General features: G+C 41.7%; 2 protein-coding genes across 2 annotated transcripts; one reads left to right on the top strand and one right to left on the bottom strand.

The window, feature by feature from the left end:
* Positions 1–21,970: 21,970 nt before the first annotated feature.
* On the top strand, positions 21,971–52,324 carry SLC2A12 (solute carrier family 2 (facilitated glucose transporter), member 12). The gene is made up of 5 exons (XM_008939615.1): positions 21,971–22,221; positions 29,148–30,470; positions 48,654–48,776; positions 50,799–50,931; positions 52,228–52,324. Exons 1-5 carry the CDS (start codon positions 22,095–22,097, stop codon positions 52,322–52,324), a joined length of 1,803 nt encoding a protein of 600 aa, XP_008937863.1. The 5' UTR covers positions 21,971–22,094.
* A 7,304-nt stretch (positions 52,325–59,628) lies between these two features.
* TBPL1 (TBP-like 1) lies at positions 59,629–67,140 on the bottom strand. The gene is made up of 6 exons (XM_008939614.1): positions 66,952–67,140; positions 66,277–66,359; positions 65,308–65,371; positions 62,896–62,999; positions 62,706–62,800; positions 59,629–60,157 (listed from the first exon to the last, which is right to left on the bottom strand). The coding sequence occupies exons 1-6, from the start codon at positions 67,084–67,086 to the stop codon at positions 60,087–60,089; spliced, it is 552 nt and encodes a 183-aa protein (XP_008937862.1). The 5' UTR covers positions 67,087–67,140; the 3' UTR covers positions 59,629–60,086.
* Positions 67,141–72,089: the final 4,949 nt, after the last annotated feature.

The raw sequence follows: 72,089 nt of genomic DNA, 5'->3' as shown, positions 1-72,089 counted from the left end.
GTATAAATATGGGTCAGACCTGAGCCAGCAACCTAGTCTCCCTTTACAGTGACTTCACAGTTTACAGAGAAAACAGGTACCCAGGGAGAGCAATTGATCTCACTTGTCTTAAACAGGGATGGTGGGCCCTCTGGACACCTATAAGGGGAGTTTTCACTGTCTAATAAATGCAGTCAGTTAAAACAGATTCACACGTGCCCCAAGTGATTGTTCAACATGTGCATATTTTGCTCAGTGTGGAAGTGTATTTAGCAGATGACATTATAGGCACATGGGATTGATATCAAAAGGATGTAGAACTAACTGGAAATCATGCAACTCATGAGGGGGTTGAAGTATTTTACCTTGCAGATGCTGATAAGCCCTTCAAGCAATTAAAAACATTTAGCAAAGAAAACCCTCTATTTGCTTAGAATATCGCTGCAAGCCAGTAGAAGGTTTGTCAGATGTGATGATTAATATATTGCCAAACCATGGATTTTTAAATTATGTTTTACAGATGTCTAGGGATATACTGCTCCTTACTTTGTGGTAACTAAAAAGAAATACTTCAGCAACTAAGAACAAGGAGAAAAGAAGAACAAGCATCCTGTAAAATGAAAAGTGCTGGAGAACAAGGAATATGAAAAAAAAAAAAAAGAAGATACTTTGTTTTCTTATTTCTAATGCACCTATCACTTTGGCTATCTGCCCTGAAATATATGTGATATATTAACATTTATTAACATGACACTGCACTTCTTGGCAAGTTGTCATCGTGCAAAATATTGTGACAGGCAATGGCAAAGAGCTGCAAATAGATAAGATACTGGAACACTCCATTAGAAAATCATTTCCAGAAGAGTAGTTCTTGTGTGAAACAGTGCCAAAATCTACAGAAAGTTATATTAAATCATGTAAACCTGTAAATCATTTTTTTCAAACAACGTGAGAGCACCATTAGCAGAGCCATTCAGCTAGCATGAATCCAACCAAATATTTGATGAGGGCCTGTTACCATCTGGGTCAAAAATATTTCACCAACTGTTCATGCTAAACTCCTGTAGTTAGTCACTCTGAGCTGGATTATGGAGCCTTCCAACACGTAATATGCACAGCATAGTCACTCCAGTTCTCCCCTTGGCTTCAGTGGGACTATTTATATGAATAAAGGTTCACACTGGTGGGTACTTGCTCTACCACTGCATGTGCTCTAGCTCTTGCTCTGATGGATTCAGATGATCTTTGTTTTCATGTGATTTGCTGTTTCCCTTCACTGTACTCTAACTATGCAACTTCTATTGCAACAGACAGGTCAGATGTAAGATGCTTGTTGGTTTCCATGTCCTGAATTGGAGCAGCCTGGTAAAAGGACAGGTAACAGAGCTTGTTAGTTGCCTCACCTTAATGAGCCATTGTCCATCAGTTGAGGTGTCTTCTGTCCCAGCCAGAGGCTGCAAAGTAAAACTTACATGTTAAGCTACCTAAGACTTGTTTTATTCCACAGCTGGGTTAGACCAACAGTGCTGATGTGTTTTCACAGACCACTGAGACAAAACAGAAATTCATTTAACAAAACCAGGAATGTCCCATAACTCCCTTCCTTTCTGTTCTGGGGCTGGCACAGAATAAGGGTCCAGTACAAAGGTGGGGACAGGAAGCTGTGAGGAGGAGTAGGACCCCATCATTTTGGCAGAAACAAGACTTTAATTTGGCTCAGCACTCTCATGCACGTCTGTGGCAAATGAAACAACGTCAGAGCCACTCATGGTCATTCATCTGGGCTATGAAAAATTGATCCCTTTGAGTCCTTTGATTGTAACTGGAGGCTATAGATAGTGAATCAGGCTGCAGGAGGGTTGTGAGCTCTGGGCAATAGGACTTTCGTTGTTGTTTTGCCTGTATATAACCCCATGTATCAGGGCACCAGGCTATGGACCGCAACAGCAGTATTCCAGCACATACTTGCAATGTTCATGAACTGTGCAACATTTTTAAAGGTTCCTTTGTTTCAGCTACAGTGTTCACATGAAGATTTTGAGAGAAGCAGTATCATCTTCCAGACAAGCATAAAATGAACCCAGATAGTCTTCTCTTGAATATGTTCATGCATATGGTTTCTCTTCTTCCCTGAAGTCAGGTTTCCAGTCACTTCAGAAGTCCAGGAATGCACGCCTTAAGTGTTTGAATGCAGTTCAAGTATTTTAACTTGATAAATTTGATAAATATAATTTGCAAAACCTATTTTGGAAAGATTACTGATTGTGAAGTAAGAAAAAACACAGTGAGCTTGATTCTCACCTCTCTGTCAGTTTGATTCTGGCATAGCAAGATTGACACTACTGAAATTAGTCTGAGCTTCTGCTGTTGCAAGTAAAAAAAAAAAAATGAGTCTCACAATTGCTTTAAAATTACAAGCCCGTTTTTATAGTGAAAATAATTTTTGACAATATATCTTTACCTTTTTTTGCTGGGGACAGTTTTGTATGACAGTTCTAAATAAGACAAATCACAAATATCTACAAAGTGTGAGGAGTTGCAAACAGGTTATTTGCATCTATCCTCTGGCATTTGATGGATGCACATGAACCAAGCACTGGATATTTTTCCCATGTGTAGCCAAGTACACAGTCTCTCTTCAGTGCTTCTATTTTAGCTAAGTTTTTTCATGTGTTTCAGCAAATACACATTTATATTATCATGTCAATCTGGAATTCCTCTTCAAGCAAAAAATAAAAATGCTGTATGGGTCCCAGAATTGCCTTTTTCAAGAGACCATTTAAAAATAGACACCAATACCCTACCCTGGATGAGAATTCAAGAACTCAATTTTCAGTGCTTGTGTACTCCTGGCATGGTGCTCATCACTGATGGATGACAGGTACACTTTATTAGTCATACAGGCACATGCAGTACCCAAACCCATTACAATGGAGATAAAATACACACTGCTTATAGTTTAAAATCCAGAGCTATCTGTGTAACCACATATTACAAGTAGGATCTGTTAGGCCTACTCTATTTATCCATCACTGAATAGCAAATTGTAATTGTAATTTCGTTTCACAAAGGTGACAGATCAAAACCCATCACCACATCCCCTCTATTTGTCTGCCCTTTGTCACACCCCTGTCACTGTGTCCCCATCAAATTCAGACAAGGGTATTTTCTCTGTGACCAGAAAAACTCACATATTCTTTTCTCCTACCATAGACGGTACCTTAGTTTCCTACGTAAGGCACTGAAGTTCACCTTTGATAACCTTCTTTCCAAGTCTTTTGATGCAGGTTCTACCATGATTGTACCATAGCAAGCCTCAGGAATTTGACCAATTATTAAAAAAATTGTAGAAAACATCTCTAAAAATATGCTATCAGATCTAAAAAATAAGGACTCACACATCTCAGCTTTTCTTGTATCTATATCTTCCAGTTTTTATTTCCAGGAAAAGTTTTATCCTATCTGGGGTTTTTAACTCATAGACTCATAAGATACTTGTTGCAGAATAATTAGGTTTCACATTAGTCCTGGATGCTCTAAATCCAAACAGGAATTTATTCCTATTTGAAAGACTGTAAACTTTGTTTCAGTCTTTTTTAAACCAGCCAGTTTTCAAATAGGGTAAAATTTAAAAAAAATTTTTAAAAAAAAAAAAAAAAAAAAGAAAAATCTGCTGTTATTTATGTCAACATAAATTGCAGTAAAGTCAAAGAGTCGTATGGTTTTTTATAGTTAAAACCAGAAGCAAAATTTGGCCATCATTGTTATTACTGCCAAAAAGGGGAGTCTTGCTAAAGAACTGAATAGCCTGACAGTAATCTGTTGCCACAATGCTATCCATTTTCCTTTTTAGCTCTAGGTACAATGCTTTCCATTACCCTTCCTAAATTTAGACTGTCTGTCTTTACAGGTTTAGATTCTCCTCTTATGCTCACTATAAATCAGGAGTCTTTTGCAACAGACCTAAATAAGGTGAGGCACTAATGCCAAATTACTTGCTGGCTAAGGACAAAAATACACTGATTACACCATCAGGATATAAAAAGGATGTTAAGAAGCTTGTGAGTTCAAATGTAGTATTTCCAGGAAGCTTAGTTCTCTAAAAATGTGCCCTTTAAATGTGTTTATTTATTATTGAAATCCCCACTCTGAAAAGGCAGCTGGAAAAGCATCATTACTAAAATGAGGAGTCGATTCTGGAGCTAGCTGATTACATCAAATGCAAAACCTACTCCCCTTCTCTCCTTTGAGCATAGTGCCACCTTGCCAATATATTCCAGAGCTAGTATTATAGATCTTTCATGATACAAATTCTTCATCAGAAAAGTATTTTAATTTAATTTGTTTTAAATAATCTTTATTGATTTTCTCAGAAGGAGCTAATTAACAATATCTCCTTAATGACTTGAATGACGAGTTTATTTACACTCTGAATATAACGATTGGGAATTTGTAGACACACAAACCCAAACACTGGTAGCAGGTGCATCTTGGAATTAGCAGAGGTTTACCCTGATATTATCTCACTCTGCATATGCTACTTCTATCCTCAGCTTTTTTACCTCAACAGCATAGAGGGATAGGATAGGTTTTCTAGTGATACAGTTAAATCTATTAATCCAAAACCACATGACAAAAGTACCAGCTTGCCATGCTTACCAATTTAGGAGGAGACATGGTATGTCATCTGAGAGGTAAGAAATCCTGCTTCCTAAATCGTAGCCCAAACCTGCCCTTGGGAGTGTGTACAACCTGCAATCAGAGTGTGCCTTCATGAACACACAGACATCCCTGAAGATTTAAGGTACCTGCAGGCTGCCCTCCCGCAGGAGCCGATGTGAACATCCCCAGCCCTGTGTGGGTGGCTGCTAGCAGGGAGCTTGACTGGTCAACTATGTGTTGTGCTTCTTAGCTGGATTGGACAATCTGCACTCAATTCTGCCGCAGGAACTTCGTTAGCTTGATCAATGCTTATCCTATTTAACTGTGACAGCAGCAACAAGCAAGAAGTGACAGCCAGTTTTTCAGCCTAGGCTCAGCAGACCCACAGGGGACGTGCGGTGCTCACTTCAACAGTGAGCCTGTGCAGATATCACACATGCCGTGTTTTTTGCTACTGCTTGTATTTAAACTCACCAGATTAAGTTTCAACCAAGTGCATTTCCCTGTCCTGTCTTCCCACCTTCTGGTGGCAACAGACTTCCCACCTTTCTGACACACAAGAGAAAAGAGCGTCCGGTCATACAACACAGGTTATGTCAGTTCCTGATGTGGGAGGACAGCAGTGGCACTTGGCTAGAGCCACGGACTATCTCTTCTCCTAGATCTCCCTTCTCTCTCTCTTCTCCTTGATGACCTAAAATTATTGTGTTAAGAAGACAGTGAATGACCAATCCCTGTTTACCCTCTCCATTCCACTTGTGATTTGTAAGATAGTGAACTAGGGGAGAATAAAACCAATTACCAGGTTGGGGAGCATTCACGATTTAGTGAAAGGTCAATTTTATTCCATCCTGGAGTCTTACTTAAGCTATCCACATTGTTTTTTGACCCTAAATAAGAAAGGGCAAAAGTGATAATGGCACGGACCTAGAGAAGACCTGGAGGAGCATCATGCTTTTCCTAAACTACACAGATTTTGTTGCAGTGATAAGGCTCCTGAGAGGCACTAGCTGCCATGGATTAAAGGCAACTGATGTTTGTCAAGTGCCATGAGGAGCAAAATTTTTCACATATACAGTGGCTTAGTTGTTCCTTCCAAAATCGTGCTGCATAGTGGAGCACTGGAAAGACTTTGTTTCAGTTTCTGCTCCAGCCAAATGTGAGTGGCCCAGCTAAGTAGGGGGGGGATTTGCTGTCTCTGATACCTCTAAACCACCACTTGCAGCCACTTTCTTTAGCTCTCTGCCACGCCTCCCTCACAGCTGTGTTGCAAGGAGTGACATTTGTTGCATTTTGGCAAAGATTCAGATTGCCCAGTGACAACATAACCAATACGTCTGGTACCCTGTCATGAATCACTCGCTGTCTGACATCTCCTGCTCTCTCACAGGCAGAAGCTGGACTGCTCTGTAGCTGATGGGGACTGTGGTGGCTCTGTGTTTCATGCAGCAGAATGGCCCCTTGTCTCCTGACCTCCTTTGGTAAAGCACAGCCAAGGGGACGCCCATAGAGAGGGTGAGGTTAGGAGCGTGGATGGACCCAAAAGTGGACAGAAGAACAAGGATATAACTGGGGCAAGGCTGTGCGAAGAGTTGCAGGCAGAATGTGGAAGAGGAAAATCTCTTCAAAGTTGCATATGAACTCATCGAATGTGTTACACAAGCCATCGCTCATGGAGCTGCACAATGCTTGGCAGCTGCATTTGCCATTGACATCAGGTGATTCATGAACAATGCACAACTTTCTGGGAAGAGATACTTTTTGTTTCCTGTTGCCTGGCCCGTGACCTGGTCATCAGCAAAGGTGAAGTTCATGGTGGTGTGCTAGGGGCTGTGCACCACAGCCCTGGGCTACTGTGTGCCCTTATCTCTTGGAGCAGCAGGATGTGTGATGGCCCTGCTCCCCTCTGAAAAAGCACACCGAGGCCTGCAATTGCATTATTCATGGAAAAATACAACATTTCAGCAACTGAACCAATATACAGAGCCTGTGGCTCTGCTGTATGACCTGACCCTTTCAAAGGATGAGGTGCCAAGGCGAGGCCATGTTAAGACCTTGGGGTAAGGCTTCAACCTGACACTGCTGCAAGGACATGGAGAGAGATAACTGCACAGCGCAGCCTCGGGGGAAGAAAAGTGGGCTGCAACATTGCCACAGGGAAGCAAAAGGGAAGCTGTGAAAAACCTGAAATTGCTGCAGCAGAAAGGCAGTTTTGGTGCTCCTTTTGGGATATTGCTGTCTCTAGATGCATAATACACATGGGGCTGATTTAACAACAGCTGCTGCCACCCCTGGCTCTGATTATCTATATGTTGCATAGCATATCACAAAAAAAAATTGATATTAGCCAGCTGTGATACCACTTGCAGCCAAGATGTGACAACTACTAGCTGAGCACAGCCTCCAAGCCCTGTGGAAGAGGCAAGGTAGCCATGAGCACGATACTGCAGCAATAGTGGTGCCTGGCCGAGCATGTCCCTAATAAGTTAAGTTACTGAGAGCACAGACTAGATCCCCCCAGGGCTGCAGCAAGGAGTCAGCAGAAGTCCCATGGGCAGGGGTATCTGCCAGCATACTGCCAACTGTTACAGATTCCAGAGTAGCAAGAGGGCTAGTCCCAAGTCTAGGTTAATGTATCATGCCATAAAACAACCTCTCTGGTCCTCATTTACTGAGCTGGCCACAGGAAAGAAGGCACACAGAATATAATTTCAAATCCTTATTTTAATTTGCTCTCTCATTAATGAATACTCTACTTTTTAATTGTGACCTAACCATTTCAAAATAACTACTCAGCTGTACTTATTTTGGGGAAACAATTATTCCAGAATGATTAGCTGGCCAAATTCATCACATAGTTAAGTCCCAAGAGAACTTCTTGAACTGAAATTTTCCTGTTCTTTCCTGCAGTCTTCTTTGTAAAACTATCATGTTGGTGACATCTAGTGGAATAAAAATAGACATCTTTTATTCTTTTAAGGTAGCTCCAAAAAATCCCCATTAAAAGCAGTGGATTTTTTTCCCCTGCAAAAGTCTATTACTCTGAATCGCATAAAACTGTTTATGTTGCTTGTCTGTGCTCAAGAAACTCAAATCAACAATACAAAACCTGCTTCTGTGAGTTCATACTTCTGATGGATTTATGTTACAGTGAAGATTATGGTATCTTTGTTAGCATAAAAGTATGTGCATGACATTGGTGTAGTGCATTTTACCATGGAGTCAGAGCAAAGGGGAAGAGCCTGTGGTGGATAATTCTCTCCAAGCCTCTTCTAAATCGTGCCCTGCGCCTGCTGTTGTTCAAACCTGTCACCAGAGGGTGGCGAATATGCGGGCAGTTGGTCTCTTAAAGGTAGACCTCAAAGGACACCCAGTAAGTGATGCTAAATATTCATAAACTTGCCCATTGATTTGTGCTAGGTGCCTTGCTTCAGGGTCCTTGTCATCTTACTAACTTCAACAGCTTTGTTTGAAATTAAGCGAAAAAAAGAAATAAAAGAGCTGTGTTGAGGTGAATGTCAATATCTGCTGTGAACACCCACTTGGTAGTTGGCCACAGGCAGGAAGGGCTGCTGACAGCTAAATAAATATCAACCCAGTTGATATACTTAACAGAGAAGTTAGAAATTGCCTTTTCCCCTCCATTAATGAATGTATGAGACAATCTCAGTAGTTGCCCATGGCTATAAAAAATATTTGGCTGCAACTGCACAACTGCACCTTGCTTTTTTCAGGCACTTTGAGCACTGGCCAATCCCTGCCATCTTTCTGTCTAGCTGAGCACCCTGTCCTGGGCTCTCTGCTTGCCTGCCCAAGTCCTTTTTCTGTTTCCTGGACAGAATGGCAGCCTTCTACAACTCCCTGACCTTCCTTTGCCCTGGTTTTGAAAACCTCACTCCAGCCACAGCTGTTGTGATCAGCATGTCCACTGCATTTAAGATCTTGCACCAAAGCTCAGTGAAGATAGTGTTCTTTCCACAAACAATGCTAGGAGAAAAACGTGCTTTAGCCAGTGCTCAAAAATATATTTACTATCAAAAACATTACTGTAGTAATTTCTCCCCCATTCTGCCTTGTACCAATTGCTTGAAATTCGTGCCAAGAACGTACACTTTCCTCTTCATGCAAAAACTTGTCTAGGTTGGTTAAATCAGGAGTTAGGGTGTGGACAGTCATGCTAGAGCTTAAAAGCTGAAGTCTCTAACGGTGTTACCCTCAGTGACTATATCCTTCCTTCTGAGCTCCTGGTGCCCAAGAAGCCCTTGACCTTCTGTGTCTTTAGGAGGAGAGAACCTTCCTCAGTCAGCCACTCCAGGCAGCTCTGAACTGAATGAGGGCCCAAGAAGTGCCCCATTCTGGAGGCAGGTGAAAGCTGAGCTTCAACCCAAGCCTGTGACACACAGCTGCTACCTGATGCTGGGGAAGTCACACCAGACTTCCCACAGAAGTTTGTTCATTTGCAGATGCCATGTTTCTTAAATGCTTGGAAAATATTTATAGTGGGAACTCAAAGTAGTTAATTATTTTCAAATCACTGTTAAAATCGAAAGAAATCTACTGTTGTTTCCAAAGCGGTCTGTCCTGCATCTGCTTATTTTTTGTGCTTTCTTCTCCATCACTCATGTTATTAGCAGATGTGTGTAGTAAATTTTTGTGGGAAACCACAAACAACATCCATCTAAGAGGGGAGCTGCAGGCACACACAAGAGCAGAAGAATAACAATTAGTGCAATGAGTTGAACAAATGTGGGAAATAACTCATTAAGGTCTTCAGAAAGGTCTACATTTAAATAAGAGTAATTGATTACAAAATGATGAAGTGGGACCTGGTAGGGTGGATAACAGTTCTGCAGAAAAGGAGCTGGAGTTGTAGCATACCCCAAGTCATTCATGAGCAATAACATTGATCCTGTTGTGAATAAATTGTTGTTGCAGATCATATCTTCGACATATAATCAGAAAAGTAACACATAAAAGGCCCAGATAAATTTTCCTGCCTTACTCAGCAACCCTGAGACCTTCGCTAGTGTTTCGTGTCCCATTCAGGGCAATGTTCCCCAAAGAGAGATGTGAGCCAGTGAGGACTCCAGGGGCCAGCAGCAGATATTCAACATTTTCAAAGAGCAGAGGAATATACAGTTCTTTGTGTTCCCTGTGGATTAAGCAAGGAAAGAGGGACTAGTTGTAGTATAGAGGGTTTAGTCTAAACATCAGTCTAACAATGAGCATAATGAGACACTGGAAGAGAGTTGCCTCAGGAGACAGTGAAATCTCTGATTTTGGGGATTTTTAAGAACAGTTTAGACACCGACAATTTAGCAATAGGGATATCTAGGGAAGAGTGATATATCTAACCTTTTCTTAGGGCAGGAAGATGAACTAGATGAATTATAGAGGATGCTGTCAGACGTACGTTTTGTCTTGGTATGTTCTGAGATAGAGTCATATTATAGAGTCATAGAATTGTTCAGGTTGGAAAAGACCTTTAAGATCATCAAGTCCAATCATCAACCCAGCACTGCCCACCGCTAACCCATGTCCTACAGCACCATGTCTACACAGCTCTGAAGCCCCTCCAGGGATGGGGACTCCACCACTGCCCTGGGCAGCCTGGGACAGCCCTGGACAACCATTGCAGGGCAGAAATTTTTCCCCACATCCAAACTAAACCTGCCCTGGCACATCCTGAGGCCGTATCCTCTTGTCCTATCACTGGTTCCTTGGAAGAAGAGACTGAACCCCACCTGGCTCCAACCTCCAATCAGGGAATTGTAGAGAGCAAGATCCCCTTGAGCGTCCTTTCCTCCAGACTAAACAACCCCAGCTCCCTCAGCTGCTCCTCACAGGACTTGTGCTCTAGACCCTTCCTCAGTTTCATAGCTCTTGTCTGGACATACTCCAGCACCTCGATGTCCTTCTCGGAGTAAGGAGCCCAAAACTGAACCCCATATTCAAGGTGCAGCCTCACCAGTGCCCAAAGTACTGGAGGAGCATCATTTCCCTAGTCCCGCTGGCCACACTATTGCTGATACAAACCAGGATGTTGTTTGCCACCTTGGCCACCTGGCAACATGTTGGCTTATCTCCAGCCAGTTGTCAACCAACACCTTCAGGTCCTTTTCCACCAGGCAGCTTTCCAGCCACTCTGCTCCCAGCCTAGAGCGTTACAGGTTTGCTGCTGCTCTCGCAATCGCTATTGGAAGAGGGTGGTGGTTACAGAAGTGACAGAACTGCAGAATAACAATCTGCAAATGATAACGTCAGATGTTTTGTGTGTGTGGTGGCCAAAACAATGAGGGTGCCGCTGCTCCAGTCTCTCATGCAGGGTGCATCCTTCCAGCTTCAAGAGATCACGTAAGAAATGAACTGCAAGGGAGCTATGTGCTTCTGCATCATGAGCTGAAGGGGCACAGAGCTCCTTTCAGGGCTAACACTGGAACACCTCAGCAGGCTATAGAGAATTTTGATGTGCTCCTGTTCCAGGGACAGGGGAAGGGCTGGCACAGGTGGCTTTTAAGGAGACCCAGCTCTTGATGCCAGGATGACAAGTTGTGAGTGAAGGGACCAGAGCTGTGTCAGCCAAATGCAGATCTTGGTGACTGTGAGATCATGAAGCTTTATTTTCAGCTGTGTTTAAGACTCCCAAATGCAAAGTCAATGGTAACTGCCTTTATATGTTTTAAGACTTAATAGTAAATGGCAAGGATAGATCCTAAGTTTCTCAGACTGAGCATCTGAATTTAAGGGATGTTTTTGAACTTAAAAGGATACATTCCAGTTCCTCAACCCCGATGCAGAGATAATGCTCTCCACTCATCTTACTGACATGTTGAGAAGATGCATTAATTTGGGCTTATGAAATTTTTCTATATTACAGTGCCACTCAGCATTTTACAGGGAAACTGGTGACCACATCTCCATGGTAGATTATCTCAGTTTCCAAGGTTAGGACTATAAGCTAAAACAAATTAAACAAAATCAAAACACTGACTAGCACCGTAGGTTATAAGGGCAGTAGCAATGGCTACGGTTTTACAGTCTGAGCTCTGATGTAACACAGACTTCCAAATGATTATTAACTAAACATTATCTGCTCTCTGTACTGAACAAGGTGAGGGCGTGCGAAAAAAACTGTGCAATCAAGATATTAAACAATGTATTGTGCATACGCACAAAAGAGCTGAGTTACAGAGATATGAACATTCTCTGTTTCTGGGGTTTCCCAAAGTATGCACAACTGCCTTTGGTAATAGTGTTTCTAGGTGCCCTTGTGCATGAAACAAACCTAAGCAGTGCTCAGACATGAAGAACACACATATATATATGAGTTGTCAAAACAAAATTGTCTTGTTATCAGGAGACTCAGGTTAAACAGGAGAAGCTGTTTGCTTCCTCTCCCTGCTCAGTTAAGGAGACTGAAGAAGGAAGCAGAACACAAGCTGCTGCTGAGACAGCTGAGTTGCACTGCACCTTCCTCTTTCCCAGAGGAAGCAGCCCAGGTGCAGCCCAGGCAGGAACCATGTCTGCGGGGACTCAGGGTGTCCCCTGGCCTGGCAGGCTGCCCAGAGGTCTCTCTTCTCTGAACTCATGACAACCTTCAGTGATCAAATGTCATTTTGAACCACCAGTTACTTGGAAATGAAGCCAGAGGGATGAATGACATGGGAGGTCTCTGAAAGAAGTCATGCCAAATCTGAGAGCAGATCGCTGCTGTACTGCTGCGAGTGCAGCCTGGGCAGCTCCTGCAGGCTGCAGAGCCCATGGATCGGGTGTAAGCTCATGTGTTGCACCTGGCCAGCCACAGTTCCATGCAGAGCAATGGAAGTCCTCTACTCTTTCTCCAAGAAGCTCCTTCCAAACCTTACTTGCTCCATGCCACCTGTTATGTGGAAGGAAGCAGGATTTGACAAAAAGGAAACTGAGACTTTGATGAGAAAGCTGATTCTGCTCTTGTACTAGGCTCCTGGTGCCTCCAAACAGACACAGGTAGGAGATTAGCTCAGGGGAACACCACTGCAGCTGTGTCCTCCAGCCCTCACTGCTCTAGCTTGCCACTGGCATGGGTGTCACTTGACAGGGAGGACTTCAGGTGAATGAAGTGATTTCAGGCTGTACTCAGGCCCTTCCTTCTCACTTGCAAACTGAAAACTTGGCTTTCAGGGGTGTGTTGCACAGGCAGTGCACATATGAGCACTGCTCTTGAAGGATGTGCCCACCACTACCCCATCCATGTCAATGGTGCAAGGGCTGGACTGTTCAAACTGTCCTACAGTCATAATCCTGAAGGATTCAATCTCTTCTATACATAAAATTGCTTTACCTCCTCAATTTTAAAATAATATATGAAATGTTAAATGCTTCATATGTCTTTCAGAAAATCAAGACTGTTGTAGAAAACATGGCTTTAAAAACAAAAAATGCTGAGTTATTTACATTCGTATTCTCATTCTTCAGTTTCTATGAATGAAGCTCAACTAACTCAGGCTTCCTAGTTTTTACAGATGTGGGGGTGGTTTGTGTAGATGTGATAATCATAAGACTCCAGGCATTAGGTGCTTTAGCATGTTGCCTGATTTCAGTGGCACATGTCCAAGAATTTGAGAGCTAGCCCAAGTGTATTGATTTTTAGTATTGGCAAGGGAGCCAACCCCTACAACGATAAATACAGATATATATGTCTAAACATGTTGTTAGTCACAAAACCCTCTAAACCACAGGGAAAGCTGTTTCAAATTCAGATGTCTTGCAGTGAGCTGGGACTTTCTTCAGAAGGGAATGGAAGGTGTGTTACTCTCATTGATGTTGTAGCTGCTCTTCACAGCCCCCTTGAGTGGGCTGAGGGTCAAAAGATATGGTCAGAGAGCCAAGAATAAGAAAACATGAGGGTGTATGTGGTGAGGGGATGTGAAGGTACGTTCACTGGGTACAACTGAAATTTCAGAGCTGTCCATCAGGACTGGGCAGACACCCACTGCAAAAAGCCCAGGTGCAATTCAGGGGAGTCACAGACAGGGAAGAACAGACTTTTCTTTGGGTAGTAGAATGTGTATTTCTCACTATTGAGGAAAGGGTAAGATTTGGAGAAGATGGAGCACAAGGGTAACGCTCAAAGTTCCCTGTTTGGAGGGTGAGAAGTTGAAGGCAGTGCCAAAACTCATGACCAGCTTCCCAAAAAGTCAATGAGGTTGGTCTGATTTCTCTGTGATGAGAGAAGGAAAATGGGTTTTTCATTTTCCCAAAGAAGCCAAGAAGAGATTAACAAGCTCCCTTGCTCTCATAAAGTAGCTGCAACTGAGCAGCCACCCCACTGCTGCTCTGGAGTTTCTGATTGCTTTTTGTGGTATAAAAATAACCTTCAGCCAAGTCAGTAACTCCTGCCTATTGACTCCACATGTGTGAAAAGCTTTCTCATGTGCTATGACCATGGTAGAAAAGTCCTTACCAAGGGCTTGGGGTCATTCCTGCACAGAAGCAGTGCAGTGGCTCTTCAGGGCACCGTACATCTCTCACAGCACAGCACACGCTGTACCACTGACAGCCCCTTGGCCTTTGCCAATGCCTATTTCATCAGCGTGAATTTAAACAGCCAGTGCTTCAGTCTGAAAGAGGGAGGTTCAAGCCAAATGGAGCAGCACAGAGTCTGAATCTGAATGAGAAGGGAGGCAGGAGGGTGTCTGCTGAATCGAATTGCTCACAGGCTGGCAGCCCACACCATGGAGAAGCCAAATGAGTGCACCACGACTTCTGAAATCTTCAGAGAGGGACAAGACTTGATGCTAAGGCCTTGTGCTTCACAGAGGTAGCTCAGCCAAGCAGCTGCTCTGGGATGGCAGGGACCTTGGTGATGAGCAGGAGCTGCTTTCTTATGGGGCTGTGTGTGTCTGTGCCAGCGGTGAGGAGGGAGGCGGTGCCAGCCTCCTAGGCAGCAGCCCTCAGCAGCTCCAGGAAGCCCTTCATAAAAATCATGCTGGTAAACTAAACAGAAAATTACAGGAGAAGGTTTGCTTCTTCCCTGGAGATCAGTAAATCAGCTTTGCCAGAGGTGATGTGTGCCTTGGGCTTTTAAAAAGGCAAATAAACCCACAAATGACTGAAAGGCAAATGCCAGCCCCTGAACTGCAGCGGGCTGCAACCAACACCAAGTGCTTTCAGAGGGTGTGTGTTGGGGATCTGCCCTGATGCCATGCCCTCACCAAGGGTTTCCTCCCCTAGGAGGTCCACAGGAGTCCCACGAGTACACATCCAACGGATTTGTGTTGGGTCACAAAGTGACTACTGCCCACGCAGGCACAGCCTGCCCTTGAGAGCTATGTCAGATGGTGCAAGGGGCCAGAGAGCTGGCAGCCAAATGGCTTTCACTCCCCACTCCCTCCTCATACCAACAAGGAGGAAATGGCTTTTTCTTTTTCTTTTTTTCCTTTTCTTCCTTTTCCTTTCCCTTTCCCTTTCCCTTTTCCTTTTCCTTCTTTTTCAAGTGGGAAGCAAACAGTTTCTTCCTTAGCCTCTGTCTGCCAGCAAAATGCACTGTTTGCCCCCACAGGACTGGTGCAGCGGGAAGAGGAAACCTGGCTGGCACCTCCCTGTCGAAGCACTGCCACTGTAGTATTTCCCCTACCTGTATTTCAAAAGTTGGGATTGTAGTGAGTACAGAAGCAAGGAAGGACTCTGGGGCAAAACCCCTCCATTTCTTCCAAACAACCTCCCCTATGCTGTCCTGGGTGATACCAGTCACTCCACCTGCCAAGCTTTCAATGTCTCCTGAAAGTCTCAAACTGAATTTCCCCCAGACACTTGTCCATTGAAGACTGTCTTTGGTACCTGTTAACAAGCAGGTGACAATTGTTCTGTAGAATGGAGTCTTCTAGCTTCCATCGTATCACAGGACTGCACACTGCCTATTTCTTCCCACCCACTGGATGACCATGAAATGACTTGTGCATTGGAGCCTGGCTTAATTTCCTGCTTGCCTGCAACTTTTTGAAAATTTTGATGGAGTTTGGAAAGCTTTACCCGAACATTTGGTATTAATAAATGCATGTAAAACTGCTTTCAGGTTGCCAACTGTGGTCAAAACCTAACAAGAAGTCGAAGCGCAGCATTAATGACATTTAGTTGTTTATTTTTGCAATAAGATTTTCAGGAGAAAACAAAACACTTCTCAGTGGAAATAATTAAAACCATGAAAATGACTGCATTTCCTGTGTGACTGACATATTCCATGCGTGAGAAAATGTTTCCCAGCAACAACAAAAAATACAGCAGCTCACATTTTTCTTAGCAACGTACATCCCTTCCCTTAATTGGAACAGGCAAAGGGAATTTCAGCTTGCACATTTTTAATAATTCATCACACGAGGACAGAGCAAAACCCTTAAACCTTTTTTCCACTGTACAGTGAACTAAAGGGCTTCCATTTTTTGGCAGCTTGTTTGGAAATTCCTAAAAACTGCCTGATTTCAGGCAGTGGGTGACATTATTAACTGGCTTCTCCTGGCCCAGCCCTTGCCCTGGGGCTGCGTGCCAGCAGGCACTGCACTATGTAGGTGACAGCACATGTACAGTGGAAGAAAAGTAAGAAATCAGGGCCATGTGCTCTCTGTTCTCCTCGACTCCATCTTTCTGAGACAATTCCTCTGAGTTCAGGCTCGAGTTCAGCCTCTGCCAGTGAAGTAGCTGGTTGAAATTACTCTGATCACACAAAGCAGTGTAGTGGATACTAATAAAGACATTTGAAATGTCTCTTTGATACACCTCTCAATGGTTCTGATTGGAGTTTCTTCACCTGTTCCAGAAAGTTATATCAAAGGCAGGTGAGAAAGAAATCAGGCCCCAAAAAAAAAAAAAATCTGTTTCAGTAGAGAAACTGGTTTGCCATTTCCCACAAGATAATGAACTGGATAAAATTTATGCAGGCAATTTACTAAACTTTTGGACATTCATTTATTACTGCCTCCTGATTTTATGTCAGATGGACAACTTTAAATGTATGAGGTTACTCTTTCTATGTTTTGTTAAAAAAGGTATGTGTGAAACATATTTTTGTAAAAAAAAAAGGTATGTGTGAAGCAAACAGGAAAGAACAGAGTGCAATGGCAAACCTCAGATATGTTATTCAGTTACTATTACAAGGGGCTCTTCAGATCACAAAAGACAGAAGATCTTTCCTTTGATTTGATTGAAAGGCTACATTGCCATGAAAGAAGAATCCTGAAGTAAAATTGAGTTTTTATTTTGTTTTCGTAGTTCAGTTTTTCTTGTGTTGTACTTTACAACCCCTTATTCTTACCTTCAGTTTGATTGTAAGTTTTTGCAAAAACGTGAACACTTAAAGTTGCTGACCTTGGCCACACTGTACTTTTAAAGAGTACTTTTAGAGAAGATGCTTTGCAGGAATAAACAGTTGTGCAGTGAATTTGCAGGTGTTTTTAAGGCCCTGAAGGGAGTTGTGAAGTTTCATGAGCTCTGGACTATATCTATTTGTTCCACCAAAAAAGGTCGACAACTTTTCTCCAAGACTTTTTTTAAAGTTAGATAAAAACACATTGGTATAAAAATCTGTGCCTCTCAAAGAGTCAGAACAAAATGCAAAGAGAATGGCTAAGAAACCACAGGACTCAGAAGGAAGAAACTTGTGTTCACAGTTCTGTCACAATTTTGTTACATGACATCAGACTATATTATTTATTTACTTAGTCTTATCCATTTATTGATGCATTTAGATTTATTCATTTGCAAAATGGCATAATGGCATAGCCTAAATATTGTGTTTATTAAGTTTATCTTAGCTTTATAAAAAGCATCTTTGCAAAGCTGACTCCTAAATTACAATTCATTCGCTGTGCAACAGTAATAATTTTCTTCTCTATATTCACAGTTCTTCAAGGATGGATCATTTCACTTTCTTGAGATCACTCTCTCTGTCTTTTAATCTAATTGTCATTGCTGTCTGACTGGAATTTGGGCAAATTTTCCCCCTTGTCTGTGGGTGTCATGTGTCACTACTAATGGGAAAGGCTACTCATACTTTTTTACATTGGTACATTTTTTTTTCTGGAATAAATGGTACATGTTACTTGGCTGCTTTGCTCCCCTTCTTTCTTTTATCTTTTTTTTTCTAGCCTAATCATGCACTAATTCTAAACAGTCAGTTTTGAAAGTAAGTAATTGAGAAAGCATCAGAAAATGTGATTTCTTACCACCTGCACGTGCAGAAAACCAACAGGGGAATCTCATGATGATGCCCTCATACCCCTGCTTTGTCTCCTGACCATCTCCTGCTTCTGGTTTTTTGATCTTTCTCACTCTTCTTTCTCCTGAAGTATGTGACCTTTTGCCCAGCCTCAAATGGCACAGCTGTGGAGCTAGGGCTTATCCCCTTTGGAGCATCATTAAGTGCAGGACACCCTTCCCAGGCAGTAGTGAGAGAAGCAGAGTGTCTTTTTAGTGAGAGGAGAGAGTGTGTCCTTTCCCACCCTGCAAACCCTCTGGAAGCCCCCATGCCCCTTCTCTGGCTGACACCTTTCACTCTCAGGTGCATAGCACAAGCCAAGCATTTGTTTTAACAGCATACATGGGCAATGCAGTAACAAGAAAAAAAAAAACCAAAAAAAAAAAAACGGAATTAAAAGCCAGTGAAGCACACTCCCTTTTCCTCCTCCATATCCTGTTCGTGTATGTTATACTGCAGTTTTGCTTGTTTGCTTGCCTGTTTATTTCTGCTGGAAAATGGAGTGGGTACAGGACTGTGGGACCAGGACCCTGTGGCCACCAGCCAGGGTTTCACAGTTGCTGCATTTCACAAGAACCCTTTATAATCACCTTGGCTGCAGAACCAGCACTGCCTATTTGCTTTCCTTCCCTCTCTTTCCTTTCATTAGCTGGAACTGGCTTTTTTTTTTTTTTTTTTCCCAGTTCCTTCCTTTTCTGGGATGCCAGTTAATGCCAGTTAACACCAATAATATCGGTGCCTCAGCTTTTTGGCCACAACTGGGAAAACAGATTTTTGCACCTCCTGACCTGTGGCTTTTTGCTATCAGCTGGCTACCAATGGTGCCTCAAAACATCCTTTATACCAATGCCATGCCAAGCAGCAGATCTCAGGAAAAATATTTTGTATTTCCACTTACTGGGAACACTTTCCCTAAGATCTTATTACCCTGATAGAGTGGTTTAGGCATGAGGTGTAACTCTGAGAGCAGGTCAAAGCCCAGCAAGCTTCCTGGTACCTCTGAAGCACTTGTAGCTCAGCATAGTGAGGGTTCACTGCCCTTTGGACAGCCCAAACACAAGTCCCCAGAATAATGAAGTTTTCCTTCATTTTTTGTCTGGCCATTATGGTTTTGTTGTGTACTGGCTGTTTTACCATCCATGAAAGCCAGGTACCTCCTGAGGTTACCACAGGGGGCAAAGTTAAGCCATTGCTGTGTTGCAGCAGGCATAGACAGTGTAAAATACAGGCAGAACTAGGGAAGAAAAATGGGTTATTTGGCCTTTATTTTCAGAAGGAGATTATTCTGCTGGATTTCTGAGTAAACAAGTAGGTAGACATTAAAAAATCATGGCTTCTGAGGGGAATGGAGGTAGCACTAAACTCCAGGTTTCAACACAGTTAAAAGAAATTGTACTATTTGTCTAAAATATATCTTTTATTTGTATTAAAAAAAAAAAAAAACAAAAGAAGAAAGAAAATCACTGTTCTATTCACTTAATATTAATCCCTTAAAATTTGTTCATCATAAGATTAGGGAACTCAATGAAAAGCAGCCTTTTCTTTTTATTACTTACTCCTGGGGGTAGTATGCTTCTTGTTCAGAGGAAGGTGCAGTTACTGACAAGCTTTTAAGTTCTCCCAAAGCATATAGCTGCCAGTACCTACGTATAATCAGTATATTTATTTGGAGGATGGCATTCAGATGGGAGTTCTTGAACAGAAAACACTGCAGTCACATTAGATCCCTTACTTCCATCAAAATTAGTAGTATCCCTATAGCTGATGATTCAGATTCAGCTCACAGCTGAAAAAGGACACTTTACAAGTATGACAGGAGATGCCTGCCCAGACTGTCTTTGCAGAACCAGTTTTCTGTGGATTTGGGCAAATGAGGGGACAAAGAAAGGCTGCAAAATCTCTTCATAAATGGAAGGAGGAATAGATACTTCCAGTCCCACCAATGCTGTGCTGCAAGCTTGTCTTAATAATTTCACACTGCAGTTCCTATTTCAGCAAAGCAGCTTCCCATTAGCTGGATAGCAAAGGCTAACAGTAAAATTAAGTAGTCAGTTCTTGCCTATCTGATTACCTGAGGATGGGACAGATTTTCTGCCTGGAACCTCCTCTAACTCCACATGTACAAACTTAACAGTTGAAAATATCTGGATAACTCTGGTGCAGAGAGGGCATAGGATGGTGGAACTCCATCTTCAGTTCAGGCTGTTCAGGATGCCTCACTTCCCACTCAGCATTCCCTCTTAAAAAATACTCCATTTCTGCCAGACCTCACCCAGAGCCCAGAGAGCCTCTAATCCGTTCTCTGCAAAGCTGAAGCTGCCATTCAACTGAAGTCTGAACTGTTTTTCCTTTCAGCTTCTCAGCAGGCAGTGGGGTCACCGCCTTGGGCTCAGCCCTCCCCAGGCAGCAGCTCTTGGCAGGAGGAGTGAACCCCAAAGCATCCAGGGCACATGTTTGGGAATATGGATCTGCTCCCTGGCGAGCTGCCACAGGCATCTCCACATTTTTTTGACTTCTCTGAGATCATTACATATAAAGGCTTTTGGGAGGTAGGAACAAGTATGTAGCTATGGAGCTAACTGAGTTTCCAGAGAGCAGGTGTTTGAGCAGAGCTGTGGGTTATATGGGCAGTTAGAGGAGGTCATTAACATTATAACAGACAAATCTTGTCACAGATGAGTTTAATCTTTGAAGAGACTTCCTCTCCTTTCCCAGCCTAAACAGCCACTCATTTTCCCCCAAAACATCTGAATAATTTCTTCAAAAATTGACATTACTTTTTGCATATACCCCAGGAGGAAACAAAACCTCTCTGGATGTGGCAGGAAATTGTTAACAGCCCTGATAGTGCCCTGTACCACCTGACAGATGGACATTTTACATGGAAAATATGTTACCCATGAGAGCAGAGCTAGGCTGACTCACTCAACTCCACACCAAAGGCACTGACAACACCAAACACCCTGCCAGAACCAGTTCCCCTGTGGCATCCCTGGTGCTCCAGGTTCTGAAGCTGATAGTGGGGCAGGTGTCAGATGGAGCAGTTAATGTCTTTTGTCAAATCTTGTCATTAAGCAAACACCAATAAAGCGTATATTATGCTTGCTCTACTTAAAGGAAAAAGGGTTTAATAATTCTTCTTCCTGGAAATATTGGAAAACCCACCAACTTTCCCCCTCTCCCTTCACTCCCACACTATCTGCAGGCATTAGTGTATTAAAATAAAAACACTCAATACAAACCAGCAAGGGATGAAAGAGCACAAAAAAGAAGCCTGCAGCACTGCCAAATTATACAACAATAATTCCCATTGGAGATAGCCTGAACAACTTGCCTCACTGAGGCCAGCGGATCTGCTCAGAACACTCAGAGGCTCCTGGACCAGAACCAGGACCAGGACCAGCCAGGGAGCCCCTGAGGGCAGTTTGCTTGCACCCTCTGTAACTTTCCCTGCCACTGCAGTCCAGCCTCTGGCCACTGTTTCCACCAAAGCTAGTAGGCATGGAGTGACTCCTAGCAGCTCACAAAAGCAAGCCTTTGACTCATAACTGAAACAGTTTTCCTACAAATAGTTTTCATGAGAGAGAGAGAGAGTGGCTTGTCTCTACATTTACTTGTAAAATAGCTCGTGCATCTAAAATCCTGACTCTTACTGCTGGAGACTGCAAAGGGCTGCTATGGCTTTTTTTCCTCTCCATGATTTTTCACCACGACTTGCTCACAATTTGCAAGAAAGAAGCGACGTCACATGTGTGTGCTGAGTGCCCTAACTCTAGCTGACACAGTAAACACTTCAAATTTGTCCCTTCTGTGTCTTCTCTGTTAAAAACCTGCTTGTATGAGCACCGGAGAGAGAAGGAAACAACAGAGAGGAACAGAGAGAGACCCTTTAAGCTAATGGGTAAGGAATGTGCATCGAGCTGCGCGTGGACTTCTGATGCCTCCAACTATTTGTTAAAAGGCAAAAGCAATACTTCCGACACACGTCCCTCCCCTCGCCTGCAATAGGCTCCCAAGAATAGCAACAGCCTGTGTCGCTGCAAAGGGCAAAGCCTTCTGAAATAGCAACAAAGTTGTTCACAAACCACTTTGTGGTTTGCCTTTGGTTTCAGCCCGCTTCAGCAACTTGTTGCCATGAGGAAAACAACCCGCGCTTTCCTTGCCGGCCGGGGAAGGGCTGCTGCCCTGTGAAGTTCTCCCGCCCCAAAGTGCGAAGGGGGTGGCCATGGTACCTGGTCAGAGCACGGAGGACGTCGGCCAGCAGAGCCAGACGATGAGAGCAAGGGAGGATGAGGAGAGCAGCAGAGGCAGCCGCCGCCACCGCCACGTCCGCCCGCTCCCGGCTGCAGCAGGTAAAGCTGGTGGCAGCCTGGGGGGAAGCAGCCCCCCAAATCCAGGGTGCTCTCGGGGCACCCTGTCTCGTTTTCTAAACAGTGCGAGAGGGGGGAATGTGAGTAAGGAAGGGAACCATCAGCTTCGCTTTTGAATCACAGCTGATGTGATACTTGCCCCAAAAGGCCTCAGTGCCACTGTCTGTGCATGTGCTGTCTGTGGTGTAAATCCATGTCCTTTAGAAAAAGAACCTGAAAAATCAGAGGACCTGTTGCTGTGTAAGATAACCACGGTGCTCCAGTCCTTGCCTGCCGGGGACCCGTTCGGCCTTTTTTGCTGAGCTGGAGGGCGGCCAGGCAAGCACTGCACCTGCTCATGCAGAGGGGTGGCACAGCGTGGGGGGACGGAACTCCCTTCTGCCTTCTCTCCCCTCTCCAGCAAGGAAGAGGGTTTCTGTGCCGATGCCCTGAAAAAACAACTGCAGAATTTCCTCTGCAAAAGGTTTCTGATTGCTGAAGCTGAATTTCATAGCCCTTTACCTTTGCTGTCCCACCCAGCCAGTTTTTCTAAGTTACAACATGGTTTTGTATCTTGAGTCTCTCTCACTGATGACAAGATCAAGGGGAAAACAACCCACAATTGTGACAGATCTCACCCACAAGACAGCTGTACCCAAACAGGAAAGCATAGTTGTAAGCCAGAAATTACTATGTCCCAATCAGGTTTTGTTCATTTAAAAATGAATGAACTGACTAAGCCGTGAATGTTCAAATACCACAGGCACAAATGCTTTGTTGGAGTGTAATAGTGATCAGTCCAGCAACATCGACAGATATCTGGAAGCAGAGCTTAATCAAGAACAGAAAGCCAGCTGGTCTGCAGACATAATTAACATTACCTTAGGGTATGGTGGGAGCAATGCACATGGCTATAGGATAGCATTATCAAAGGGAAGCACTGCAATTAAAAAAAACAGACAGCAAAGTTAACTGCAGCACAAAGGCTATGATCAGAAGAGTACATGCAAATTACACACTTGGCCTTAGCCTCAGAAATTAAAGCAGTAGCCAAGGAATTTATTATTACCTAGCTGGGAATGAAAAGAACTTGTTGATTCTTACTGGAAGATAACAAAACAAAATCCAAATACCATTTACTGTAGTGAAGGACTGGGCTGGCTACTGATGTAATGAAAATATGTGACAAAGCACTCAGAGAGATGGAGAGATGGCCAGGATGGGTCTGTCCAGGATCTGCGTTCCCTGCCTTTCCATCAGTGCCAGGGGTCTTTTGTTCATGAAATTCAAATAGTACTAACTCAATACATTCATCTGGCTTATACTGTACAAAATATACAATGCTTCCCACCATCACAGGAATTTAGGTGTGTGAAAATGTGCAATACATTAGCTTCCTTCTGCCTTCCTTTTTAGTTCAATTTACAAAATACTTGGCTTGGTTTTGCCTTTCATACCTGGGTGGGAGGAGTCACATTTCTCAAATAGGCATGATCCCACATGGCCCTGACACTAGTTTTGGGCAAATTTAATATTTTCTGAGATTTTCCAGCTCTGTTTGCAACATAACTTTGTCCCAAAGCCACCATTTGTTTCATCCCATAGGGTCTTGTAGGGTAACTGGTTTAGATCCCATGCTAGACTTCTAAATGGACACCTAGATCATATGTAGCCTAGCTAATAGGAGAAATGCACCTATTGAGCAGATACTGAATTGAAAGAAACCTCAGGAGTTAGAACAGATCTACAGGATAACATATATCTCCTTATGCCAGACAGAGAAAGTGACTGTGACAGCAAAGATTATGATGTCATGAAAATGGGATAATCGCCTTTTACAAGAAGCAAAACCATTATTTAATTATGCAACAATTTCCAACACATGCCATTAAATATTTATGCTACAAACTCACATGATCCACACACTATACACTTTAGCAAAATGCTCCTCTGAAGAAAACTTGGGGAACTTTAAGCACTATTTTCCTATAAAGGCAAAATTTCTGTATGTCAGACAGCACTCAGACGAGAAATACATTTTTAAATATGGCTTAAAGTTGACCTTTCAGGAAAATACTATTCTCCCCTTCCAAATTCGGACATTTCTTGCCTCATATTAAACCAAAGTCAACAGAAGAAAGCAGAATGTTGGAAAAGACTGTCAAGTCCCCTCGTCTTAAAACAGATGTGTTTGCATGGGTGACTCAAGGAAGGAATCCCCACTCCATCCCACTAGATTTCTGTACACACTCTGCATGTTCTCTTGGGAGAAAGGAAAGGAAAAAACACATCACAGAAATCTCAGTGTCTGGACTAACGTGGAGTGTGGTACTGTCAAGATGAGCTGGAAGGGCCTCCCAGGCACATTTCCCACAGCTTTTTTGCACATGAAGCAGGGGAAGGGTGGTGTTGCCCTGATCAGCATGCTTGCAGATCTTCCCTGGCACAGATCATTTATCCCTAAGGCTCATAAAGTACATACACAAACCAAATATTTTGTCTTTGGAAGGACTGTATTTTCCCAAATATGTGCTTAAAAATGGGTGAAGGGGCACACCCTATGTGGCCCCATCCAGTCTCATCAGCAGTACACCGTGCTATACTACAACTGTGCTTTGTCTCCTTTTCATGAACCAAGCATAAACATTTCCAGCAAATGTTCTTAAAGATAAGTTTGTTTGCCAAGTAGTGCTGCTTTTGACTTGAATAACAGTTGTGAGAAACCATTTTGTTTACATGGAGAAACTAGAGAATAGACTTTCCAATCACTTCTTACATACCAGCCACACACTCCTTAGGCATGGTGTTTGTTGCAGCCAGGAGAAATTTCTCTGGAAGGCAACAATAAAATATTTTATTCCCCTGGGCTGCACACTGACATGTATTTTTCAGGAATCTCATAAAAATAAGAGGAATACACATTTTAAGAAACTTTTTTTTGTAGAAAAATGAATGCCTAAGAACTGCAAGCAACATCATTAAAAGTGACACTTTAAAAGGTTGTGAGTACAACTTCTGCAATATGCTTTATCTGGTAATGTTAAAGCAAAACATATGCTGAAGTCAGAGGGAATTTTGTCTGGAGGAAGACCATGAAGGAAAATCAAGCAGAGATGTCAGGGTTTAACTCAGCAAGCAGTTCTGAGCAGGCAAGTCCTAGGTACACCAGTTGCAATGAAACTTCGTAGTGCTATAAGGATGTTTCTCAGCAGAATAGGCAGGAGACACTGAGTTAACTGCTGAGTTTGCTGCTGCTAATGCAGAAGGACAATATATCTGCCTTTGCATCGCATCAGAATCTACTTTTCATTCTGGGGTCTGCTTTAGACACAGCCCATTGCTATTTCTCTACAACTGTGGGCCTGTGTCACTTGGACACACTAACAAGGATACCAGTCAACCCAGTAAAAACAAACCAAAAAAATATTAAGACATTGGTCAAGCTGCTGTACTTGGAGAATCAATAAATATATGGCCTTGAGTGCTTCCCTATTAACTTCCCAGGTGTCCAAGCTCCACTCCCAGCTTGTACAGCCTCTCAGATCAAAAGCAAACAGTCACCTTGGTTGCGCTAATCTGTGGGCCACAGGCTGAGGAGAGTACGGTCTGGATTGTAAAGAACTGTGCTGATGATGGGCTCTGTCAAGATATTTGACTTGGCACTGTCATTCTGAATTGGAAAGTGGAACCATACAAAACAGACAGCTGCCATTTAAAAAATTAAAAGCCATGCAGGGCATAGAATTCAAAGTATCAATAGGAGACACTGTTCACTGTTTCTGCTGGAGAGCCTTAAACTCAGATTTTTTCTCTCTGTTACTTAACATTTTTTCTTAATTGCCTGGAATAAGATAATAATGGATTATTTGTGGCTGATAAAGGTGACAGGAGATTAATAAATGGGATATGTAACTGGCTGAATGCAATTCGGATGGCTTGGCCTGCTGACTGTGAGTGAATGTGCTGTCTGGGGCTCCCCTCTGCTAACTTTAGATATCTGCATCTGAGCAAGCTGCACAGACTACTTTTGTAGGCAAAGGTGAGAAGTAGGCATCTTACCTACTTTGGACATCTAGAAGTGCCTTTTTTCACAAGAAGAAATCTAAAGATGCTATAGATCTCTCACAGTTATGTAAGTTGAGCCCATCCTATGTGTTTTAATACAGACAAAGGTAAAGAAATTTGAAGTCTTACCTAGGATGCACAAAGGCGGGCCACAGTTAAAGGAAAGGCAGTGCCTTGGAAGGAACCCAGCCAGAAAATAAGTCAGTTGTCCTGGATGACACCCATCACAAGATGAGCTCCTGCATACAGATGTCTATGACAATCCTTAGATGCTCAGAGAGGGAAATGTTCATCAGGAGCAGGAACAGTTATGTGAAGTTCCTATCTGGCACTGTGCAACCACTGCAGGAGAACTGCATCCAACTCACAATTTATTGAAGGAGTTGATAATATGGATAGAGTTCAGAGACCAAGGCTTTGGATACTTAAGAGACTGGTAAACTTGTAAAACCTTACAGGCTAAATAGCTTATCAAGGAGAGATCTGTACGATGACTCCATGACAGGCTATAATTTTTTACTTAGTGAACACAGCTAAGTGCAGGCAAATGGAAAGTGGGATCTGATGGCTGGAAGCTAAAGTTGCAGAAATTAAGTCTAAAAATAACTTAAAGATAATTTATAGTGAAAGCAATTAACCATTGGGACAACTTGTGACTTAAAGTCATTGATGTTTAACCACTAGCCATTTTAAAATCAAAGCTGGATAAATTAAATGGCATAGTTAAAAAAAAAAAGTCATTTAAATGTGTCTGAGAGGTTATGTTGTGCTGTTTGTGAGTATCAGACCGGATGACCACATTGGTCTCTTTTAGCTTCATAATATATAAATTGAAGTAAAATCTTTGGTTAAATCTACATGGTTCAGTGATGTACTACATATATAAATACAGAGATATCTACAAATACCAGCACTGCGCTGTAGTTTGGGCAGAGCATTGTGATCAAATTAGCAGGGTAGCTTCTGATACACAAGTTCATTCATTTGGCACAATGCTGTGTTGTTACCAACTGTGATTTCCAGCCAGGATTAATTGAAAGGGTATATTTTCCAGATCCAGTAATAAACAGCAAGTAGGCAAGTAAATAATATAAAGAGGAGGGAGAAATCAGGTTCTGCAATGATACTGGGTGCACTCAGTAGCTCAGGGCTACTGCTTCTTGGCTTCTGCTCGGCTCAAAGGGAGTGAGCCAAGAGCCAGATAGGAGAGCTAATAGGTAATACTTATCTTAATAAACTTAATGGGCTTATGCATCTTCCCTGATGCTGGAGGCACAGCTTATATTCACAGTTATACTCTGCTGCCCTCCAAAATAACCTGTCCTCCCGTGGAGTGGCTGTAGGGCATGATAGTGGGCTCACCAGTGAGCCAAACTGCTTCTGGGAACTGTGAGGAGTGTGCGAGGTGGCTCGGGGAACAGCCATGCCAGGGACATGCCAGCAATTTAGTAGGGTAAGTGGCCACCTGCCAGGGTCTGGGCCTGAGCTCTGGCACTGTTTATTTTCGTAATGCAGATGTACTGCAAGGGGTGCATCTCTCTTCACAATTTGCTTTAGAAGTGTAATATCTGTCAAATGGAACTGCTCCTCACCAATATACTCAAAACTTATTGGCAAGGAACTCCAGGCAGTCAGCATGATCAAAGAGCCTTAATGCCTTAGAAAAATAAGCTTAAAATAAACAAAGTCTGTGTATCATTTTCAATTAGACCATATACCACTTTCCAGCCAAGCTGGAAAGTACTTGTTCCAGGAGAATTAGCTGAAATACGGGCTATGCTATGCTGCAAAAGCTACCTCTCCTCATCTCTCCAGCTAACCAGAAAATAAGAAGTCAATTTACTCTTTTTCTAGTGGAGTGGCAGCCAACATCATGATGAGAGGAAAATCATGCTGGGAGAAAGAACATGACCAACAATAACAAACTGATATATTCCTCAAGGTTTAGGGTGCAAAAGGCTTCACAGTTAGTAGAACATGATCAGTCAAATCTATCTTGCAACAATAAACAATGAAGCAGAGTTGTATAAAATGAGTTTGTTTTAAAGTGGACATTCAAAGGCATGTACTCTCCATTTGGTTTGTTTTCACCATCTGTTTTTTATTCCTGACATTGTGGCTGTCATAAAATATGCAAAATATTTGATCCTGATATTCCAAAGAATCTGAGATTAGTGATAAGCAAAGCCCAGAAAGTTCATGGATTTTTACCTCAAAGATTGGTTTCCTTAGAATATCCCAGACATCTGGATCAGCCTGGTGTTCAGTGGATAAGTTTCCATTTGAGATTAACACTGCTGGTACCAGCAGCCTTCATGGCATCCTCAGGCAAAGTAAAGGAATTAGTAAGTGGTGAGTGAAAACTTGCCACTTATTCAAGTCAAAGTGAAGCAATTTGGCTGTGAAATTACTGCTTTCCTCACCCATGGTACGATAATTGTGTGGACAAGACTTCCTCAATTCAGTACAGGAAAAACAGTAAGAAAGTCTCAAGGCAAAAATTGCTTTCTTACCAAAAGTTTGTGTTATCAGTGTTGCCTTTTGCAATGATATTCTAAAGGAAAAAGGTTTAATTATTTAGGGCCTAATCAAAACCTTATTATCTTCTGATCAGGAAGACAGGGAATGCAAAAAGAGGGCTAAAGAGGCCTTGATATGATTTTTTTTTTCTTTCAAAAATAGCCTTTTATGTCATCACTGTGGCTGGGCTTGTATGCACCTAACTGCTTTACAAAAGTTACAAAAAGATTTTTTGGTATTCTATATTAAATAAAGTTATTATTAGTTGTCAGGATGTTGAAGATGTCACACTTTCAAGTTTTTGTGTTTTGTTTTGTTTAATTTTTTTTTTTCTCTTATTTCAGGCTGTGGAACATTTACTTTTCTGTCTTCTGCTGTTGCTGCTATAAGTGGACTTCTGATGGGTTATGAGTTGGGCCTTATCTCTGGAGCTATTCTTCAGATGAACAGCATATTAACACTTTCCTGCAAAGAGCAGGAAATTGTTGTAAGTTCCCTGCTCTTTGGGGCCTTATTTGCTTCCCTTACTGGTGGATTCCTGATAGACCAATTTGGAAGGAGACTTGCTATTATTATTGCATCATCTTTACTTGTGTTGGGGAGTCTGGTTTTACTGCCCTATGAATCATACGGGGTACTCATTGTGGGACGGATTGCCATAGGCATTTCCATATCATTATCATCAATTGCAACATGTGTGTATATTGCTGAGATCGCCCCACAGCACCGAAGAGGCCTCCTCGTATCGTTAAATGAACTCATGATTGTGATAGGCATTCTTTTTGCCTATATTTCAAATTATGCCTTTGCCAGAGTATCTCATGGCTGGAAGTATATGTTTGGCTTTGTGATTCCATTAGGTGCCTTGCAAGCTATTGCCATGTATTTCCTTCCTCCGAGTCCTCGGTTTCTTGTAATGAAAAATAACGATGAAGCTGCAAAAAAAGTACTGGAGAGGCTACGGGAAACATCAGATGCTACTAAAGAACTTACTGTAATCAAGTCTTCCCTGAAAGATGAACATCAGTATAGTTTCTTGGACCTGTTTCGTTCAAAAAACAACATGAGGGCCCGAATGTTGGTAGGACTCACTCTAGTCTTTTTTGTGCAAACAACTGGGCAACCCAACATTTTATTTTATGCATCGACTGTTTTGAAGTCAGTTGGGTTCCAGAGCAATGAAGCTGCCAGCTTGGCTTCAACTGGAGTTGGAGTGGTTAAAGTGGTCAGCACGGTCCCAGCCACAGTTTTTGTGGATCAAGTTGGAAGTAAAACTTTTCTGTGTATTGGCTCCTCTGTTATGGCAGTATCATTGGTCACTATGGGCTTAGTGAACCATAATATACATGTGAATTTCACCAGTGTCTGTAGAAGCCAATCTCCAGAGGAATTTTCTCTCCAGAGACCAGGAAACCTCACTGGTGTCACCAATGGGAGTCTCGAGGACCTCTTTGCTAGCATGGCTTCACCAGAAAGATTGTCATTTGATGCACAGAGAAGCCCAGGTGTTGCCAGGACAGGAGAACTCAACAGGACTGCCCTGGCAGGAGGCAAAAGCACAACAGAGTCCCACGTGGGAACCGAGGAGGTTCCTGTTGTCCTGAAATGGCTCTCGCTGGCCAGCCTGCTTGTTTATGTTGCTGCATTTTCCATAGGACTTGGACCAAGTAAGTGTTTCATTTTTCTTTCTTTTTGAAACGGTTTACTTACAAGTGGATTAAATGTTGGGAAAACAAGCCCAGCTCAGCACCAGGCAGTTCCCAGGTTGGGCAAAGCAGTGTTTTCTGGTAATAAGTGCAGGTATTGTCATAGACCATCTTGTGGGCCTGGGGTATACTTTTTGGGAAGAAATCTTGCCTGTTATGGCCAGTGGCCTAATCTCCCTTCAGTTCAGTGAAATTAACTGTTCCTCTTCAGTGACGTTAAGAACTTCTGTGAACTTTGTACAGCAAAATTATGGGGCCCTGGCTATCTTTCCTCTTCCTAGTCTATTAGGTCCTCACATTGGGAAGATTATGTTGTGGATATTTGCTACTGCTAACTCAAACTCAAGATAATCATAAACTCTAGACCTCAGTATAGTATGACACCATCAAACCCATGAAATGCCAGCATGCCTGAGTCCTGCTGAGGATCTGATCCCCTGACTAAATAATAGTCTTCAGATACGGAAAGGACATTCAAGATGTCATAGTTCATTGGCAAACTGCAGTGTCATCACCACTACCTGTGCTGAACAGCACAAGTGGCAGAACACAAAGGCACATCACTGTACAACTGATATACTACTATAGCTGCCATCATATTTGCATCATACCCGCTCTTTCCAGAGAAGAATATGTCTGCCATTCCCTGGGACTAACAATTCTGTCTCTCCATTTTTTTTTCTTTTGTTTTGATAGCATTTGCATGTTATTGTACTTTGAAGGGGTTGATTTTATAAGCCATACTGCAAACCCTGCATACATGGAGTCCATTATTTATTAACTGACTTTATGTGCTTTTGTGCCCTGGCTCAAGCTTGCCTTGCAAACACACTGTACTCCTGCTGCACTATTATGATTAAAAGCTTGCCACAAGAATACAACCCAACAATTGCACTAACAGCAACTCCCCTGCAGTATTTATTTATTTTAAACATTGCTCACCGGGAGAGCCGCGTGAGATAAGCATTCATTGCTGGGGCAGCAAGCTTGACTGTGTTATTGTAGCGTTATTCCCTCCCTTACAGACCATCTTGGGGATGGATTCTGCTTTCCATAACATAGGTTCAAAACCAGGGTTGCAGCCCTAAAAAGAAAATGTTTCTTGAGATTTTACTTGGGTGTTTTGAAGACACTGTTAATGACACCCAAGGCAGGGGCACACACTCAGGCTTGGCCTCCTGTTGAAAGCTGCTTTCCTGTTGACCTGGCTGTAAAGGGGTTCATGGCCATTTGAGTTGGCCTAATGTGAAGTTAATGATAACCACATCGAATTTCTTGAGGGCTATAGAAAATGAGGTGTGTTTGCCAGGCTAATTTGAGAAGTCTTTGAGGCCCATGCTTGTTTTCTGATTTCTGTTTCGACTTAAGAGCACAGATGCTCTCAAACACCAAATGGGAAAGAACCGGCACCATCTCAGCACCAGCATGTTGAAATCACATATGATAAAGTCATGGTGAGGCAATTTAAACTCACATGCACTTGTATAGCAAGTGAAAGCCAGGTCTAGGAGAGATAAAGGTATTTCAAATTGCAGGTAAACACTTTCAAGACATTTCCATGCCTTTAAAAGTACACTATTCATTTAAAATTGACAATGTATAGAAAATGCAAGGGTAAGAGAATCAAGAGATTATTGGAATCTGCAAAGGATCTATTGTGGTTAAATAGTCTGGGTTGTGACGTGAGGTTATGATTTCTGTCTCATATGCAGCCTTCCGCATCTGCTGCTTGGAGTCCATATCCTTGGAAGTGTTTGAAAAGCCTAGCTTTCTTACTGCCAGTGTGCTTTTCTTGGTGTGAAGGAAAAAAAAAAACCAAACAACCAAAAAAAAAAAAAAAAAACCCACAAAAATATCATGAACCCCTCTGCTTATATAAAGTAAACAGTTTTAACACGTTTACGTTACTCATCTCTAAATCTGATCTGTGGTCTGAACCAGACCATTAGTCATTGTCTGCTCTGCAACAGGAGGGGGGCATCGAGGGGGCTGCACTTGCTGGCTGCCGTGGCCAGGCAATGCCCAGGTGCCTGGGGACAGCAGTACTGTAACCTCCACACCACTATATTTTCAATTCAAAAATCTCATATTCCACACAATGTCTGCCCATCCTGCTGGCTAAATGAAGGTGGTGCTAGGGATGTGTCTGTTTGTAACCTACAGACCAAATCAGCTTCTTTGGGACTAAGAGCAGAGAGGGTCTTGCTCTTTTCCCACCACCTCACAAAGCCATTTCTGGAACAAATTCACTCACTTTATTTTGAGAGGACACTGCATTATGTTCTGTAGAGATAAAGGAGAGTTTGTTTAGTGCCACTTGGAAAATGGCACACTCTTCATAGGGCAGATCATGCAACCTAAGCTCTACAATCTTTTTTTAAGTACTTTTTCCTTTTTTTTTCCCCCCTTCCTTTTTTTGGGGGGGATTCTGGTCAAAGAGCTAGTTACAGTCCAGATTTATGTAGCAGGCATATATAAACATTGTATTTTTCCATTATTTGTCTTTTGTCTCAAAATTACATGAAGTAGATGGATTTTTTAATTAACTAAAGATATGCTAAATATATTTATCCCCATCTATCAACGCACGCAGGCATCACAGTGATGAGCACTCAAAAATAGACAGTGAGAGATAAAAGCCATTTTTGCATTATAAAAGGATTCTCAGACTAGAGAACATGTTTAGTCACTTTTATGATTGTGAGGTGCTCTGTATTTATATCACCATCCCTTAGGGAAGATGAAAGGAGTATTTCTGCTGCTCTGTTTTGGGTTAATTATGTTTGATGAACTGCGATTCTACTGCTTGTTCACACTCAATTTCACACAATTATGAGGACATTTTGTAGGTGCAACAAATCACTGTTGCACCACAGCGTGCAGAACAGCACAAGCTGTCTCTCCAGGAGTGTTTGCAAAGGCGTTTCAAGGCAGCTGTTAGCTAAGGGGACTTACTTGACACCCATCTTTGTCTTGAGTTACCTTTGTTTGTGTATCAGAAAGGGCAACGAGGATCAGCAGCTCTCACCAGGGAAAGATACCTGCAGAGCCCAAGAGAAACCTTTCCCTGACGGCCATGTGAAGGGGTGAGGAGTGCAAGAGGGGCTCTTCATTGTTTCCAGTGCATGTTTGAAGGAGAGGCATTCAAACCTTCTCTCTTTGGAGGGGGGATCAGGAGAAATCTGAGCCTCACAGAAATGCTGTTATGCCTTGCACAGGGAGCAGTGAGTGCAGGCTAATGAGTAGACTGCAGCGTGGAGGTAGACGACCAATTCGTCACCCAAGCTAAAAGCTCAGTGTGACCCTGGAAATTAATTTAAAATTAATTAAATTAATGCTCTGTTCAAATGACTTGAGGGAAAAAAATAGTAGTTCTTTCTTATAAAGAGGTGCCAACTTCCTCACTCACACTGTTGTGTCGTACAGTGTGTTGAGCTGCAGGAACTAGGAAAGCCAAACTCCTGGAGTATCAGACTTATTTTCTAAAATAAGGCTGCAAATGTGGGACTCTTGGGGTTGGATGGAGCATGTGCAAGAGAGTTCTTTTGGTTAACAAGGGTAGGGCAGCTTTAGCCTTTCTGAAACAGGATGGATGCTCAGAGCCCTGCTGTTGTCTTCATGGTTCTGAAGAACAAAATTCAGATTCAAGTATCAGATGGCACCTGTTACCAAAGATCTGCTTTTCTGCCCTGATCATCTCCTTTTGCACCATTTAGGATCAAAGACTAAATAGAGACAATTTCCTTCCATATTTCCCTAAATATCCCCTGAGTGAGGAAGTCTCACTGAGTGATGTCACCAACGAGTAGCTGAAACAAAGACGGTAGCACCATACGCATTAACACAGGGGTGCAATTGTGGAGGCAATCCTCTTTATTGAGCAAAAATCAGAAGGGCTCAAACAAGTCCTAGGCTGAGAAGCAAGAAACACAAATTCAGTCTGGACCAAAGAGAACATCTGTTTTCTCAGACTGAATTTGTTCGAGCAAGTAAAAAGCAAGTGAGCAAAACAGGACTTGGCCAGTACCTCTTTACAGGTATTCTGGGAGTGCAGTTCAAGGGGATCCATGCACATTGCAGGGATTTTTTTCTGTGGAGTGAGGAGCACTTGTATTGAGAGAAGGATGTCAAATGTGTGCATTTGGACTGCATGTATGGCATTGGTGCCTTACACAAAAGAGCTGTTCTTCCTCTGTTAGTCCTTTAAATACATTTCTGCATAACAAAGCAAAGGCATTTAGACAGTTGGCCAATGAACTTTGGGGTAATCTGCTGGTGCAAATCACATCAACTCTTCTGATGCTGAACCAGAGCACCTACAAGTGGGACTGACAACCTCCATCTTTGTGTGGCTCTCCAAAGCTAAAGGTCAAACTCTTAGAGCTTTTCTCTTGGAGATCATTGCAGGCTCCTCTTCCAGGGGACTCTTCAGAGCTGCAGAAGTATTTTCTGGGTTTCAGGGCTTGGCACAAAAAATACCACATATACCCACCCATGTAGATATGAAATCTGAAAAAGAAAAAAAAAAAAAGAAATTTTAACATATTTGTTGTCAACAAATAAGTACCTAACAGGGTCTTGGAGGAGGGATTTAGAATGTACTGCAAACCCTGCTTTTCTGCATAGCTATTACAGTCCCACTGAAGCACAGCTTTTGTGAGTGGGTGCTTGTAGGACTGACAATGCTTTGGTATTGACTAAAACTTGTTAAGCAGTGGAATTAAATAGCCATCTCAGACATGAAACCAGCTGGCTGTGGGAGCACCTTTCCAGTGCCCAAGGCTGTGAAGTCCAGACCTGTACTAGATGAAGAGCATGTCGGAGGACCATGTACTAGGGGAGGGTGAGCACAGGATCCACAAAATTAGGGGCAGCCTGGAGACAGTGGTTCCCTCCAGGGTGTCTCCCCAATGGACTCTCAGCTGCTGACTCACAGGTACCTTGGACTGAAGCTTCCCCCTCATTTAGGGACCCTAACATCTCCCTTCTCTCTGTGTATGGGCGCAGAGGCATGTAAACTGCCTGACTGAAGTTAGCAAGCACATACAAAGCTGTTTGGGGAAGCACAAGAGAGGGACAGACAAATCTCCATAGTTTGTGGTCACTACAGTCACTTTCTTCATCAGGAAACCTGGCATCACAGCCAAGGCTCAGAAGGTAGGTGACTTCCCTTCTCAGTTTCCTGTTGCTAAAGACTTCTTTGTGTCTGCTTTCCATTCAGCTTTAACCAGGATGCTTGAGGTTTGAGCACCCATAGGATCCTAGCGCAGAGAAGGGCGGCAGGCCACCAAGCCACCCTTGGGTTCCAAGTTTCACACTGATTAAATTCCTCCTTCATGAGGGACTTGGGGTTGTGGCTTTTTGTCCCCCAGCCTGGGTCCCCCCAACAAGGGGCAGTGACTATACTCTCCAGCAAGCCCTGCTGCAACGCACCATCTCGCTGATGTGGGATCTCTCCATGTGGCTTGTCAGCCCTAGGAGGAGCAAAAATCATACAGGGAAGTGAGTGAAGGCAAGCCCTTAGTGAGAACAAATCATAAGAGCAAATTTTTACTGATGAAAGACTAGTGTGGAATGAGAGATGTCCATTTCTGGTTTAAAACCGGGCATATTTGCGTATATGTGTCATGTATAATAGAGTTAAATTTCTATCAGCTCGAATGAATGGTTTAAACCTGAGCTAATTTATACCTAAAGTGGAAGACATGGTTCAACATGTTTGGAAATGTAATGGATGTGGGAGCTAGATTCCTCAGGTATATCAACAAAGGGAAATATTCTCTCCACCTAAGGGGGGCTTTCAGACCCTGGCTTTCTGACCTTTCCTTTGGCACAGTCTTCCTTTCTTCACTCACTGTTGTGGGAATTTAGGGTGATCAGGAACCTAAATTAGACTGTGTGATAGCATTCCACATGTAACATACTTTAACTTTTGGTCAGCCCTGGTCAGGCATTTGGACTAGATGATCATTGTAGGTCCCTCCCAAGTGAACTATTCTATTCTATTCTATTCTATTCTATTCTATTCTATTCTATTCTATTCTATTCTATTCTATTCTATTCTATTCTATTCATTTCCATGTAAAGACCCATCTGTTTTGTCTACATCTTCTTGTGAACTGATGAAATCATTGAAATGCAGTTTTAAACCAGAGTTTGGGAGAGTGGGGAAGATGGAAGAAGGATCAGGCAAGAAGGATCAGGGAGGACAGAAGAAAGCTCAAGGGTTCACAAGAAAAGTGAAATCCATAGAGGTGGGGAAGGAAACAAGTACCTCCTTAAATCCATCACTGTCCTTCTTAGGCAATCTTACCTGGTCTGTGGGGGTCTTTCCTGATGTATTTTATTGGACTGAGTATGCCAAATCCTGGAGCTGAAACATACCCCTAAAGCTCAGAGAATTACACTGGAGAAAAATTTGGTCCTCTTGATTTTGCTCCTGTGACTCTTAGATTAACTGGCTACCTGAGTTAAAGCACGATTCATTAGCACAGTGAAATGCAGAACACTTTTTGCCTTTCACCTGTCACTAAACGCATCTGTAACAAAACCCAGAACAGCTGGTTTCACATATGACACTGAACAGTCCAGTGACTCAGTTACAGAGGTTATGTCTCTTGCCACCCTTATGATCCAGCTTGCATAGGACTGCTTTTTCTCTGCCCCAAAATGCTCTTGGACTTACTCTTAGCCACAAAACCCTCTACAAGAAACTGCAAAACCTTGTGGGAAAGAGAACTGTCGGTGTGGCAATTCTGATGCTTCATGGATTTAGTCGTTCCTGTGTTTTGAAGCATCGCAAGCTGTATGGCCTTGCACTAGCTTGGAAAACACTAGTAGAAAGATAGGGATATCTAGAATTCACATCAACATCTTTGGCATTAGAACACTGTTTCAGCCTTTTAGAAAACATATGGTACTTTTATAAATTTATAGTGCACATGAATTTGATGTCAACAGGCACTCATGATCAACGTTGCCTTGCATGACATTTGTTTGCAATGGTATTTCTTTTTAGCTTCTACTTTTTGTAGAGCAGCTGTGGCCTGGCTTTAAATTTCACAGAAATGAACAGCATCAATCTTACACTGTTTTGTGGTTTATTCTGGAAAAAAGAGATAGCGGTGGGGATTAAATAAAGTGCTCAAAAATAAGCAAGTGCTTAAATGCTTTGTTGGATCTGAACCAGGATAATAAACCTTGGAAATGTGCATGTTTCACTGAGAGCCAGTACAGAAAGCCCTATTTTAGTTAATTAAAAGATTATCTTGGATTCTTTGTTTTATGACAAGATTCCTAGCACTGTTCATTTGTACTGAATCATTTTTTAATGCATGCATCCATGTGGTTTGGATCTGACACTCCTAGCATTTATCTAGCTCATTATTCCCGTGCTATTCAAATGGTGTCTCGTGTGGCCTTTATTTCACACTGTGTCTGTACTTCCAAGCTGCAGCAGAAAGACAAGGCAGGCCAAAATGAAAAATAAGGCAAGCATTGTGAATTGGTCACTTGTCCCTGTTTCCTTGCCCCAGACAAGGTTTATCCCAAGCCCCAATCTTAACGTGTCAGCTAACCCAGGAATGGTTTGACTTTTCACAGGCTGGTTGGTAGTACTGAAGTGGAAGCCAATTGAAGTTATTTTTGGAAAGTTGGGTGCTGAATTACAGGATTTCAAACTGCAGGAGGTGTTCATAGAATCATAGAATGGTTTGGGTTGGAAGGGACACTAAAGATCATCTAGTTGATGATCCCCCTGCCATGGGCAGGGACACCTCCCACTAGACGAGGTTGTGCAAAGCCCCATCCAATCTGGTCTTGAACATGTCCAGTGATGGAGTATCCACAACTTCCCAGGGCAACCTGTTCTAGTGACTCACCATCCTCACAGTTAAGAACTTCTTCTTACATCTAATCTAAATCTACCCTCTTCCAGTTTGAACCCATTACCCTTCATCCTATCACTACAAGCCTTTGCAAAAAGTCCCTCCCCAGCTTTCTTGTAGGCCCCCTTCAGATACTCCAGGCTGAACAACCCAAATTTTTCTCTGAAATACCTGTCAAATGCCATAATCTTATCTAACCTGATAGATCCTGCAGGTTTGGGAGACTTTTCTAGGTGTGGAAAAGGTCATAATAGGGAAAAAAAATGCTTTTTCAGTAATGAGACATGGCAATGTCAGTGGGAGATTTGCCTTAATTATTTTAGGATTCCATTCTGCAAAGAGCAGAATAGCCTTGTTCAACTCCGAGACTAAATTTAAACTATATACTGAGGTGCACACCTGAAATCTGAGATGTCATTTTCACTGACATCTGTGTTCCTGTTCATAATTTTAAGTATGTGAATGAGGGAAAGTCTTGGAGATCAGGCTAAGAGCTTTCCCTTCTGAAAGACAGCACCATTGGTACTATGAAAAGAGAGAGTGACAGCACCATGTCCCAGCCAACGTCCCGAGTCTCTGCAATGACAGTGGTTCAATCTGCTGTTGCTGAGCACAAAATATGGCCCTCCAGGAACTACCTAGAAAAGATAGGGGACTACCTTGGTGTACTATGTTCCACTTAACAGCTGAGTCAATATTTTAATCTTGGTGCTCTGGATTACATATAAATATCTCTCTACTAATAATTGTACATTAATAAGCCTACTGACACAAAAGCACTGCTTAAGAGGAATGGCTCCTGTGTCTATAATTAGGCATAGTCTTTAAGTTTAGCTCAGGTTAGTTAGTAGCCTCTGGCCAAAATTAAGCATTTTACCTCCAGACTCACTTTATTAAAAAAATCCAGACAATGAATGTTACAGTAATTCTAACTAGTAACTGGGCCTAACAATCATCTTCCGTTCCATAGGGACATTATCTTCTGTAAAGAGGTGCACTGCCAAGCAAGTCTAGCACACCACCTCGTACAAGCTTTCATAAGACAGTAAAGACTGCCTATCATTAGACAAATTTGTCCTTACTTTGTGGGTCAAGTGCTGCATTGAATCATTTAGTAAATAACAGTGACCTTTGATAATAATATCAGACAATGAAAGATTTTACATTAGTTTCCTTGACTGTATTCTGGGAGAGAAGATCATTGTGACACTGAAATCTACAAAATAAGTTTATAGGGCATATGTCAAGCTTCATAAACCCAGTTTCCTTTGGGAGAAACTGGAATTTTTTAGATCTGATCTTGGACCAGCTTTCTGCAAAAACTAGAACTGTCAGTAGGAATTCAAGTGCAAAGACGGTATTTTATTTCACTCATAAAGATCATCAAAATAAAACATGTATTAGAAAATACGACAAAAGAGTTCTGCCAGGAAGGTAAAAATGTGCAATCACATAACTTACTTGCATTGCTGAGGAAGGTGTAGACTGGCAGCCAAAGTGCAAAAATCACGGCTTGATGGTAAGTCAGCACATGAAGTCAGGATACTGTTTGGCAGTATCCATGGCATCTGAGTTTCTGTGTCACATTGAGCTCTGAGAGGAAAGCCAGGAAGATTTCCTCAAAGGGAAGGGCAACACAGGAGGGCACTCAGCCTCTGTTTCCTTTGAAAATCAAACCTAAGTGTAGAGAACTCTTTTGAAAGGAGAACTGAAAAACACTTTGTGGTGGGCAGACCCAGAGCCTTCACACCTTCCTCCTGGCTGCCTCCCTCCAGCAGCAACCAAAGCAAAGCATGAGCAGAAGAGACCCGTGAGGCACTTGAAAAAAAAATGGATCACTGCAGGTCTCTCACAAAATAAGTCACTGTTGTAAAAGGTTCTATATCCTTTCCACAGGGAGTTTTGTAAAGCATATGCACAACTCTTTATTTTGCAAGAGCAAAGGCTTAAATTGCCTCCAATTGCTCTTTTCTGTTGTGCTCCCTCAAGGACCATCATTAGCCCTTGGATACTGGAAAAACAGGTTCATTTACCCCACCTAGCTGATAATTTCTCCTCTCCATACTTTTTAGAAGTGAGATGTGGAATAATCTGAACTAATTCAAGCACAATTACCTTGTGCATTAAAGCCTCTGGCCTCTGCAGTCATTTCTCTGCAAATGCCTTAGAGGATTATCCTGGATTCAATATTCTGAACAAATAAACACCTACATCAAGAATACACATATCAGGTTTTAATTAAATAGCTTTTTTTTTTTTTAATGGCAGTATGTGATTTATTAGGATAAGCACATTCTCTCTTGAAAGTTTGTTTTATTTTTTTTTCCCTTTTTCTCTCTCTTTTTAATTTCTGCTTGCCCTGAAATTTGTTCTGTCTTGATGGGACAGTTTGAACATAAAAAAGGATGAGAGACAGTGGCTGTGAAATCCAGTTGCAAATAAATTTCTCATGTCATCCATCAATTCAAATCAACTTCTACTAGGGGTACAGACCATTACATACATGCTTATAGTAAAGCTACGATACACCCTACTGATGTATTTGTAGCTGAGTACTGTTATTGAGCAAGATGGGCCACAGATTGCATTGACTAAGATAATTCTACCATTCCTAGATCCTTCTACATATATCACTTCTTAGCCAGTAGATCTTCTAAGGGTAATCACTGTCTATAAGAAAGTTCTTGTTTGTGACTACATTTTTGAGCTGAAAATGAACGGTAATTGAAGATCACTGAAGATAGATTTAAAAATATATCAAACAGCTTGCATGAAAAAGGAAAACCCATACCAGACATTACATTTTTTTTTAAGTTCACAGAGATGAAAATTCCAATAGTAAAATAAATAAATAAATAGATGTGGGCTTACAGTGGTGAGAAGATTAGGGAAGCAAAGACGGCTGGGGAAAATCAGAGGTGACATACATCTTACCCCCCTCCTTCTCAAGGGGTCCAGAAAACAGAGGAAGAAGGTAATGTGTTGGCCCCACAGTCTCTTCCCTCAAAACTCTCCTACTGCTCTAACATAAACTGGAGGAGGCATGGCTGAAGGGCAATTTCTGTGGTGCACTGCAAGTTTCCCTAAAAAAAAGCACACTTAGAGTGTTCAGCCTCAAGTTCAGTACCAGAAGAAAAGAAAAAAAAATTAAGATTTGCCACACCATATGATCTTCTTTTGGATCATCAATGGTATCAGGTATCAGGTGTCTTGCAACGAGTAGTATAGAGCTGTTCAGAGAGAAATGTCTCAGAAGCTATAGAACGAGGTACATATTGCCTTCACCTTCAGAGATCATGATGCAGCCAGAATCATGAGACTAGCTGGGGCTTCTCCTGACTCCCCTATCACTCAGCAATAAGGCAAATCCGTTCCTATTAATGTGCACACATAGGGTTTGGCTTGATCCCTGGCAGGCTGACACTGCTGGCATCTGACACACTCTCGAAAGCAGTATAGCCACTCATTTAACATAACCACTCAATTAATGGTTGGCCTCCATGATCTTAAAGGTCTTTTCCAACCAAAATGATTCTATGTCCTATGATTTGCTCCATAGTTGCCAGTTATTAATTTTGAGCAGCCACTTCAGTCTCATATTGTGGGGCAAAGCCAGAGACACAAATGGCTCTCAGAAAGCGGAGTCGTTGATTTTTTGCACAAAACCATGGGCAGAGTTTCAGTCCATATTTTTTATGTGTCATATCTCTTTTACTTGCTTTGGAAAAAGACAAACTCCCTCTCACCATCTCTTCTTTCTAGTCTAAGCATCCCTCACTATTGCTAGCTCCCCAAATCTCCCTTATCGGAGATGCTGCGAAAGCCTTTGCAGCAGCTGCATTGTGTGGGTGCTCAGCACAGTGCTGGGAGCAGTGCTGGTGCATTACCCCAAACCCCAGCTCTGCCCCAGTGCTGCATGCCCTCATGGGTACACATCTCATCACCATGCACGCTGCAAAGGCTTGTGCCATCCATCCCCCATAACATGCCTTTTGCAATCAAGGCAAACCAGTGCTGAAGATAGCCTTTTGTGAGAAGTAGCTGGTCATCTGGCTATCTGTGTTAATGTCCAGCAGAGCCAGAAACCAGGTAAATGAAAAACACATGGGTTTCCGTGAGCTTGGAAAAAAATCTGGTCTTGGCATAGCCAGTCATTGGCTATGTCCTCTGACTTCCTCTTGTGGCAACTTCACAGTGGCTTGCTTGCATCCTTCCTCAACTCTGATCATTTTTTATGCATTCTTAGATGGTTTGCCTGCATTACTGGTGGGATAATCCCTTTCTAATCTTCCTTTGGACCTTGTTTTCCTAACAATCCAGTCCTTCCTTCCAAAGGCTTACATATTTCTGCCTATTTCTCTCCTAAGCTGTAAATCCACTTCTTAATCTCTTTCCAGAGTTTATATCTCAGAAATTTGAATTCTTTCAAGTAATGCAATGGACGCTTTCTAAATCTCACCATGAAGAACTTGATCTCACACAATACAGGTATAGGAAAGGAAAAAATGCTAAGCAGTAAATGAATACCAAGAGAATATAACACTTCACTAATGAAAGTGGCTGAACAGCTTCCAATTTGCATCTGCCTCCTGGTAGAAATAAGGTCAAGACAAGGACATTTTTAATACATGTACCTTAATTGAATGTGAGTACCTTCAAGATCGCTGTATTTCTTAGTTATTCTCATATTTTTCTGCTTCTCTGATGTTTGTTATTTTTTTCAAATTATTTTTTATTTACTGCATAGTTGCAAAGTGAGGAAGAAAACATGGGAGGGTTTGAGACATCTCTTTGCTTATGTCTCAAACATAAAGCTCATTAAGTCGGCCACCTTGGCTCAAACAAAAAGGCCTCTTAACCTATTACCCTGCCTCCAACAACAGCCAAGGGAAAATACATAAGCATACAAAAGGCCCATGCAGCACGCACAGTGTTTCTTTCTACCTATCTGTAATTCAGGGAACATCAAGAAAAATGTTGGGGGTTTATTTCTACAATTGTGAACAACAGTTCTTGATGGATCTTTTTCCACACATACACAGAAAAAAATGTTTTAACACCCAGTATTTAATCATTTTAACCCACTGATATTTTTTTCACATCTGAAGCAGCTTGTGAAGTTAAGTTCCATAGTTGAAATATACATTGTGAAAGCACATCTTCCAACCTCATCTAACTGCTGTGCTTGGTAATTTCACTTGGAATCTCTTGGTTTGTGCCTTTAAAAATGTAATTAAAATCTCTCCTCTCTTCACCTTCACTTTGTTTCCCTCTGCTGTATTCTATCTAAGCTGAAAAATCCACTTCTGTTTAACTGCTCTTTGCAGAGCCCATTCCACATCTTTCTCCATGGCTTATCTAGTTCTGAGTTGACCCGATCTCCGTGCTATGTGACAAATACAGTGCCACAACAGGCATGCTCTGTGGCACATTCAGTGTTCCCTTCCCAATAGTTGCCAAGCTTCTGTTTGCATCCACGACCTCTGCTGGGCACAGAGACATTGTCTCTGCCTTGAACTGCCCATAGAGGCTCCAGCACTTCTGCCCTGAGGAGTGCTGCAGTGCTGGTCTGGGTACTGGTGGCTAGTTTTCTCCCTGCACATTACTTTGCAAGTAGTGATAAGGAATTTTATGGGTCATTTTTCCAAAGTAGTCAATATTTTGAGGTCCTTTTACAATTCTTTATGGTTATTCTTAATTTTTGTTACCCTGAATAATTTTTTATTATCAGTAAGTTTTGCATGTGCATTTACCTCACTTTCCTGAGAGATCTGGAAAAATACTGAGGACATCTAGTAACACTGTGAAAACTGGCCTTGTCCTTTGTTTCCTGTTATAAACAGTTACTGATCTACAAGAATACCTTCTCTTCTGTCCCATGACACGTCACCAAAGCTCTTTAAAAACAAAAAGTACAGTGGCTCCTTCATTTCAATCCCCATGTTCCTTAACTTTTCCAAAGAGACATCACTTCCCTTAGAAAAAACTAAACAACTTTTCAAGACACTGTACTTATCCTCCTTTCCTTCTTCCAGATGAGATTACTTATCTTTATCCTAGCTCCAGCCAGAAGCTGGGTACAGAAGTCTACCAGGGTGCTCCCCTCCCACATCCTCAAAGAACATTTGCTTCAATGCTGGCTCCTCTTCAACGTATTGCCTCCTCTGTCCCTAGCCTCTCACCCACTCCTCTCAACCAGCAGACTCCTAAATTACCTGAATGCCTGATGATGGTATTATAAGTAACTTTTCAGCAACGATACTGCTGACAATACTTCTACGTCTGGACACAACGTACATCTTTACAGAAGGTGTAGTTCTATTTCTTATAGCTTTCCTATTCAGTTGTTTATCTGTGCTGAGCTATTTATTTTTATTTTCTTGTATGTGTATTTTAAACCTCTGACCAGGTTATTTAACCATTCTTCATAACACCACTGAAACATTTACCCTGGTGGTCCTTTTAATTTCTTTATAGAAAGCAGGTTCGTTCTATTGTTCTCCTTTTGAAACAAAATGTAGTAGGCTCTTGGTTCTTCTATTTCTGCAAGTGTATTGAATCTGAAATGTTATAACCGATATAACAGAGCATCTTTGTGACTGTTACATCTCAAACTACCCATGCTCAGCAGTGAAGCAAGATTTTCTTTTTTTTTTTTTCCCCTCTCCTCAAGTATCAGGCAAAGTGCTAAAAGAAGCCATCATCTATGGCATCTAAAATGTAGTCCCAGCACTGTGCTCCATTATGCAGTTTATGCAGCCTTAATGGGAGCAGATGAAATCTTCCATTGTTATTCTGTTCTCTGCCTTTACAGCCCCTGTGACTTTGTTTAGAGGTGAATGTCACCATCCTGGTCAAGGGGTTGTTTGTGTAACAGAATCTTCTGCTCTTCTTCCTTGGGCAAGGAGTGTCATGGCATCAAGTTTCTGTGATATTTCATTAAACAGTTAAGCTTTCTGATGAAACACAATATTTTCTTCTGCGTTTGCAGTTCTTTTCTCTAGGTCATACCAAAATAAAAGACCACTCAGCTGTACAATTTTTCTTAAGTGCTGTCAGTATACAAGGCACTGCAGGTCAGCAAAGGTGAGTTATTACCTGCAGCCACTGCATGAACAAATCCCATAGTTGGTGAATGTAGCACAGAGACCCATGCTGAGCCTTTAACCTCATCTGTTACCCACATCTGACCTGGAGATCACCAGCTCTTTTCACATCCATTCCACAAACATCAGCTAAGGGTAGCTGAAGCAGATGCTAAAAAACTACTGAGTGTGTGCAACGTGGTTACTATCACAACATCTTTTTGAAGTAAAGTTAGATTCCATAGCAGATGGAGTGGTGGTGGGGGGTGTTATTTGGACCTGATTTTCAAGCATAGGCTGATTTCCCCTGTAAAATGCGACAGCATAGACTGGTGAAGACAGAGCACACAGTTGACTTTGCAGTGACTTTGGGAGCATGCAGGTTACATGTCTGCAGTGCTGCATGCACACAAATGCACAAGGTATCAGCAGTTATTATGAATGGATGGATGGGAGCCCAAACCTAGTTACTGGCTCCCTGAGAGAAAGCCATATCCTCACTGTACCTACAGCAGCTGTTGCTTTTTGGCAAAGTGACAAGTCGTAAAAATGATCCTGGAGAGGTGCTAAAAGCAAAGAATCGATCATTATTGCTGCCTCAGCTTGGGGGAAGGGATAAACAGTCTGTAATAAGTGTCAGATTTCTACAACTGCTCTTTATCCATGGGGAATAAGCCTATTCACTCCTTGCCAGCTAAGCAGAAGTCAGGGCCATGCCAGAGGAAGCAGCTACCATTGCCAGACATGAAGAACAGATCCGATGCCTCGGTGGGTTCTGTCTGAACTAAATAACTGGTTCAAGTAAGAGCAGCCAGCCGCTACTGCTGTTGATGAAGATCCTCAAGCATTTTGGTTTCTTAACAAGAAAACACTATGTTTCAAACCTCCAGACAAATTGTAGTTAGCCTGAAGGGACCAGTCTCTCCTTGGAGGAATGCATAGTATTGGAGCTGCTGCAGAGCCACACTTTGCACCTGTGGCATGAGACATCTCATGGTGCTTCTAACGCTGCTGGAGCTCATCTAGCTCAGGGCTCGTCTGGCCTGGTGGGGCTGCCGTGTCAGTGCATGGGACTTGATCCTTCTTGCTCCATGCCAATCTGAGCAGCCACTACAAGTTGCTTGAACACAAGAAGATTCTAGAAGAAGCAAATACAGCCTAAAGCTCTTGTAGAAAAATTTTACTCCTGGAGTTTGGTTTATGTCTGGCAGAAAGTGGGTTTCAATTCTGTTAAACAATTATAATCCTGTTGGATGTGACTATGAATATCCCCTTTGCCAGTCTCAGTGTATAATCATTTCTGCAGCCAAGCTCAGCTGCTGGCTGCCAGGCCATCCTATGGAGATGAACTCCACAGGCTGTGCAAGCACCACTCAGAAGGGCTCCTTTGGGTCCCACTTACTTGCCACTTTGCTTTTCAGCTAGCACTGCCTGCCCTGACACGCTGTATCACCTCTGGCGAACCGTGCTGGTTTCAACAGCCCTGGTGCTCACGAGGGGCACAATACAATCATAAGATCCCCATGCATTGCCAGAGCCTGGTTTTGCTCAGGTGCGGGGCTAGCTGGTGGCAGGGAAGCCAGTTTTCTTCTTTGCTCCCCTTTGTGTGTAGACACCCCACAGAACATGCCCAGGATATTTCTTTAGAGCAACGTTTGTCTTGTCAGCAGCAACTGTATTAAACTTTGCTGTGATCCAAGTCAGACAGAAATGACAAAAAGCCTCCCTATGGACACTGTTACATGTGGCAGCTGTGTTATGACTGTACACCACTTGACTACGTGTAACAGTGTTAGAATGTTCCACAGTGTCTTGATTCTGTGAAGTAAAATCACCAGTCTGCTAGGTTACTTGAATTATGGGAGTGAAACTCTTTATATTTTTCCTTTAAAAAAAAAAAATCTGGGCCAGTTCCAGAAAGCATTACTAAATTCATATCTGTGGTACAAAAGAATCCAGAGTTCGCTCAGATCTGCTCTGTTGACTTGAGGCTCAGGGTTTTTTTCCCCCCTTTCAGCTGGTCCTTTCTTGTCCCCTTTTGCAGCACTTTTTTCTTTTCTACCTTTATCAGTACTGTCTCACAGGAATCTTACAAGCATTCAAAGGGGTATTGCAGCGTGACACACACTTGCACAGACAGAAGCCTATTTTTAAAATGTAACTTTAAGACTGCCCAGTGCAAGCATCCTGTGGAAACTCCCTTATGTCACAACATCACAGAGGAGCAATTTATAATGGCCATGTCCAAGGATCTGGAGAAACAGCTCATCCACATCTACCTCTTTGCTCTTCTGCTGGTCATCTGCTAACCCACTATCTCTCCACACAGTAACCTTTTGCTAATGCATCTTGCTTATGAACAAAGGAAAGGTGGAGGCATGTGTTGGTTTTTGTGTTTGTTTTGGGTGGGTTGTGGTTTTTTGTTTTTTTTTTTTTTTTTTTCTAATAACCAGGAATGGTTATTAATAACCATTATTAATATATGTGGTGGGGTTTTGTTTTGTTTTGATTTGGTTTGGTTTGGTTTTGCTCTTGCTATCAAGGTGCTTGTACAGCCAGCTCTTCATGTCTGAATTTGTTTTTGTGGGCTAGCAACATCAGCATTTAGATCACGTGTGTTGTGATATGAAGGAGCCAAAAATCAGGCCCTCTCTCCTCATTTCTACCTCAGCAATCCCATTTATACCCCAGCAATCCCATTTATATGGAGCAGAGAGCTGGAACAGCAAACCTGCTTCAGCATGGCAGGTTGATTTATAAGGTGGCATAAACACACAGTGCTGCTGTGAGGCTGAGGATTGCTTTGGTTTGCTGCCCCACTTCCATTAGCATTATGTCACTTGAGAGTTATTTAGTCAGAGCTAGCTTTCATACACAGATGTGCAGTCAGAGCTCCCTTCCCTGGCTCCACGTGTGCTGGTGCTGCTTGTCTGTGCCAGTCCCAGGCTCAGCCACCGGGCAGGGGTGATGACCCAGGGTGATGCTGACTGCTACGGGTGCTGCTTGCAGAGCATGGGTGGTCCCCTGGGGCTTGGGCCCACACAAACCTAAGGTCCATGAAAATCACCTTTTTCTTTCAACTGGCCTCACTTGAATCCATGGACTGCCTAAATTAAAAGCAAGGAAAACCATCCTTTAACAGGCAACTTTTTTTTCCTTTCCTTTTATTTCAGTGTCCTGGCTGGTCCTGAGTGAAATTTTCCCTGGTGGGATCAGAGGACGGGCCATGGCTTTGACATCTAGCATGAACTGGGGTATAAACCTCCTCATCTCCTTGACATTTTTGACAGTAACCGGTAAGATTTCTCTCTGTCCTTCCAACTAGATATTCTCCTAGTGGGCAAAATTAATCTTTCCTATACAAACAACACTGCTAAAATTGCAGCTGTGATGCCCCAGGAGCCGAATATAGATCTCTTTTTAGGTATCGTTTGTTACTGTAACTTCACCATTTCCACCACATCTTTCTAAGTTTGTAATCACAGCCTCATGGTGCTGGCTACCAGAGCACCTTGCACGTCAGCTCCCAGGAGTTCAGTGGAAGTCAGTGGAAGTTCTGCCCTAGACCATACCAAACAAAGGAAAAGGTTACACGCTGATGTTGAAATTCATTGTTTGGCAAATAATTTTTTCTGATTTTATTTAATAAGAAATTTCACAAATTTTAGTTTCCAATCTTAGCCTCAGGAAAATATGTGCTGAAAATCAAAATACATAAGGGAACAGAAATTGCATTTTTCCTTTAACTATGCATTACTCTCCACCAGGGGCAGGCAATCAACCTACAAAAAGTCAGGGTGGTTTTCATCCTATTAGATTTATTTTGAAAAGGATTTGAAAATGAGTATGATCTGTGACTAAAACAGGTTTCATACTGGTGAAACCTGTCTTTCTTAAAAAAAAACCAAACCAAAACCAAACCAAAACCAACCAACCAACAACAACAACAAAAAAAACCAAAAGAAAAAAAAAAACAAACAAACCAAAAAACACCACTATCTTGATTAAAACTGGGAAAAATATGCCAAGTCAAACTCATTGTGTCCACAGTAACACTCTAGTTAGATAAAGAGTACCCTTCAGAAGCAAATTACCCAGTTGTCCCCACTCACTGTGCTTTGGTTTGCACCACAGAACTGAACTCCTGAACTACACAAGCTTTTGGACAAAAAACTAAACCAGAAAATGCACAGTGAATGCACTCCAGCGGCCAACACTTGCCCAGTCCTTGGACCAGGCTAGAGCTAATCCAAATGAAATATCCCCAGAAACAGATCGTGCAGACCTTGGGTCCTCAGAATCAGCCGTTTCACCTGAAGATCCCCTCCTATCATGCAGCATTACCTGTTGATGCCCAGCTAGCTGTTACTCCGGCTTGGTTTCAATGAACGTAAAGCCACAATATCTCTATTGGCTTAGCTGGGTCTAATCTGGATTTATGAAAGTGCGACAACGAGGAAATAGTGTTCCTAGACTACAAAAGAAAGGCAGGACTTGAATTTATATTTTCATTTTGTTATGAATACATGTGGAGGCCACAGTGGCCCCAGCACATGTGTTTAGGTATCTGATGCAGAAGACACTGGCTGGATTAGCAGCTTCAGCTGCAATTTTTAGTTTACAACACAACTGACAAACGTCTCAACTGTCTGGTTTAGTTTTAGCAGGCAAAGGGGCTAAGGGGGCTACAGCAGCCTGTTGAGTTTGTGTATGGTTTCCTTTCCAGGGGATGCAGAAAGCCTCAGAAGGGCTCACAAAGTAGGCTCAGAGTGCCCCCAGTAGGCTGAGAAAACCACTCGTCCTTAGCTGGCCCCATGAGGAGTTCACTTTTGGATCACTTTCCAGTGCAGGACCCACAACTTGCAGTGGAAATGCTGGGAACTGGGAGGCAGGGAAGATTAGCTGGAGACAACTGCAACAGTGTGAGAAACGCTTGGTCTTGCTCCACGAAAGAGCATGCAACAAAACCAGTCACAGGTGGAAATCTGAGGCACTTGTGACCCCTGGTGTCTCTACAAACCTATAACAGTGGCTACTCACTGTTTTCATCCAGTGACCAAAAGCAAAATATAATCAATGGGTTCATGCTAAATGGGTCGAATTGGGCTCATTAATTTTTTTCTTTCATATGGAGTGTTAGAAAAATAACTCTTCTTTTTCAGATTATGTCCAGGCACAAATAGGTGAGCCAAGAATAACAGCATAGCTTCTTTCTAACTACTCCTGTGCATTAGGGGTGGTATCCTATAAAAATATGGCAACAGAAAAAGAAATGTAATGTTTGAAAATTACAAAAGACCTGTTTTCTTCCTTTATAGAGCTCATCGGCTTGTCCTGGGTGTGCTTCATTTATACAATAATGAGCCTAGCATCCCTGGTATTTGTTATTGTATTTATACCAGAGACAAAAGGTTGCTCTTTGGAGCAAATATCCATGGAACTAGCTAAACAGTAAGTACCAAGTACATGACCACATCCAACAGGTGCCAGAGGGACAAAGTCTTTCAATAATACATGCTAAAAATAAAAAGGAAACTGCATTGTTTTTTTCTGGAAAAATCATATTTTCTCAAGGCTTGAACTTGCACATGTTGATCTGAATGGCCAAACGTTTTGCTGATGCTGAAGGACTGGCCTTGAAGGGATAGTGGTTTCCAGCACCCCTGTGAGGAACACCTGCAGCCACACCTGGTCCCCCACACCATTGCTGACTGGTGTCCCCAGAGAGCAGGGCAACTGTGTTCTCACATTTAGGGCTGTGAGCCTTGGTCTGCATGAAGAAAAAGGGAAGGAGAGAGACTCCATCTCAAATATGTGACTTTTGATCGCTCTTCTAGCTGGGCATTTTTTTGTGCATTTGCTAAGTCCTGTGGCTCTGTAGACAATATGAGCTCATACCCAAAAAAGGTTCTTCCAGCATGAGTTTGTGTCCCCACCTCATCAACATAAAAAGGCAGAAGAGCAATGAGAGGGAGAGTGTTGGTGATGTGAATGCTATGTGCATGCTCCTTTAATATGACCCATTCTGACTGGTTTTATTTCTTTTGCCTCTACCTGTCTTTTCCTATCCCTCAAAAGCAAAGCAGCCCTTGGAATTTAATATATTCAACAGAAGTAGCAAATCCATTTGGAGACCAGAATTAAACAGTCTGCTGATACACGTTTACTTACCACCTCCAAATGCAGATGTCATTGAGTATAAATTAACTGGCAGGTTTTACTATCAATTTGCTACTGCCCCCACCCTTTTCAGTTTTTTTTGTCCATAAAAAAAATATGAAAAAAAACCTAACCAGCCCTAGTTTTCAAAATGCAGCACTCTCCTGATCTGTTCAGAGCTGCCCTACAGCAGCTGCTGGCTTTGTTTGGACTAATCTCAGAAGTTATTATCAAAATGAATAAAAGAATAAAGAAATGATAGGGAAAACAGCTTAGTGGATAAAATATTTGGAGGGCTGATGACTTGGGGTGAGAGTCAGGCCTCGCCACAGCTGCGTGGCTTGTATGAGGCAGCATTCCTCAGTTCATCCACACACACAGGCTTCTTGGGGCAATGTAGCTTCCTTCACCCTCTCCCTGCTGACAGCCTGCCAAAAGGCTGCTGCCTGTCAATAAAGCAAATGATACCCACAGAAAGAGGCTTGAAGGCACAGGTAGAAATATTCAAAACAAATAGGAGCTGGGGAGCTGGAGCGTGGAAACACCACAGGAAACTTGTTTGTTTGGTTGTTTGTTTTCCTTCTCTAGAAAATATGTGAAGACCCCCTTGTGCTGGATGAGCCAGCGCAGAGAGACACTGGTGCCGGTGGAACTTGCCAAGAGAGAGAAAGAGCAGCTTTACTAGCCCGGGGCAACCAAAGCAACCTTCAACGAAAGACTGAGTAAAAAGAAAAAAAAAAGTTCTGAGATGCTCACACTGATGGGACACATGGTATCTTTATTATACACAAGATAGTCTTTAATTTCTTAGTAGAGTTTCTTTCAGTGTCAGTTTACAGCCAATATTAAAGATTGTAGTAGTTTATAACTTACTGGAGTTCCAGGCTCTGTCTGTTTTGAACCATCATCCCTCACCTCCTGTGAGGCTACTCACCTCTTACACACAGGATGTGAATGGAAACCAGAATACTGTGCACAATTGTAGTTATCCATATTCAACAAGACTTCAGCATGGACGAGATATGAAGAACAACAGGGGTGCCAGGGAGAAGGAAGAGACTCACAGGAGAAGCCCACCAAAGAAAGCTCTGTTTAGCCTAGCAAAAAAAAAGATGCTGAAAAGGGTTAACAATGCTCTGTCATTACATTAGGGAAGACAACGCTACGGAGCAAAAACAGACAACTATGGAGTGTAAAGGATGATGTTAGTGCAGAAAAACTGGGTATGAGCTGTTCATGAATTAATTTAGGCCTCAGGTTAACAAAGCTTGATAAAGGATCTTGTTCATCAAACCTTATTTATAATGCAAAGCATGCTCATTTTCTAAAAGGAACTTTATATACAGTTTCTAGTGGGGGGCCAGAATTCAATGACCTAGGGAATGCTCCTCAGAAAACATGGTCACATTGTTTAATGGGGGTACATTTGCATAATGAATTACCCTAGATTGAGGATAGCTTTACAGAAGTTGAGATAAGATTTCTTTGGCTTCCCAGATTCAAGAAAGTTAGGAGCTGGAGGTACCAGAGCTGATGCCAAAATCATTTTCTTTCTCAACGCAGGGGACGTTAGACTTTGACTTTTGAATTCAGAAAGTGTGTATTGGGTGGTACAGAGCAGCACAATGGGAGATCAGGAACCACAATCACTGCAAATCATAAATTGCGTCAAATTCTTGGTTATTGCTTATCAAGTGTATTCTGAAGTATGCAACAAGCCTCTACAAAGGTTTATCTATATGGCTCCCATAAAAGAACACAGGTCTTTTTTTTCTCAGAAGGTTAATAGATTTTGTTAGAATGACCAGCAGATAAATATTTATTAGCAGATAAATAAATGGCTCTTTGTTTAAAGAAAAAAGCATGCTTTGAAAGTGTGCTGGCTGTCTCAGCAGCCACTCAGTGGCATTTCTTCCACCATTTAATTGATGAAGCCAGACTGACACTGTCAGCTGGAATGCAGATACTACTTTGAACTTAGCACATGCTCTCACTTTATTTGCTGTCTCATAGCATTAATACCACCTGACTATGTCCCGCAGTGATGGAACATTAACTTACTGATCTAGGTAAAGTTTTACTTCTGCACAGAGTAGATCAGTTCTGATCAGATTCTTACATGGTCACACTCCTAGATACTGACATTGTGAATTTATAGCAGCATGTCTATTCAGGCAGTGAGCATCCATTCAAAACCTGAAAAGAAACTATTGAAGCCAAGGATATGATTTGCCAGAAGTCACTGGAAATTTAGCTACCTTAGGATGGAAAACTACTGGCCAAATCTGTACAACTTCCCTGTATCATAAGCTTTAAGGGAACCATTATCAAAACCCCTGTTGGACTTCTGGTACAAAGGTCAGGTAAGTAGTTATCACAATGCAGGATTTTTCTCCATGCAGATCCCATGTTATCTAAACTAACTCTGAATTGCTAGGCCACTGGCTGGCTCATCACCTTATGGCTGCTGCATTTTTTCTGTCCTGTCTCAGTAGTCCTCACAATAAAGCCATGGGCACCACACAACCAGGCTGTTCTCAGGGGTTCTTATGATAGTATGCATAAGGCTCAGAAAGAAGCAGTTTTGACATACAAAACCTACCAAAGATTAAGTAAAATGTTCCCATCAGGGTCCATGTGAGCCCTTTTGATATCTGTAAGGGAGGAAAGACCAAGCGCACTCAGGACATGTGGACTGACAGTAGGGCTGTGCACCTGAGATGTAGGTAACACAGACTGAAGGCCCCATCAGAAGCACTAAGCTTGAAAGCCTTTTGCTCTCATTCCCTGTGGGGAATTGGCAGCTTCCCATCCCATACTAAAATTCCACCCTGGATCTCAGGTGCTCCCACGTTTACCACAGACACGGAAAACTTTGGGTTTTATTGCTTTTAATTTTCCAATGAAACTTGGAAGACCTGCTCAGAGTTTTGTTTGAGGTCTACAGTTCCAGTATCAACCACCAGAGGCTCAAAGAGTTTCCTTTGCTCCTGCATGGGAGAGCGTCCATAGCAATGTCTCCTTGTGCTTCCCTGACCTCAACAGTAAGTTTACTCCATGCTGCAGCAGCAGGCATTGGCAAAGGTAAGAGTATTCCTGTAACTTCTAAAAGTAGGCAGAAAAAGGGTGCAAAATGCATTAGAGCTCAGCCACATAAAAGTTTCGCAGTAGTATGAAACAGGGAGAGCTGGGTTTGGAGCAGTGGGAGAGAAGCCATGTATGAGGAAGGGACATGAAATGCAAAGGTGAAGTCAGAGATTGACTCTGGTGGTGGGGGAAAGGGGCAGCTGAAGTTTTTAAGTGTAGATGCTTCATGCATAGAAGGTTGAATTTTGACTAAAATTTCACACTTAACTTGGAAGAATTCCAGAAGTAGAATGGGGTCAAAACCTACAAGATTTGGTGGTTTGGGGTTTTAAAAATTTTTTCTTTATGTTATTTTGGATGTTCAGTTCTGCATCCTGGTTTTTGCACTTTTGGGATCAGTTTACATTGTGATACACAGCCTGAATTTCTCAAGCAAAGAATAGTTTTGACAAATACCAGTGCCTTCTTGCTAGAGAAAACAACACATTCTACTACTGAAATGATAAGAATAATAAAATATGGGATACATGGTCAGTGCCATGTGCCACCTAAGGAGTATGCGTCGAGCCTGGAAGCCTGGCAAGTGTTTGCCAAAGAAAAGCAAAAGATCTACAAGAACTTCTCAAGTGCCAGCAAAGGACTGCAGGCTGGACCTGTTAATGCTGTAAAGCTTTTTTCTTTGATGAACAGTGGTATTTCTCAAGACCTGCAAATTCCACTATGAGCTCTGAACACTTGTAAAATTATCTTGTCAAAGAACAGAGTCTGAACCCACCATTTTCTGGGTTCCTCTATGTTAGTACCTTCCTCAGTTTTTTAGCATTGGCCTCTCTCCACCTGTTCCATATTTAGGCTGGAGGACACTTAGCAGTATCATGCATTCTACTAAATCAGCTTCAGAAAAAGAAATATGACGGTAACTCTAGGGGGACTCAGTCTTCCAGATATGCTGTTAGATTTATCAACACCATTCTTATACTAACAAGTGCCTGAGATTAAATCAAGTAATAGCATTTATTTTTAATATGACTATATTGCAGGAAATTAATCAATTTCCTGCTCTGACTTTACCAGGTAGTGGATTACCAACATTTCCCCCATTTGTTCTGGTTGGTACTGTTTTCTGATAGTTGCCTCTGGATAGCAGACCCTTCCACATGCAATCCAAGCCCATATCAGCTTATGACCTCTGTTACATCACATTTAGTGAAAGGGACTTCTGTAAAAATCTTTCTTAGCATTGGTGAGACCGCATCTGGAATATTGTGTCCAGTTCTGGGCCCCTCAGTTCAAGAAGGACAGGGAGCTGCTGGAGAGAGTCCAGCGTAGGGCTACAAAGATGATTAGGGGAGTGGAGCATCTCCCTTATGAGGAAAGGCTGAGGGAGCTGGGTCTCTTTAGCCTGGAGAAAAGGAGACTGAGGGGTGATCTCATCAATGTTTACAAATATGTAAAGGGTGAGTGTCAGGAAGATGGGATTAAGCTTTTTTCAGTGATGACCTATGATAGGACAAGGGGTAATGGGTGCAAATTGGAGCATAAGAGGTTCAAGATGAATATCAGAAAAAATTTTTTCACTGTGAGGGTGACGGAGCGCTGGAACAGGCTGCCCAGAGAGGTTGTGGAGTCTCCTTCACTGGAGTCATTCAAAACCCACCTGGACGCCTTCCTGTGTGATGTACTCTAGGTGACCCTGCTCTGGCAGGGGGGTTGGACTAGATGATCTTTCGAGGTCCCTTCCAACCCCTATGATTCTATGATTCTATGATTGCAGCTTCCCAAAACAACCTCTGCTGTAATAAATTTTATAAAAGTTCTTACAAAGATAAATTTAACTAAGAAAATATAATGAAAATTGTCTCCCCACCTTACACATTTTGGGTTCATGGCAAACTCTTATAACTTTGCCCATGCACACATACTTATCGCAGAAAAAAGTAAAAATACCATCTTCTGAAGAAGGCATAGTTCCAACACTAGTTTAACTGCAGAGGCCCCAGTAGCTTCACATACCTCCAAAAGGTGATGATGCTGGAGTCCAGGGTTTTTTAACTCATTATAGCTAAGGTCTTAATTGTAGTCCTACCGACTCAGGCCTATACAGCCCTATAACCACAGCCCTAATTGTACTGGTCTTTTGTAACAAGGCCTGCACATATGATGTCACAGAACTGGCAGTCACCTCATGGACTATGAAAATACAAAAGAAAAAGGGACACGTCTTAAAAATCACTTCCTTGTATCTCTGATGCACTCCATGAAAAAAATTGTCCCAGATCTAAAATTATTCCATATCTTTATTAATGGACTGGATGACACAACTGAATATGCTAATCAAATTTGCAGGCAATACTAAACTGGGAGAGATTGGTTTGGAACTCAGCTTCAGAAATCTGTGAGAAGGGACTGGAAAAAGCAGAATACAATTCCAAAAGCGTTAAGTGCAGTTTTCTCTGATAACACTAATTGCAAGTCAGAGAATCACAAAATGGAGCTAGAAACTGCAGGAAAAGATCTAGTGTCTATGACAACCCACAAGCTAGCAATGAGTCAGAGTTATTCTACTGCAAAAAGGAGCCTTTAGTAGGCTGTATAAATAGAACCAACCCTTCTCTTCAAGGAATGTGAAGTATTTTATGGGGCTGCTAGTGTCACAGCTGAGCACAGCAGAGTTTTGCCTGGCATCCACATGGAGTCCAGGAACAGATAAGCAGTGCTCTAGAAGACATGGCCATTGAGGATGAGCTAACTGACTGACAGGTATGTTTAATCCAAAGCACCGCTCCTCGCTGTGGAGGAGAGGGCTAGCATGCCTGGGACACCCTGTTTGGCCCAGGGTCCACACCATGGCTGCAGGAGTGGATAGGCAGAGCCTGGGCGGAGGCAGCACAACCCAGCAAAGGGAACAGCCTAACTCGTGGAGGCAGGTGTAGAAATCAGTGGCAAGGTTTATCCCAGACTGAGGCAGAGACCTACTCATTTAGAGTAGTGATGGGAGATAAGGGTGATACCCTGAGCCTAAGTGTACCCTGCCAACTACCTTCATCACCAGAGGTCTTAAAGCACACTTACCAGCTTGAGGCTTGGAACTAGAATGATAGGTGAGCACACGCTTCAAGGAATCTTTTATTTGCTATTATTTTTTTTCTCAATGCTACCCGGCCAGTTTAGAATCGTGTTTTTCAGCTCCTTTTTGGATTGTTACAAAGTCCTCAAACTGCTCTCATGGATCTAAGCAGCACTTCAAAAGAAACAGTTCCGATTTTAATACGTCGCAGCTCATTATCACCTTTCACTTCTGTGCTAACAGGCAGGTTTCATACTATGCAACAGCGCTAACAAAAAAGCAGAACGTTCATCTTTCTCCATAGGTAAATTTAGGAGACATGCTTCATAAAAGCTACAGAATTTCTCCGGTAGCACTCGAGTGCTTTGTAATCTGATCCAACAGAACGAGGCAAGCCTAATCTAAACCAGCTACTGTAGTTTATAATGGCCAAATCGCATTTGTCAGTTTAGGATTACACTTTGTTCCTAGAAAACCCATTACAATTTTGTTCGTTGTTCAAATACCTTCTGCTTTTTCCTTTTTAAAATTGTAATAATAATAATACACTAGTGTTCCCCAATGTTGGTTTGCCCATTGCTCTCTGTGACTTCACAAAATCGTCATTCCCGCCAGGAGTGCTGAGGTTTACATTATCTTCTACACAAACTGGAAAGTTTGCATATAGCAAGCATCCCTTTCCCTGCCCTCTATCATGAATCCTGTGTCTTGATCTCAACTTTAGTGACTTCATGGTTATAAGTCCTCTCCTTCCTAGCTATACTGAGCTTAAAAGAGCTTTTATGAATGTATCATTTAAAGCTTGTGGCAAATTGTTGCCTCTTTCATTTGTTCTGAGGGATTTGGTTGAGCATTTCCCATATTATTCCTTTCTTTCCATAATTTCTGCATGAAGTCACTACAGACAGTCCCAACTTCTATACCATCCCCTCAGAGAGATGAAATACATCACGCTCGGCACTTGCTTCTGCAGGAGGTTCTTCTACCTTTCTTTTCCAGCTCTGACTTCTGGTACCGCTCTACTATTTTTAGCACCCACTGTCTTTTACCTGCAGCACACAATAGCAGTATTACATTTTTCTTCAGTGAGATAGGGAAAAAAGACATACATACATTTATACATATTTATTGTATCTTTAAAAGTAGCATTTGCAGTTACTTTTAAGCATTCACCTCTCTTCTGCTTCAAATGTGCACTTACTGAGAGAAACATCTACTGGCTTCCAAGTCCAAGATTAATACCAATAATAACACATGCCGGAATCAAGCTTCACTGCTTGCTGGCAGCTCCTGTCATGAAAACACTATACAGTAAGAAGAGCGTAGAAAAGGTCTGTGTTAATCACTCAGGAGCAGGCTGAGGCTGGGTACGTGTGGCCACACCATCTCCTCGAGCCGAGGCACGCCGCCGCGCTCCTGGAAACCGAAGCTGACATAGTAGCTTTTATCCTTTTGCATCCAGTAGGTGGACAAGGCAGTTGTTTTTTTTTCTACAGTAGCTTCTCTAGTCGATAAGATTTCCTCATCTTCTACAGGAAACACTTGCTGTGGACCTTTGTATTTAGAAATGTCTTCTCTCTTCACGTAACAGCAAGAAAATACTGGAAGCCTGCCATGTAGTTAAGAGAACTGGAAACAAACTAAATTTCATCCTCGGATAAACATACGTAGCTACTATAGATTTCAATCTAACCCACACACAAAGTTTTACACATACTACAAAGAGAAACAGAAGATATCAGCAAAAGACTATTCTTACATTATTTCAAATTAATTTGCAACTATACAATTTTAACTGTAATAGAAAAAGGGAAAGGAACATAACAGAACAGGTATGAAGAGAAGTATTTTCCAAACTTTTATTTGTGCACATTCATCAGGTGAAAAAGATAACCTTTACAGCTTCTTTGGTGCCCAATATTCAGCATACAAAAATGTAAAAGACTATTCACAAAAAAACCCACAAGCTCAAACTAAAAAAAAAAAAGTTTTAAAGGTAGTGCACATCGTGACAGCTTTATGAATACACAGAAATTACTGCAAAAATAAATAGAATGTCTTTTTAAAAGCAGCAATTTCCTATCTTGTAAACTTCCGTTTTTACAATACAGCACTGTTAAAGAGTAAAATCCAAAAGAACTGGAGTCTACACTGCAGCCATGAGCAAGTAAAAGAGTCTTTATTCATCTGCTATGGTTGGTCCAGTTTTCCTTTTTGCCTTTAGTCCAATGTGCAGCAGTCTTTAAAGGTGCTTGGTTAGGGAACCTAACCATCAAGTGGTGAATTATAAAATTTATTTTCTGCTTTCAAACACGAATGGGTAAATCTGTTCCACAGCACTGGCAACAGCCTTTACGTTTGGCCCTGAGACATATTAAAAAAAAAAAAAAAAAAAGTAGTTGGAAGAGAAAATTTAGGGCATCAGAAATCAAAACAATAGTATCTTTAAAATCACCTTAATACTTTTAGCTACCACAACTTTATAGTGTACACAAAAATAACTTCTCCCCCATTTCTCCCAGTGTAAAAAGCTGTTCCTCTGACCACTTTTATTTGCTTAGAGAGTCAGCCCAGAGAAGGCAGAACCTGAGTGGCAGAGGTAAAAGAAATACTTTTGCTAATCTTCTCAGAATCTGTATTGCCCAAAGCCCAGCCACTTCTATCTCTTCTTTTAAAAACCTACCAACAAAAACTACTGCTAAATAATGCTGGATTTAACCCAAGTATGCTGCAAGCAAGTTTATTTATGTTTGAAAATCACAGACTACTACTTCCTATTCTGAACTTTGCAAATAGCTCCTCCATTGATCTCAGGAGAAAACCCGAAAGCCAGAGAATGGTTATTGTCTCAGGATAAAGTATCTGAAGGTTATCTAACAGGATCTATGAGCATTTGAGGAAAGAAAAGGAATAATGAGCTAGCAATGCTTCTAATGGTACTAGACCATTTTATGCAATGAACAATTAAGCCTGCAAACAAGTGAGCAGTAGCACGCCTGAAGAAATTCATCCTGTATACATGTTTGGGGACACAGGTAAATGAAAAGAGCAATTTCTCATGTGCTTTTTCCCTAAAATCATAGACAGTTTAAGCTATAAATTACTTTGAGTAATTATGGAGATGCTGTTTTAATTTACACAGTCAGAAAGAAAATGGAATGGAATAGGATTCTTCCTGCCAAGTTGACTTGAGCTTTAGTCTAAAACAAGCCCAGTGAAAGATACCCGCTGCTCCTGGTGAAAGATCTCATGGGCAGATACTGCACCTTCCTTAAATTTGTCTACTATTATAGAAATGCAAGTTCTAGAGCAAGGCTTCAGAAAGCAAGAGTATGAGTAGGCAAATAATTCTTGCAAAAAAATGCTACTTCCAGTAGGGCTGAAGATATGTAAATACTCAATTGTCACTGCAGGGACTTTTAAGAGAAGAAAACCAAACCAAACCCCCAAACAATCCCCTCATCGGGCAGAAGAACCATTAATACTTTTTCCTATTACATTTCAGGTTTTCTTATTTTCTTCTCAGTGTAACTCTAAATCTTTTTATACTTGTCCCATTCAAAAAAGAAAATCTTCTGGTTTTTATAACATTGCTAGTTATATATCTCAAAATTCTTTTAAGTACCGGTACTACAAAAACATGAATGCTCAAAAGGAACCTCGTCTGAATTCACCTGACAGGAAGCACAGTAGGTCTGAAAAGTAATTTAAAACCTTTTTAGAACAAGAACCATTAAGATCGTGGAAGTTTTTGCCTTAGAGGAAAGGACAAGGCAAAATAGAAGCCTGCAAAGCCAACAGAGGTCTTGAGATATTTCAAAATCACTGTAACAAGTACAACAGTAGGAAGCAAAACTTTGATGTTTACTGTATTTGCCTACATATTTGAAAGGACAATCCTGGAAATATTAAAGTGATTTTTGTTCCATATACAGAGTAATAAGAATCTTACAGAAAGGCTGAATCTCATTTTGGCTATACTGGTTGCTCTGCTTAGAACATATACTGCAATCTCGAAATACTTTTTAGCCCTCGATCTTCAAATTACCAAATCTGATGGAGTTTGTCTTCTTTAAAACACTCGTCTCCCGATAACTTGGTGAGAAATGTTTCCCATAAAGCCTAGGTATTTGTGAAGGAGCTAAGATGTGAAAATAGAAAGCCCTACACAACTTCTGAACCAGTAGCTGAGCTCTAACAACCACAAGACAACATTCCCTCTAACAGTGATATAGCATAATGGTTTTTTTATTCTGTACCTTTTTAACAGGTATTCTCTGAAAAAAAAAAGAAGACTTCTTGTATCCAGAAACTTGCAGTGGACAACCTCACAAGCAAACATTACAAAGAATGGAAAATTAAAATCAGGGAGAGGAAAAAACATGGCATGGCATCTCTAAGACGCAGGACAATCACATCTCTTATTATATGGGGGGAAAAAAAAAAAAAATCACTGATGCTGGCAATTGAGGTGAGCTTTACTGGTCAACTTGAGTTATGAAAAGATGCTATCCTATCCTATATGTTTCCATAAACCTCCAGTTTGGAAACACGTATTCATGAAAGGGCTATTAACCCTAAATGTAGTATAGTTTCCAGCACTATGAAGATGAAAAAGGAAGAAAATGGAAATATTTAAATAAACAACAAATACATGCTCAAGTCCTATCTCACTTTTGTTTTTTATAAAAACAGATTATGTACATTTAATAAAAGTAAGTTTTGAACCTACCAATAATAAGACTTTCTCTACAACTCTTCTGGCACTTTCACTCAAAACCAAACTAGGTGCTAGCACTGGGAAACAAAATCCCTTCAACTTATCTTTTTACTTTTTTAAACATCTCCCTTTCCAAAACCCTGAAGTTAAATATTCCCATCAAGTTAAATATTTATTTTGATATCAAAATACCTGTAACTGTGATACTGCCTGTGGAAAAAATCTGTAAGGTAGCTCTGAGAGTTTTTATTCTGTAACACACGGCAGGATGAAGTTCTGGTTCATAACTAGAAAACAAAATAAAAGGTAAAAAAGATAAGATCTAGAACTGAAAAACAAAAGCTTAATAAGCATAAAATAATCCTTTAAAATCCTACCATACCTCGCATGAGGTCTGTTATTCTTCGTAAATTCTGGCAATCTGATCTCAAAAGGCATGTTGCACACTGCTAAAACATTCACAACTTTAAAATCTGTGAAAATTACCTTTTCAAAAGAGAGGGAAAAAAAAGACATTAGAAATTCAGTTTACACTGGGGCAGGTGTACAGGTTGCAAATAGAAAATGATTAAAAGAATATTAATTAGAATCCTTTTATAAGATTTCAAAATGAAAATCTTGTGACTGACGCACTTCTGACAGGAATCTAAGCAGTACTGTATGGGGTCTGGCTGAGCTGACTTTCCCATGGCAGCCCTCCTGGTGCAGGGCCTTTGTGCTGGGACTTAGGAGGGGGCTGATAACACCCATGTTGTGCCTACCCCTGAGCAGTGCTCGCACAGCACCGAGGCTCTTTCTAACACTCCTCCCTCAGTGGGATGGGGGGCAGGAAGTTGGGGGGAACAGAACCAGACCTGAACTGATCAAAGGGATATTCCATACCATATCACGTCAGCTCAACTATAAAGCTGGTACAAAGGGGTGGAGGTGAAGGGGAGGGGGCTACTCCTTGGTCCTCTGGAGTAACTGCTACATGTTTTGGAGCCCTGCTTCCCAGGAAGGGGCCAGACATCACCTGGGGATGGGAAGTAAAGAATAAACCTGAGTTTTTTCTCTTCACTTCCACACATGGCATTGCTTGGCTTTGCTTTCTAATTAAACTGCCTTTGTTTTTACCCACAAGGGGTTTTGTCTCCGTGCTATTTTCCTTTCCTTTTGCTCAGTGGAGGAGGAAGAGGAAAGGAGGAGGGTGACAGAGTGGCTTGGTGGGTGTCTGGTGCTCAGCCAGAGTTAATCTACCACAAGTACTTAACAGACTCAAATTGCTTCCTTCATCCTTCTGTGGTACAGCGACTGTTGAAGCAGACACTTCACAGTTCCATTCTAGGGTTATAGTACACTTTAAGAATGAGGCAGAGAAACAACTTGTATTGCTGTACCAAACACTTCCAAATTGAAAATAAAATAAATAGTTCATGGAACATCAAAGTAAGCAGAGAAAAACCTTAAATTTCATTGTTACAAGAATCTCAACGCAATTTGAGAACCTAATACCTTGTTTAGTTTTAATAAAGGTATTATAAAGCAACATGAAAGAAAAGGTGAAAAAAGGTGAAAATTGTTTTGTTTCACATCTCCAGCAGCCAGTACAGCAAGCTGTTTTTCTACTCCATTACTTTCTGAAACCCAGCTTGAACTACTGGATTTCAGTTGTTTACCACAGCCATTTTAGATGACAATAAAATACCCAACAGACTATTCCTAAGCAAACAAATACATTGCTGAGAAGTCAGTGCCAGCAATATCACTGAACAAACTTTTGTTCATTTTCTGAGATTGCCTAAACTTAAAATGATCATTCATCAGTCAAAACTTTTTAGAAGGACACTATCAGTTGAAGCAACTTATCCTTATAAAAGGTATACTATCAATTCAATCTTCAAAATATATTCCATTTAAACTGTTCACTTTATTATAAACTCAACGTATCCGCCCTGGAAGCACTGTTCACCTCCCAATTTAATATTCCACTCCAGTTTCAAGAGGCTGGGTCTAATGTACACATTGGTAACAGTAGGAGTGTCTAACTTCTGCCTGGGTGTAATGCAGCAGCACCACGATAGCCTGTCACCACTGTTTCTCCTCACCACTACACTACAGCCAAAGGACAGCCACTGTGTCTATTTAAGTGTCTGTCCATAAACTGAAACTACTGATAGACAGCACAACTGAATATCAGAAGTTTTAGAGTACTAAAACATGTCCTTTTAAGTCATTCATGCTGTTGTTTTTCGACCTTTACTATGAAATGCAGATAGTGTTTTTGACTGGTAATGTTAACCCAGACCCAAGGTTTCACGTCCTAAGTATTTAACTTGGCTTACTTCCTGCTGTGCAACCTGACAGTGCAGAAACACATTTTTTTCTTCTCTTTAACTAAGGAAGCTCAAACTTACCCTTTCACAAGGATGGACACGTATCTGCTATTCCACCAGAAACGAGGGAAAATCATGTTCTAATGACAGTTAGGTTTATACTCTTCTGCGTTCCTTCCAAATAAATCTTTCAAGATATTGTAAATTCTATCCAAGAAACACTTGTGGGTGGTTTATTTATTAAACAAATTTTGTTGTTCATTAGCCAGCGAAGAAGCACTACTTTGAGCTGCCAAACGAAACTCAAATACACAAAACAGTTCCTCCTTAACCAGCATCTGGAAAACGTGTGCTGACACATAAGGGGCATCCGACTGCAAACATCCTCACTACTAAATTTCTATTCTCTCCCATTTCTGTTTCTTTCAGAAAAATGGACTACCAGCACAGCTTGAATCATACAAGTCTTTTTGAATTACCTGAAAACCTAGTTTCTGTAGACTACGAGCTAATCGTCTGGCACCAAATTTAGCTTCTTCTTCACTATAAAGGAGAAAAAAAAATAATGTAGCATTAACAGAAGTAGAACATGTATTTGTGTGCACACGTAACATGAAAGCTACTCAGACTACAAAACAAACTGTCATATCAAGTAGTGCACAAACCATGATCACATGGACAGCCTCCATTTTATCCTACTGTACATACTACATTTTAACTACCTAGAGATTCAAATGGAGTCCTTTATGCTCTGCTTGAAGAGTATCTTCACACCTGGCTCCAGCTGAAGTGGGAGATACATTTTGATCATACACAATACTAAATACTCTTAGAAGACAAATACGACTACAGGTAGTATGGAGAGAACATCCTGAACAATCACCTTCATTCTGAGACAGAGGTCATATACAGAAAGTATACAAGTCTACTATTGTCCCCTATCCTTACTGCACAATGCAGAAACATCTTAAAGGAATTCAGCTACTAAGAGTTTAGTGAGTCTCAGATGCATCTGATTGCTTTTGGTTCTTTCTACTGCCCCACACTGTATAACTTGATTAAATTCAGGTGGGTTTTCATGAAAGAATAGGAAATACCCCTCAAAAAAGGTCATCCCTTCCCAACGTTCAAGTTCTGTCTAAAAACACAGAATTCTTAAGGAGGTCTCAAATCAAATCTCTAGGATTTTCTTCATGAAGTATATTTCACTGCTGCTCTCCCAGAAGGCTGAACTGATGTTGCTTGAGACTTCAACTCAGTCTCAGGCAGACACTTTACATAGAAAGCTTCCTCCCAAATACACAGCTTGGCACGGATCTACATGTGATCCAGTGTCAGTGAATCTTAACAGTGTTAAGTACTGCTTCTTGCCATCTTCTTCATTTACAATATTATATTTTAAAATAGACAAGAATTTACAGCAAGAGGAGGAATCCTCACGAACATACCTTGTGGCTCCTGTGCAAATAACTTTTCCTGAGGACCAAATTGTGGCTGTAATCCTAGGTTTCCTAAGCTTCATTAATACTTTCTAAAAAGAAAAATACAAGTGAAAGAATTGGGAATTAGTGGTAGTTCAGTTTCATACTGGACAAAAAGAATCAACTGCTACACTAGGAATACTTCCTTTATTTTTGATAGCCTTGAACTGTTCCTTCATCTCTTGCAGTAATTAAAAAAACAAACAAAACAGCTCCTGAGAAGAGCAAAATAAGTGTGGAATATCTCAGCCAGTGATTCAGTTACCACAAAACAAATTAAAGGAAGGTATTTATCTCTGAATAAAAAGATGAAAGCCACGAGCATTGTGCTAACTTTTTTTTCTTATTACAGTGACTCCCACATCTTGACTTCTTATCAGGACATATTTTCTTGACAAAACCATAAAATTCTGGGAGGCAAATACCCAATATTCACCTCACTAGTTGCAGTTTTCTGAGACAGTATTCACCCACTCCCCTTACTCTACATTTAGTGTATGACAAACGAAATGCCTATCAAGCCAGAAATAGAGAAAGAAAACCATGCTTTTCTCTAGACACCATACAGATAGCAGAAACAAGAATATTTAGCTTAAGGAACATTCACAAAGACAGATGATGGAGCAATGTTCAATCTCTTACCCCAACATCACGCTTGTATATCACATTTGCTCCCTCTAATGCGATCTTCCTCAAGTTTAAATGACATCTTGTTCTAAAAACACACACTACGTTTGTGATTAAAATGTCCAATGCAACATCACTGTCTGCATCCATTGGGGTGATTTACAGCTCAGTTTTCCCACAAATTCACCATGAAGATCACATCCTGAGAAACAGAAATGGTAAAGTTAAATATACCAGTAGAAAATTGCCTATTAACACCGCTGTATACGTTTGTCCCTTAAAGAGACAAAAAGCAGAAGTGACTACACTCTGACTCATTTAAGTTAAATGTGTGGGGAGGGGGTGTCTGCATCCTGTAGGCTACAAGACAGGAGGTTACTTATTCAAAGCCATCTTGCCAGACCTAACAGAAATAAAGTGTGTGTGTGTATATATATATATATAAAATATTTAAACTTGTCAGTTAAATATGTTACAACTCTTACCAACTATACTGGGACACTGTAAAGATGACTGGAACCTTTTCCATAGCTCCAGTGGATAATCTTTCCTCAGCGCATTTGAGGATGTCATTAGACACCTCAGGAAAATGCACTTCTCTGACTGCTGAAACTGATAAATCCGAACAGCCTGACATTTGTGTTGGAACGGATGAGCCTGCTGAATAACTCTGAAGGAACACGGGTTACGCACACTGCAGACAGCCTGCTGCCACAACCTTACCACCCAGCGCTCTTGGCCCTTCTCTCCCAACAGAACAGCACAATGTGAATGCCACAGAATGTCCTGGTGGCAGCACGGGCCTGGGCTGACTGGCTGTGGCCTCTCACCCCCTTCTCTCTGCCCGCAGGAGCTGCACAGACTGAGCGCATTGAGCGTGCAGAACCAAGCTGTGTTTCTGAGGAAAGGGGACTTGCTGGGGAGGCGTGGGCTGGCTGCCCAGTGCACCCACACCAGCCCCCAGGCAGCCGGGAGGTGCCCAGCCTGCCCGTGCAGGCTGCAGGTGACACCCCGAACACCCTCGTCTACGCCTCAGCCGGGGCAGGGGGGTCCTAAGAGGGGAGTCTGGCTACAGCTCAGCCCAGCCTGAGACTGACCAACGTCTCTTCTTTAAGCACACCAAAATGAACACAGCGGGCTTCTCCAACAAATCTCAGGTGAAGTACTTGAGGAAAGGAGAGGAGGAACATTGGTATATAGTGAAAAGGACATAACAAAATACTGTAGTCCATTAAGGAATTTTTCTTGGTAGAAGAATGTAAAAATCTTAGTTTCAACTACAGAAGAAGAAGCTTAAGTAGAGCACGGCCTAAAAGATAAAGGCAATATCATCTTGGTCTTAATCTAAAAAATATTAGTAGCATTTCATCCAACATGAACACAACAGAAAGCAGAGGGCAAAAGCAAAGAAAAGTAATCAGATATATGACATGCTCTACATGGTCACTGCCACGGAAGAAGCAGGAGACTGTGCATCAAGAACAGCAATAGACATTACAGACTGTCATGCATTTGTATCGCTTTAAATGTTTTGACCTTACATTCTATAACAGAAATCTTCAAGACAGAAAAGTAATGTTGTTATCAGTATTTTCATCAGACTGTGATTTCCCAAAAATCATGCCACAGTCTCTAATCAAGAATTCACTCAAGCTGCATCTTTTACTACAGCTCAATGACAGTACAGAAGTAATCAACTACAAGGCAGATGTGTGCAAGGTACTGGGTCAAACGCTGTGATGGTTGCTGCTTCTACTGTGAAGCTTGTTCCTGACTGAAAGAATTATTCCGTAATTGTTGGCTTGTCCAATATAAGAATAGGCAAGACGGGTGATAACACAAAAAAAATAGATGAAGAAACAGCAAGAAAAAAAGCAGAAAAGCCAAAGGCTATGCATGGGGGTGGGAGGGAAAGCAGGCAAAGACAAGAACAAACAGGAACTAATTGGTATTCTCAAAGACAAGAACAAACAGTAACTAATTAGTATTCCTGGATGCATTTTTTTTTTTTTAAACCAAAAATTGTATGAATCCTCAAAGTTAGAAATCACTTATCCCATCTGGTTTTGATGGACTACTGCAGATTGGGTTAGCAGCTTATGGCACCAGATCCCAAGATAGCACATGGGCAGATTGTGAATGGCACGCAGGCAGGGCCAGCACAGAGCGAGGAGCTGGAACCCATGGCATCTTCACAGGCATTTGTTTTCCACCCTGGCTCCAACTCCTGGCTCTCACCAAATTCTCCTGCTGGAATCCAGAAATTACTGCTGTAGGAGAAAACAAGATACCTCCAATCAGCAGCATCTCCCAATTATCAGCAAGTTTCTGCTGGCACCCTCCATCTCTACATTCTGAAAGAAGAATAGTGTCGTGTGTAACAGCCTCGAAAGGTTGCTTAACCTCTACCCACACCATAGTGCTGTATGAAATTGTCCCCACAAAACTCTGATGGCTTGTCTTAGATCCAGGGAGAGAAGTCACGTGCTCATTCAGAACAAAGGCAAAAGTGCTTGAAAGAGAGGAAAATTACAATTGAAAAGGAAGAGAATTATCATTAAAGGGTGATCTTCGTGAAAAAAAGAACATTAATATGCTGTGGAGCTGTCACTAAGGGTATTTTCAGCAATTACAGTGTACCTTGGTGAGAAGTACAATCTACTTGCACAGATTTTAATGGGAGAAAAATTACACATTACAGTAGCACGCCTCCATTTCATTAGCCATGTTCTGAAAGTTCAAGACAACAGCTATTTAGGAAGAGGTTTTTTAATCTGAAATTTAATTTGAGCTGTAGCTAGTATTCCAGACTATGCTTTGTGACATTCAGTTAAAAAGGGACGTTATTTGTTACAGAAGCAGTATCTGAACACAGCATAAAAATACTGAAAACTGCTTTTATTCTACTTTAATGTTACTTGATCTAACAGAAGCATCTAATTGTTAAACTTTTCACCCAAAACCGGAGCATTTCATGTATTAATTACCAAATTTTCTCAACTGTATTGAGAAAACTCTCTTCGCTGCTGCTAAACACTACCTGAGTTCTCTGAGAACCTGAATTGAAGTGCCAACAATTGTGAATATACCCGTCCCCATTTAATATGCACATGCAACATTAATCTCTTCCAAGGCATGGTTTAGAAATAGTGGGTAAACCAAAATGTTTCTAGACTTGGACACTTCTGTCCAAGCAGTGAGAGAGCACAACCTATTACAGCCTCTGCCTTCAGCATTCATTTTAACCTCTCACACTGTACCAACAAAAAGAAAACAAAAATCTCTATAGAAAAGACATCCTGCTGTCTTTCTTTAGGAAGTCTCAAAGAAAGCCAAATTCATAGGAGCCATGTGAACAGAAGCAAGCTAAATGTTTAAAAAGTAATGAGTGCACTATGTTAAAAATAACCCAAGGAACATGCTTATAAAAATGGTGTAACTATGTGGAATGGAGAGGAAATTGTTCTTATTTATACATATCTCCAGTAGTGTGATTAGCTGCAACACAGGAGTCCACGTTCTGATGGCTCAACATTCTGGTCCTCCTCTTTCCCAGTTTTCTGTGCTACTGATATGGTGCTGTAGCCCTGCCGCGTGGCCCCGACCCATCACCTTATTTCCCCAAACCTGAATTTCTGCATTTTTGTTTCCTATCTGCAAAATAGCGAAAATAATGCTCCTATGCTTTTACAAATACATTTTGAGATCAGGCAACAGCCTTACATATGTGGCTGTTACTATTCTTTATTTATGCAGCTACACTTGCAGAACAGAAGGACTGAGCAGAAACCAAACATCTGGTTCTTTCCAGTTCTAGATTTGCAAATGCCTAAGTTGATTATATTTGGCTCAGCTTAGGTTTTGCTGATTTTGCCCAAAGGTTCTCTCATCTGAACCTTAGAATTCTGGCAACTTAAATCTAATTTCTAAAAGTATGTTTTGCCAGTCAATGCTAGTTAAATAATAGGCTAAAATTGAAAATAAAATCATTTACTTGTATATGTGTGCACCATTTCTTTTCAATTGTATAATTTGTTCAGCTTTCTCCAGTGCAAGAAATTAACCAACTCTGATTTCAAGTTCTCTTGCACCAGCATAACACACTCTATCCTGACAGGAAAAAAAAAAAAAAAAGAAACAAACCACCAAACCCAAACACCTGCAGAAGTTTGTATTATTTTATCAAGGAAATTTTAAAAGTTTTGTTCTTTCTTTTCAACATAAATTTCAGGGATACATCTGGAATATTACCCTAGGAAGAAAAAAAGAGAAAGGAGAAAAAAAAAAGCTGATAGGTAAAGCATGATAGCAAACATAAGAATAAAACCAGCAAAAACTAACTCAAGGACGTCTGACACTATGAAGTAACGTATTCTACACTGAAACTAGCAAAACTTCCCACAGTAAGAAACACTTTGGAGGACGGAATGAGCACTCAAGTTCTTAAACAAAGCATTTCCCATATAACCCCAGTTAGGACCACTGTCATACTATTTTAGATACTCTATAAACACAAGTGAAGACAAACACCCTGCACTGAAATCTAACAATCTAAAAAAAGCCAGGACTCTGTGTCTTCAAAAAGCTCCAAACCAACCACACCATCATCATCAAAGAGAGAGGAAAGGCTCTTGGGATGGGGTATATAAACAAAGTACTATTGTGAGCTTTTGGCTACCTTTGATGCAAGAAACTCGACGCTATAAAGGTAGATGGAGGTATCTAAAAATGGTTATGTTCGTGTCAGAACAGTTTAATAAACACCTCTGTCACCAGCAGCCTATGTGTAAGCAAGTTCTACTCGTTATTTTTAGCCTTGTTTCAGAGCAGTTCACTAACTGAGCAATCCTGAAGGCAGTTCCAATGGCCCAGCTGAAGGGATGCCTGTTACTAGTGCACCACTAGGCATTCACCAAACTACTACTTGAAAAGCATCTCTGAAGTTAACTGGAACCTCCAGATGTGAACAGAAAACACACAAAATAAAGCGCATCAGGAACAAGTAAGAGTTGATTACATCCTTCCACTGAAGGTGCCTTTTTTAAGATTTGTGTTCTAGTCCCAGAGGAAACAGGTCCATATGAAAAGCTGGAGGTGAGAGACTTCTGGAATCTGAATTCTTAAATACTATGCAGTCACAGTGGCAGGTGAAT

Source organism: Merops nubicus, unplaced genomic scaffold (assembly GCF_000691845.1).
Source record: "Merops nubicus isolate BGI_N331 unplaced genomic scaffold, ASM69184v1 scaffold15334, whole genome shotgun sequence".
Classification (NCBI taxonomy): Eukaryota; Metazoa; Chordata; class Aves; order Coraciiformes; family Meropidae; genus Merops; species Merops nubicus.
Note: the sequence above shows the minus strand (reverse complement) of the source record. Positions and strands in the feature narration are given on the sequence as shown.

What these genes read in the sequence shown, in the direction of transcription:
- SLC2A12 (XM_008939615.1), top strand. Translation starts at nt 22,095, where the DNA reads ATGGTACCTGGTCAGAGCACGGAGGACGTCGGCCAGCAGAGCCAGACG. An exon ending in TTCCATAGGACTTGGACCAA is followed by an intron (nt 30,471 to 48,653) that starts GTAAGTGTTTCA and finishes CTTTTATTTCAG; the next exon opens with TGTCCTGGCTGGTCCTGAGT. An exon ending in TCCATGGAACTAGCTAAACA is followed by an intron (nt 50,932 to 52,227) that starts GTAAGTACCAAG and finishes TTCCTTCTCTAG; the next exon opens with AAAATATGTGAAGACCCCCT.
- TBPL1 (XM_008939614.1), bottom strand. Translation starts at nt 67,086, where the DNA reads ATGGATGCAGACAGTGATGTTGCATTGGACATTTTAATCACAAACGTA. An exon ending in TACAGAAACTAGGTTTTCAG is followed by an intron (nt 63,000 to 65,307) that starts GTAATTCAAAAA and finishes TCTTTTGAAAAG; the next exon opens with GTAATTTTCACAGATTTTAA. An exon ending in AGGCAGTATCACAGTTACAG is followed by an intron (nt 60,158 to 62,705) that starts GTATTTTGATAT and finishes AATATGTCTCAG; the next exon opens with GGCCAAACGTAAAGGCTGTT.